The sequence below is a fragment of the Primulina eburnea genome, unplaced genomic scaffold, assembly GCF_022965805.1.
Source record: "Primulina eburnea isolate SZY01 unplaced genomic scaffold, ASM2296580v1 ctg1038_ERROPOS4800000, whole genome shotgun sequence".
NCBI classification, from domain to species: Eukaryota; Viridiplantae; Streptophyta; class Magnoliopsida; order Lamiales; family Gesneriaceae; genus Primulina; species Primulina eburnea.
The window spans coordinates 599,565-671,653 of record NW_027330581.1 but is presented as its reverse complement, the minus strand read 5'-3'; the positions used below and the strand labels follow the sequence as shown (position 1 = coordinate 671,653).

Sequence of the window (72,089 nt, the reverse complement as noted above, 5' to 3'; positions counted from 1 at the left end):
TATACCCCCTAGAAGAATTTCAGAGCGAGGTAATACTTCGACTGATCAGATGTATGTGTCAGAAACTCCGATGGAAACAATGATGAAGAAGTTTCAGTCATTTCAACTGCCGATTCTGAGAGGTACTGAGACGCCGGTTGACTGTGAGAATTGGCTAGAAGACATAGAAATGCTGTTTGAATTTCTGGGTTTCACATATGATTGTAGAGTTAAACTAATTGGGAACTAGTTACGGGAAGTCGCAAGGAGTTGGTGGCTGGTAACCAAAGAAGCCTTAGAACAGCGTGGTCCAGCGATTACGAGGAAAATTTTTAAAGTTGAATTCTATCAAAGATTTTTCCCGGTATCATACAGACAAGATAAAAGTGCAGAGTTTGCAAATTTAAGACAGGGTCAGTTAAATATTGATGAATATTTGGCCCAGTTCTTTACCTTGTTACGTTTTGCCCCTCACGTGGCTAGGAATGATGATGCTATATCTGGTCAGTTTATCCAAGGACTGAATCCGGAGATACGTACATTGGTAAATGTGAAACAACCGACTAACTTTGCTGATACCCTGAACAGAGCCAAAAGAGCAGAAACAGTTCTGATGGGACACAAAAGAGCTTCGTATGTTCTTCCAACATCGAGACCACAGCAACTGCCTTCCCGAATCGAGATTGGCAGCAGCAGTGGTGGAAAGCAAGAACAATTGAAAGCTCGAAAGAAATAGTTTAAGAAGTTAGGAAGCGGAGCGAGTGGTTCATCTAGCTCCAGTGGTTCTAGCCCGAGTTATACTGGAGTTTATTGCAGGACTTGCGGAGGGAGACATCCCATGGAGGAATTCCAGGGAGTGACTGGTAGGTGCAATATCTGTAAGCAGCAGGGACACTTTGCTAGAGTCTGACCACAGAAAGGTTCCCGAAGATGTCAGGGAGCAGAATCATCTGGTGGTAGTAATCGAGGAACAGAACCAGGATACACGCGATGACATAGTGACATGTACTGTTCTTTTATGATTATGTTGCATACGTATTGATATATTCTAATGCATTCCCTAAAATTATCTTTTACTGAGTTGCATTGGTATATGTTGTACCTATTGGGTCCGTATTACTGTAGTATTGATCTTTGTACCTTTTGGGGAGAGATTTTGACATCAGGGAAATTCTGTGACATACAGTATACTGCAGTAAAATGAGAATGGAATTGAGTTAGATTGTGTGGTACTTGTGTTGTCTGATTATGACTACATGATTGATATTGATATATTGAACAAGTACAGGGTTGTGTAGATTCTTGCCATGAGATGATAAGATTCGGGCCTGCAATGGCCGATGAACGAATGATATACAGTAAGGATTCTCGATTTTGAATTCCTTGATATTCGTATCATGTATGATTCGATGATTATCGAAAGGAATGGAGTAATTCCTTATGTATTCAGTTGATTACTGAAGTTGAGCCTATCAGGGACCGATTTATCAGTAGCAGGAGAGTTGCTATAGTTTTTTCAGATGAGATTTCAGGTTTTTCTGATTTCAGCCTTGATTCGATGCCAGGCACTGGTTTCATTTTAGAATTCCGTATAGAATGAGACTGATTGAATTGAAAGAACTGAAATGTCAGTTAGAAGATTTACTGCCTGCGAGTTAGAGTTACATCTGATTATGTGTTTCTCTGTAAAATACTTCAGTTCTGCGTATGGGTTGATAAATCATGTGTTCACAAGTTTTCCAATGACCTTATGCTCGTTTTTTCTATGATATTTTGATACATTCGCAGCGTATGATTGATTCAATCGAACAGTTGAAATTTGTATTGAATATTCTGGGAACTGATATTGTTGTATACAGAATGGTTCGGATATGAATCTTGATTGCAACAGATTGTATTCAGAGTCTGTGATATCTGAAGATAGTATACTGATTGATTGTAGCACAGTTGAGACCATGATGAATGGCTGAAAACGACATTGAAAATGGCAGAACTTCAAAAATGTCAGAAATTACGTTTTATGAGTTTACTAGATCAGTATAAATGATTGGTATTCTGAATCCGATCCGATATTGCTGTTATTTTGAATCCGTATTTGATACCGATTGTTATGAACCGTTGAGATTATACACAGTTCAAGCTGACTCAGAGCTGATTTTGAAAATTACAGTAGTTCAGAAGTTTGATCAGATTGTTCAGAACTTGATTTCGATAATCAGAATAGTGTGTCAATCAGAATACCAGGTAGGTAATGTTTTATTTTATATAATTAGCTGATTTGTTTGGTCAGATATTTCGAATCTGAAATGACATGTATTGTCAGATGCACACAGTAGTAGATTTAGTATTATCCCGGTAACAGGAAATGTGTGATAATTCGAACAGACAACTTTGATGTAAACAAATGAAATCAGTTATGTCAGCATTTGTATTGAAATGTCTAAATCGCTGACAGATGAAGACAGGAAGATATAAACCAGGAGATTGGTTATACAGATTATCGATTCCTGAATAGAAATAGGAGTACGATTCTATGGATCTGGTGATAGATTTACTGAAATCTTGCCAAGAATGTACCAGGATGTGGTTATGATTTTACGATTGTTCAAATCTACATATGTTATATTGTACAGGATGACGTACAGATATGACTAGACGACTGAGAGGTATGTCAGAAAAGGGGTCGGATTGTATTGAATGCCAGAGTTGATTATGTCATACCATGATTTTTGGTTGATTTTGTACTTTTGGGTAGAATATATAGCGTTATATTTTATCTATGGTTTATAGATTGACGGATAGTCGGAGCGAACTATCTAGTTACTGGAGGATATCCAGGAACTGTAGTGCTGAATTTTAGCACTAGTTATGTGATGTCTTGTCACCTTATGAAATATTGTACAATAATAGCTATTAGATGAGTATCGAGATAGCTTTAGTCAAGGTATTGTACAGTGAGAACTGCAGATTTCCTTCGTATGGGAATGATACTGCGGTGATGCCTAAGATTGGATTTGATAGTATCAGAGATTTGATAGAGAAAATACAAATGATTCAGAAGCAAATGAAGATAGCTCGGAAATTGATATGGAAAATGCCAACGTCGGGCAATGACTGTTGGTATTTGCGGCCGCGATTGAGTTGTTGGGAGCTATCGATTGGTATATACGGATGCTGTATAGACAGTATTTGCGATTGATTTTACCAGAATGATCTTAAGTAGTGTGATGATATTATACTTCCTGAATTCTTCTCCAGATTGAAATCAGGGATGCGTGTCAGAATGAAAACTATTTTTCTGTTGGAAATACAGTAAAGTTGGCAAAGCATTGAAAGAAACTATTTGAGAGACAGAATCTGATATGAGATTGAGATTTCAGAATGGTTTTATAGAATGATTTTTCTTAATTAACCTCTATTATACATTTCTTCTTTATCTGATGTGATTACCTGTGACTTCGAGGACGAAATCATATCTTAGAGGGGGAGAAATGTAAGACCCGAGATTTTATTACCGTAATCCGAGATTAATCTGAAATGATTTATTGGTGAATTGACATGATTATAGACGGAACAGATTAGACCACGAAAGACAAGAATGGACGCGAAATATGTGCGAAGGGACGCCATGCGCGCACATGTGCGATTTGGTGCGCATACATGCGCGTGATGGGCAGAACATTTGGTGCATATGCGCGACGTAAATGGCGCACATGCACGTGATGGGCAGAACGTTTGGCGCATATGCGCGGAATTGAGCAGCGCATATGCGCGAGCAGACAAATGCTAGTTCGAACTACCTGTTAGAGTAGGTGCCCGTCGAGCCAAGTGTTGGCCGAGTGTTCACAATGAAACTCCATGTGTAAGCAATCTTTATTTTAATAATATTTGAAATTATTATTTTGACAAATCTTTATCTGTATACCCATGCTAGTTGCATAGATAAAGACCTTGAATATACAAATAGTAGAAAGAATATGAGATGCTCATATGATGAGTATCATGAAACTCATATTTGGAATACTGTATATTCTAAACAGTTCCTAGTCGATTCAGCCGCCGCTAAGAAGGATATAGGCCGCTAGAGTTCGAGACTAGTATCTGCGATGTGAGTACCATGTTTCATTGGTAGGGGACATTGTGATGTCCGAACATGCAGATAGGTGCTCCTTGTATAGTGCACTGAACAACCCTCCGTAAAGGACTTTCCAAGTGGTTCTCACTTATCGAGTGGAAACGTCCTAGTTTATGGTTGTACACCATTAGTCCTTGTGACCCGGGACAACATTGAGACTCTATGTGCTAGAATTACACTTTGACTTGTTTACCGACTCTCAAGGGGTCATCAGGTGGCAAGGTTGGGTGTTCTGTCGAAACACATAGGAGTCGATGCATTGTAGTCGGGGATTCACCGCTTACCTTCGGGTATGGATATCCTATGTGTTCTCATGTATGTGTAGGTTGAAATCTCTTATCAGAGTATGGTGGTAATTATGAAAGGGGTTTCATAGATTACACCATCGATGCAACTACGACATGACACATAGTATCGATTCATTGACAACTCTCGATAAACCAATGGTTGTCGAATCGGTCGGGATATATGAGTTGAAGGGACCGTACTGTACGCTAACCATAATTGAATGGTTCTTGCAGGCACTATCATTTGATACCTAGGGAATCATGTAAGCGATGCTGCTAGGCGTTTAACATGATTGGTTGGGTACTATCAGACTTGAGTTCTGACGTTCTTGTTATCAAGGAGTTGATAAGTAAGAATGGAGCAATTGGGGTATGCTCATATAAGGGCATGTTTAGTCCGAATCACATGGAGATGTGAACCCACGGCTAGTTGTATCAATGAACCATTGAGGGCCACACAAGTACCAGCTTTCTAGATCCCGTTGAGAAGTAAAAATAGTTCAATGTGTTCAACGGATTATAAAAGAGTTTATAAGCGTAAGGAAAATTAGAAGTATGACTTCTATAAAGAAGAAATTAGTTCAATGTGTTGAACGGCTTATAAATGGGTTTATAAGCGTAAAGAAAAATAGAAGTATGACTTCTATAAGAGAAATGTATATTTTAATTTATGAATGTGTTCCTAAATTAAAAGTTGGCCAAGTGAATAATGTATTTGAAAATTGTGATTTTCATAAACATTATTATGGACTAAATTAAATTAATTCAAGTGTTGATTTAATTAAACACTAGTGGACCTAATAGAGTCCAAATAATTAAATTAATTCAAGTGTTGAAATAATTAAATTATATTGAGTCTTGTAGAGCTCAATTTAAATAAATTATTTAACTAGTGGACTTGATTAAATTCAAGTAATGTTTAATTAGTCTCAAATATGTTTGAGATAATTAAATTTAGTCCATGATTTTTAATTTGTTAAAAACCATATAATATATGCATGCATGGGAGGTGAAGGGTTGGAGACAAATTTTTCAAATATCAAAGCTTGGCATGCTACTTTTGCTTTTAGCTTTTTGCAAATCCAAGACAAGTCTTCCTTCCTCACCATTCACTCCATGATGGCCGAAATATTGAAGCAATTCTCTCCAAAGTTTTTCTCCATTTTTCTTCTTCAAGGGTTGAGGAAAGAAAATTCTTCTCTTTGAAAAATCCTCTTAGTTTTCTAGTGCAAATTAAGAGGGGATCTACCTAGTTGGTGGTGGGCTTAATAGTTGAGCAAGGAGTGCTCAAAAGAAGCTTGAAGATAGTTTCTACCATTGAAGAACTAAGGTGTTTACACCTTAGTTGAAGCCATACATCAATCCTTGTGATTGACAGGTAAAATTCTAAACACACTATGTCATTTTTGTGTTTTATTGTATTTGCTACACAATTTCATGACGTGGCCGAAATTTTACATGCAAAAATTCGATTTTTTAACTTCCATTGCACTTCCGGTCACCGTAACCGATCCCCTTTCAAGTGGTATCCGAGCTATGGTTACGATTTTGTGTAGCATTTACAAGATATTATGTTGAGATCGATTTCTAACCGCATGAGAACAAAATTTTGCAACAAAATCAAGGCCACCTTGGGCACATTTCGGCAGCTTGTTGCTGCCCATTTCGGGCAGCCCAAGCTGCCCGAGGGCTTGGGCTGCCCGAAACCCCCCTTTTAAAATAAAAAAAATTGGTTGCCGGAATCCGGCGACGGCGATGACGGGTAGGTTTTCCAAAAGTGTTTTGGAATATCAAAGTGTCATGGGCCTTGAGTTGTTGGGTCATTGGATGACTAACATATTTGTGAATTTTAAATGGGCCAAAATGTTTTTGGTGAAAAATAAGTTTTTGGGCCCTTAAGTTTAAAATTACAAAAGTTGCAAATTTTTCTCATAAAATAAATAATTGAAGTTGGAATTTAATTATTTATAGTAAATTGTGATTTATAAGCAATTCGATTATAAATAAATTAATTGGAAAGTAGACAAAGGTGTTTGTATACCTTGTTAATTTAGTTTATAATCGTGGCGGTTAGTGATTGGATCAAGATATATAATATTGGATCAATTAATTATTGTGATAATTATTAGTGGTGTATGATATGTGATATTATGTATGAAGGATGATCAAAAGCCCAAGCCCAATTTGCTAGGTGTATGCTAGGCTATTTTCTGTTGAATGATTGTAATAATTATCAATTAATAAAGTGGGCTTGGTTTATGGCCCGTTCCCGCCCCCATGAGATGTATCCCTATTTGGGATATTTATTTGTAAATATTAGTATAGTGGATGATCAAGATTGGAATATGGTGGCCATGATGATTATGAAGATCGAAGACATGTAAACATTGGAAGCTAATGTAATAGTTGCATTTGCATCCCATGCATTTCCCTAGGATTGGACCTAGTCTCGTGTTTAGCTCACACGAGCCGTTAGTATTGGGGCGATTGATCATCCTTGTTTGTTTACTGTTTATAATATATGCATGATATGTTATAAATAATGAGTATGTGCGTTATTATTATGATAATAACAAAGTTGCATGAATCCGGCAAACATTCGATCAAACATGGCGAGCTTTTAAATAAAATTAATGATGAGACCTTTCAAAATTAAAAATCCTCATTTTGAATAAGATTCAAAATTAATATCAAGCCCGAAAAGGGGAATTATAAATTTGTTTATAATTTCCATGTCTTCCATCGACAATGGGTGCATGATGAACGCTACCCGTACTCGGGGCTCGGCTCATATTATTGGGGGAGATTTGGGTGCCGGAAAGCTGTGACATCCATTGACATGGTGATGTGAACTACGTGGAACTCCCATGATTTCGGCTCATATTATTGGGGGAACTCATGGCGACCGTCCATTAAGGTTCAACATCGATGGGTAAGGCTTGACACGTGAAGATGAACGACGTCATATTATTGGGTCCTAATCAAACGCGAGACAAAAGATTACGTAGAGGGTTGAATTGTGATGCAACTGGAAACTACCTTTTAGGAATTGTGATTGGCTGATATTATTCGGGATCATAATTCGCTAATTGGGCCTTACGTACCTACTGAGGAAAGGAGTTTCCCGTTTTCACTAGAGGGTAGTGAAAATGTCAAAACAGTGGGAGCAAATATTTATGAAGTAAAAGTCCAAACTTCATATCTTACTAAATATTTTAAAATAGTCATCAACATTTATCTGTTTTTACTTTTCAGTAAAAATTGACAATGTCTTCGATTCGCAACCCGATATCCGTAATACTCGACAAACACATATTAACTGGACCTAATTACCTCACTTGGCTAAGAAACCTGAAAATCGTCTTGAATTCGGAAAGGGTAGCACATACACTGACTGAGTCGCCCCCTGTTGAGGCTCCGACTGACTGCACTCCTGAGGAATTGCAGGCTTACAAGGAATGGTGTGAACATGACTTGATAGCCAGGTGTTATATGCTGACTTCTATGAATGATGAACTGCAGAGGCTTTTTGAGGATGCAAAGAATGCTGCTGACATTCATATGCACCTCAAGGAGCTCTTTGGTGAGCAGACTCGGCCTCTGAGGCATGCTACAGTCAAGGAGCTCATCACTTTACGCATGCGAGATGGGGCTTCGGTCCATGAGCATGGCCTAAAGTTGATTGGGCTCATGGACAAGCTCGTTGGCATGGATTTGATGTTGCCTTCGGAGTTGACCACTGATGTGTTGCTGTTGTCGTTGCCTAGCTCATTTGATCCTTTTGTGGTGAACTTTAATATGAACAAGCTTGAGCCGAGCCTTGAAGAGTTGGTGAACATGCTTGTGACCTTTGAGTCCACCATCAAGAAAGAGAAGCCGGTTCTTTATGTGGGTTCTTCATCTGGTACGAAGATTGATCCACATGGGAATGGAAAGAAGCGTTCTTTCCAACGTCCCAAGAAGAACGTGCCCTTGATGAGGCAATCTCCGAATTCCATTGAGGCAGCCAGACCAGTTAAGGCTGACAAGACTAATGATGTATGTCATCACTGCAAGAAGCCTGGACATTGGAGGCGAAATTGCAAGGAATATCTGGCCCAGAAGAGTTCTGGAAACGGTATGTTCTAAATTGAAGTAAACATTTCAATTAACTCTACTTCTTGGGTATTAGATACCGGTTTTGGTTCACATCTCTGTAATGATTTACAGGTGATGGGAAGAAGTAGGAAGCTTAAGGAATGTGTGACCTTCTAGAGGATGGGCAATGGAGCAAGAGTTGCTGCTAAGGCTATTGAATATGTTTACTTATTTTTGAACAATAGTTTTAAGTTAATTTTATGAGATGTTTTGTTTGTACCTAATTTTGTGAAAAACATTGTTTCCATTTCTATGCTGATAAAAATGGATATTCTTGTTTATTTTGCAAAGGTGTTTGCAACACTTACAAGAATGAATGTTTAATTGGTACTGGAGAACTTGAAAACGATCTCTAAAACTTAAAATTGAAAGATATTCCACTAAATGTCCATTCAAAGGCAGACACAATATGAGATATGGATGGGTAAGCCTCCCAAATATTCTTGTCTTAGAATATGGAGGTGCCCTGCTTATGTGAAGCAGGTAGTGGGAGATAAATTGGATAGTCGATCCATTTTATGTTTCTTTGTGGGATATCCAAGGAATTCAGTTGGATATCATTTCTATGATCCCCAAGAAACAAATGTGTTTGTTTCTAGGAATGCAACATTTTTGGAAAATGAATTTCTATTGGATAGAAAAGGGGAGATGATAGAACTCGAGAGATACCCACAATTATAGAACCCACACCCGAAGAGCCAAGAGAGGAGATACAAGCTCCTAGAAGATCCGAGAGAGTCTCGAGACAACCTATGAGGTATGGTCTGCTTCTTGAAGAGGGCCATGATGAGCCTAACCATGGATGTGATCCAAGGACCTTCAAGGAAGCATTATCTGATGCCGATTCATCCAAGTGGCTTGAAGCGATGGAATCTGAGATGAATTCCATGCATTCGAACCAAGTGTGGAATCTCGTGGATCCACCTGAGGGAATTGTTCCCATAGGGTGTAAATGGATTTGCAAGAGGAAACTTGGGGCGGATGGGAAGGTATTGACCTACAAGGCGCGATTGGTGGCAAAATGATATACTCAAAGACAAGGAGTTGACTTTGAGGAAACCTTTTCACCAGTTGCAATGTTCAAGTCTATAAGGATATTGCTAGCCATAGCTGCATGGTATGACTATGAGATATGGCAGATGGATGTCAAGACAGCCTTTCTTAATCGGGATATTAAGGAAGAGATTTACATGTCTCAAACGTGGATGGTTTACATCTATCGGAAGTGAGCATATGCTATGCAAACTTCAAAGATCTATTTATGGTCTAAAGCAGGCATCTAGGAGTTGGAACTTCAGATTCGACAGTACAATCAAAGAGTTTGGTTTTGATAAGAATCCTGAGGAACCCTGTGTGTATAAGAAGGTCAGTGGGAGTGTTGTGACATTCCTACTGTTTTATGTTGATGACATTCTAATCATTGGGAATGATGTAGGAATGTTGCAATCAACTAAAATATGGTTAGTAAGTAAGTTCTCGATACAAGACTTGGGTGAAGCATCTTTTGTATTGGGAATACAGATCTATAGAGATAGATCAAGAAGATTGCTTGGTCTCACCCAGTCCACATACATTGATACCATCGTGAAGCGGTTCTCGATGGATGAGTCCAAGAGAGGACATCTACTAATGTGTCATGGCGTGTCCCTATCCAAGTTTATGTCTCCCAAGACTGATGCAGAGATAGCGGCGATGACAAGCATTCCTTATGCATCTGCGATTGGTAGCATCATGTATGAGATGATATCTACACGTCCTGACGTGGCTTTCGCACTAAGTGTAGTGAGTAGATATCAATCGAACCCTGGTCTTCCACATTGAAAGCTGTGAAAGACATCCTCAAGTAGTTGAGAAGGACCAATAAATTGTTCTTGGTCTATGGGGTGGAGAACTGAAATTGGAAGGCTATATCGACTCTAGCTTCCAAAGCGAAATCGATTACTCGAAGTCAACCTCTGGGTTTGTATTCATGCTCAATGGTCCTGCTGTCTCTTGGAAGAGTTCCAAGCAAGACAATACTGCGGATTCCAGCACAGAGGCCGAATACATTGCTGCATCAGATGCAGCAAGGGAGGCTGTTTGGATAAGGAATTTCGTCTAAGAGTTGGACGTCATTCCTAATGGAGTTGCTCCTCTCCCGGTGTTGTGTGACAACACGGGATCTTTAGCTCAAGCAAAGGAGCCAAGGTCTCATCAGAAGTCCAAACATGTATTGAAAAAGTACCACATCCTCGGAGAGATTGTGGAAAGAGGAAGAAGTGTCTTTTGACATAATCGGCTCCGCAGATAATGTTGCTGATCCACTAGCTTAGCCTTTACCTGGACCATTATTCGAGATGCATCGCGAATCAATGGGTTTGAAGCATATGGGTAAATGGCTCTAGTGCAAGTGGGAGATTGTTAGAGTAGGTGCCCGTCAAGCCAAGTGTTGGCCGAGTGTTCACAATGAAACTCTATGTGTAAGCAATCTTTATTTTAATAATATTTGAAATTATTATTTTGGCAAATCTTTATTTGTATACACATGCTAGTTGCATAGATAAAGACCTTGAATATACAAATAGTAGAAAGAATATGAGATGCTCATATGATGAGTATCATGAAACTCATATTTGGAATACTGTATATTCTAAAAAGTTCCTAGTCGATTCAGCCGTCGCTAAGAAGGATATAGGCCGCTAGAGTTCGAGACTAGTATCTGCGATGTGAGTACCATGTTTCATTGGTAGGGGACATTGTGATGTCCGAACATGCAGATAGGTGATCCTTGTAGAGTGCACTGAACAACCCTCCGTAAAGGACTTTCCAAGTGGTTCTCACTTATCGAGTGGAATCGTCCTAGTTTATGGTTGTACACCATTAGTCCTTGTGACCCGGGACAACATTGAGACTCTATGTGCTAGAATTACACTTTGAATTGTTTACCGACTCTCAAGGGGTCATCAGGTGACAAGGTTGGGTGTTCTGTCGAAACACATAGGAGTCGATGCATTGTAGTCGGGGATTCACCGCTTACCTTCGGGTATGGATATCCTATGTGTTCTCATGTATGTGTAGGTTGAAATCTCTTATCAGAGTATGGTGGTAATTATGAAAGAGGTTTCATAGATTACACCATCGATGCAACTACGACATGACACATAGTATCGATTCATTGACAACTCTCGATAAACCAATGGTTGTCGAATCGGTCGGGATATATGAGTTGAAGGGACCGTACTGTACGCTAACCATAATTGAATGGTTCTTGCAGGCACTATCATTTGATACCTAGGGAATCATGTAAGCGATGCTGCTAGGCGTTTAACATGATTGGTTGGGTACTATCAGACTTGAGTTCTGACGTTCTTGTTATCAAGGAGTTGATAAGTAAGAATGGATCAATTGGGGTATGCTCATATAAGGGCATGTTTAGTCCGAATCACATGGAGATGTGAACCCACGGCTAGTTGTATCAATGAACCATTGAGGGCCACACAAGTACTAGCTTTCTAGATCTCGTTGAGAAGTAAAAATAGTTCAATGTGTTGAACGGATTATAAAAGAGTTTATAAGCGTAAGGAAAATTAGAAGTATGACTTCTATAAAGAAGAAATTAGTTCAATGTGTTGAACGGCTTATAAATGGGTTTATAAGCGTAAAGAAAAATAGAAGTATGACTTCTATAAGAGAAATGTAAATTTTAATTTATGAATGTGTTCCTAAATTAAAAGTTGGCCAAGTGAATAATGTATTTGAAAATTGTGATTTTCATAAACATTATTATGGACTAAATTAAATTAATTCAAGTGTTGATTTAATTAAACACTAGTGGACCTAGTAGAGTCCAAATAATTAAATTAATTCAAGTGTTGAATTAATTAAATTATATTGAGTCTTGTAGAGCTCAATTTAAATAAATTATTTAACTAGTGGACTTGAGTAAATTCAAGTAATGTTTAATTAGTCTCAAATATGTTTGAGATAATTAAATTTAGTCCATGTTTTTTAATTGTTAAAAACCATATAATATATGCATGCATGGGAGGTGAAGGGTTGGAGACAACTTTTTCAAATATCAAGACTTGGCATGCTACTTTTGCTTTTAGATTTTTGCAAGTCCAAGACAAGTCTTCCTTCCTCCCCATTCACTCCATGATGGCCGAAATATTGAAACAATTCTCTCCAAAGTTTTTCTTCATTTTTCTTCTTCAAGTGTTGAGGAAAGAAAATTCTTCTCTTTGAAAAATCCTCTTAGTTTTCTAGTGCAAATTAAAAGGGGATCTACCTAGTTGGTGGTGGGCTTAATAGTTGATCAAGGAGTGCTCAAAGGAAGCTTGAAGATAGTTTCTACCATTGAAGTGCTAAGATGTTTACACCTTAGTTGGAGCCATACATCAATCCTTGTGATTGATAGGTAAAATTCTAAACACACTATGAATGTCATTTTTGTGTTTTATTGTAATTGCTACACAATTTTATGAGGTGGCCGAAATTTTACATGCAAAAATTCGATTTTTTAACTTTCGTTGCGCTTCCGGTCACCGTAACCGATCCCCTTTCACTACCGGCGTATATGCGAGGTCCTTAGGCGCGAATATGCGCGCAATGTGCAGAACATGCACAACGCCACTTGCCCTTGCATCATGCAACATATGTGTGTGTGTGTGTATATATATATATATATATATATACATAAGCATGGGAATTCCCTTCAGAAGAAAAAAAAAAGGAAACTGAGGGAAAGCCTTGGAGAGTTTCCAATCCATTGATCGTAGAATTGGGATTATGAAAGATCCGTCCGTCTAATTTCTAATCCGACTTCAGTACTAAGTTCTTATCGGCACAGGCTACAATTGGACATAAGTTTTCTTACGTTTAGATATCGTTTGAAATTATGATAGTGCCAGAATTGAATAGGAATCATGTATGGTGTTTCTGATATAGTAGACATCGTATATTTAAATCAGATCGAAGAACGGACTGATTATATATTTGTTATGATTTTCTGAAGTGATATGACTGAGATTCGATATCAGATTTGTATTATCATGGAGATTATGAGTTATACTGATACTGGTTACAAGTCTGGTACTATGTCTGTGATATTGAGATTGACAGAATTACTGAGACAGTAATATTATGCCTTCGAAACCTCAGTGCGTAGATATTGATCAGATTCAGTAGTGACTTCCATTTTATCGAGATATCATCGATATGGATTAGATTGTATCTTGATTCGATATTGATCAGATTATGTCTTGATTTGCGTATTGATCAGAACAGACCGTGAATTGAACTGTTTATTGACATATTCTATCCGATATTGTCATTTCAGATTGGATATGGACATATTTAATTTCGGGACTTCGTCTTCGTCAAACCGAAAAGATAAAGGTATAAATTAATGTTGAGTTGGGATTGCACAACTCGAGTGAGGTTTGACTCGAGTTTCCCTAAATAACATACTTTATTTTATTGCATTGTTATTTGCAATTGAATGTGATTGATATCTTTGGTCTATGGATGTATAGATAATGTATGTCTTGAGTCATAGGCGGATGTGCCTAGTTGTAGACATTTGATCTTGTGGCAGAAGGGCCGGATAGTGAGGACTCGTCACTGGCCCATTGCACTTTGTCGCAGGATAGTGTATTGGTGAAAATGCCAAAGTCTGTGACGGATAGGTCAGGACACCGGACGTTTGGCTATATCGGAGTGGATAGAATCGGAGTTTCTTCTATTACTGGTATTCGATATGGAAAGAGCCAAAGTCCGTGAATAAGAACATACCACCACCCCGATCGGGAGTGTAGGTGGGTGTATGTTCTTATTCCGATCGGGATCCCTAGACTAGGATTGAGTCTAGTCTGAGTCGTGGAGTCACAAGTACGATTGACAGTTCATATTGATTTATGTTGGTTATGTTCCTGAATATGGTACATGTCGATTTATGTTCCTGATGATGGTACATGTTTAGAATAGAATTTATTCTTGATATGGATTTATAATCTGATTTGGATACATGTTATGAATGTCTGTTATATGCGTTTACATTGATTATGTTATTGCATGTATACATGATTTATACTGAGAATGTAATTATCACCGGAGTTATCCGGCTGTTGTCTTTTTTGTATGTGTGCATGGCAACAAGTGGGATAGGATCAGGGTCATGAAGAGAACGAAGCTGGAATAGATAGCGTGGAGATCCGGGCTCCAAAGAAACTTAGTATTCAGCACGAATATATAGTTGAACCTAGTTGAGTTCTTGTAGATAATACACGATTTGTATGTTTATGTTTAATATGTAATTTGAAGTAAATTACATTACGTTTCCGCTTTGTATTTAAAAAATGACTTTTAATGTATATATGAAAATACGTTGCATGGTTGATTTTAAGGAAATTTACGTCTATGCATGAATTTTATGAGTGATGAATATGTTGACATGTTTTGAAGGATGGAAGTTGGTTGTGACTAATACAAACACGAATACGAATACGAGTGTGTAAGAGCAAGGTTTAATGGACGTGTAAAGCTGTCGCTGATGGCCCCGTCGCGGGTACCACTGTTATACGTAGATGGATCCATCGAATAGAGCTGATAAGAAAGTCACAACTAATGAACGTGATTCAAATAAAGAAAATGAACACGTATATAATGATATGATGAGACTTGTTTTGACGCGTTATGTTTTGATACGATATGGTTATGTTCATGCTTTTAAGATAATGAAATATATGCTAATTACAGTATTTTTCACTATTGCATGTAATGTATATGTACTTGTTATAACGATTCAGGTGTGTTGAGTCTTTAAACTCACTAGGTGTGAATGATGCAGGTGAGAATATTGATGAGGATTGAGGGCCCTGAAGACTGAGTGGACGGAGTTGGATGTACACACGCTAACCGGAGGACCATACGTTTTCCGAACATTATGTTCATGAGTTAGGAGAGTTCATGGATATTTTCCTATACACTCATTTTCACATGCTGATGGTTGTCAGGATTTTTGCAGGATTCATTTGTGAATTTTTTTAAACAACAGTTCAGGGTCTGACATTTTGTCACATTTCTTTTAACTGCAGTGTTTTTAATGATAGTTGAATACTTCTATTTTAAAATTTTGTAATTTTCAACTGTTATCGCATGCATGGATAAAAAGGTATATTTCAAGATTTAACTTTTAAAAAAAATTCTAGTAGTATTTTTAAGTAGTAGACATTTCATAGATGGTCTGTGCAAGGGGCTGGAAGGGGAGGTTGAAGAATGCACGTCGTTTAGGTCGCTTAAGGTATGTAGGGTCACAAACTTAGGGCTGTGCTTGCTTGGGCTGTAGAGGCTGTTTGAGTAGGTTGTTAAGAGCTCAGCCATGGTCCTAGGAGGGTTATATAAGGTCTGGTTGGGATGGCCAAGGGCTAGGAATGAAGGGGCATGGGTTTGATCAAGGTAGGGTTTCGAAAAAGTAAGTACAGAATTTTCAGTAGTTTTTTAGGCTTGTTCAAGGTTCTAAATGGCTTGAATAGGGTATGGCTAGGTGTTAATAAGCTATGGTTCAAGTTTGGTTAACTTTTTAGTCGATTCGGGTTAAAACATAGACGTAGGTTTAAGTTGTAAAACGAATTGTAAATTAGTCGAAGAGCTTAATTTTACGTCTAATAAATGTTTGTGGGTATATTATAAGGTATTATGTTAAGTTTGGATGGATTCGGGTCGTTGTTTTAAGATCTAAGGATAAATTGGGAAAGTTAAGGTTTAGGGGCAAAACGGTCATTTTACACCTGAAAAATTAAAGACTTCTTGGAAGTGCCCTGAATGTTGTAACGAATGATAAAATGTTTATTTTAAAAAATTATAGGATTTTATTATGAAAACGATAATGCTAAAAGACGTGTGCATGCTATGTTTAAAAGAAAAATGATGTATATATGCATAAATTTTATAAGTGCTGAAAATAATGAAAAATTTGAAGTAGTTGACTTGATTGTGAATAATATAATGATATAATGATATGTAAGGCCAATGCTCAGTTGACGGGTGAGAGTGTCGCTAATGTCCCCGCCGCCTAGTACCATGGTTACATGTAGATAGATGCATCGATCTAAAGCTGATACGAAAGTTGTAATTAACGATCTGATTTCAGTAAAAAGGGAAAAAGTATACATATACAATGAAAGTAATTGTTTATGATGAAAGAAAAATGTTTAAAGTTATGCATGTTCATGAAAAGCTATTTTATTAAAAGTATCTTTCACTATTTCTTGTGAATGTATATATATACTACTTGTTATCATGGTTAATGTTTGCTGAGTCAATAGATTCACTAGGTGTAATCAATGTAGGTGAGCATGATTTTGATACGGTGGAGGTCTTGACTGTTGAACTAGCTGGACTGATGGTTCACATAACCCGATGACCTTTCCTAGTTTTCCGCATGAAGATTACTTTAAAGATTTTATGATGTTTATGACTTTTGATTCTTTTAGTTGTTTTGAGAAGATTTAAGATACTTATGCTTTATTTTGAAAAATGCTATTTTTAGGTTTGGATTACGATTTTACGTTTTGCATTGTGTTTTGGATTTTGAGTAAAATAGTTGGTTGGATTATTTTAAATGGTGCAAAGTATATTCATATACTTTTAAGAAAGTATATGTATATGTATGTATGGCCAAAAGTTTTTAAGAAAGAAATAAAAATTTTAGTACATTTTATAGAAACGAGTAGTGGACGTTTCAATTGGTATTAGAAAAATGTTCTTGCAAAGGGTTGTGCCACCACCAGTTCAGGAAAGCTCAGTCGTCAAACCTCAAGTCTGTAACTTTAAATGTTTTAAATGATTTTATTGATGGTACTTGCACGTTTACATGGTTTATATGATTAAGTTACATGTTTAAAAACTTTTCGAAATTAAATGATATTCATGCTTAAGTTGATCGATAAATGATTTTTATATGCTTCACGGTTAGAAGCTTATATTTAAATGCATGTTGGTTACGTTTAGAATTTGAAAAACATTCAGATATAATGTCTCCTATACATGCACGTATTACTGATAGAAAAGCTGAGACTCATGAGGATCGTAGAGAGAATGTACCACCTCTCAATGGGGATGCTTGATAAAGATAAAATATTGTATATTAATTAAATGTTTTATTATATAAATATATAGTTTTTGTTTTATTAAATGTTTAAATATTATATGTTTTATAATAAATTGTATAAAATATAAGTTGTTGTGTAATTATAAGTTTTTACTATTTTTACAGGTTTGATAAAACACGAATAAACTTGGCGTTGCAAATGGGATTAAGATGATTCTTGGACCTGTAGAAAGTTGATGTTAATATCTACAATATTGATGAAAAGCATGAGATAAAAATCTTCTCACAAGTGGGATCAAATTATGCAACAAATAAAGTTACCAAAGGAGTGGCAGTTTTACCATGCTCTAGTATTTTAACCATATCTCTCAAATTACTTGGTCAAATGGTTTGAAAAAATTACCACAACTAGACAACTCAATTATCCACATGTTTCTTTTTATATGAAGAAGCAAATTCGGAGAAGAAGATTTTCAAAAGTGATGTGTATTAAAATATTAATTTCTTGGAACACCAATGAAGACTTATGTGTAAAAAAATAATATTTTATTTGTGGTTGTCTCCCCAAATTTGGCTATAAATAGGGGTGCATTGTAATGTATTGAGATATCCCTCATTCTATGAACAAACCTTTGAGTTCATAATATTTCTCTCTATATTTTTCCTTTATTTCTTCATTTAAATATAATTAGCATGTTAATTCCATATTCAAAGTTTTACACTTTGAATAATGAATAGCTAACTTCCTAAAGTTGAGATGATAAGGTGAAACTCTTGGCATTATAATAAGGTTATTAAAAGGTAAGAATCTATGTTTTATATTATTTAATCATTATTTATTGTTTATGTTATATTTATTTCTTTAAGTATTTTTATACCCTACTTATAAGTGGGAGTTTTGATTTATTGTTGCTATATGTTACACTAAATTATTGGAACCATTTAAATGTTAGTTTGGTATTACCAACCATTTAACTTGGATTCCTTGATTTACTATATATAAATATATCATAATAATATTTTATTGATACCATTTAAATGTTAGTTTGGTTTTACCAACCATTTAAAGTGGGAACCTTGATTTAGTGTTTACAAATATATATATATATATAGCACAATAAATACTTGACCACATTTATAAGTTTTGGTATATATTATATATTTATGAGATAATAATTTATAACATAATATAAATATGATTATTTAATATTGGAACCATTGTATTAAGTGGATTTCAATATTGTTCGTTAATGTTAACTTTATTAAAATACCAAGAGTGGATCCTTTAATCTCAACTACTTAAATTAAAATTTGAACAATTAAAATTTACCCATTAAATATTCAAACAATTAAAATTAAAAAGAAAAAAAACAAAAACAAAACAAAAAGACATTGTAGTGGACTTGTAATTACCTTAGCTTCCCTGTGGATACGATATTCGGACTCACCGAATTATATTACTTGTGGAAAACCTACTCTTGGGAGTGCAACTGTCACGCCCCGAGCCCGAGCCCGCGACTACGTGACCGCACAATGGGATCCTATAGCAACTACTTAGTATTCGTCCTCGCTTTACGAAAATGATTAACCCAAGTTGCTATAGAAGTCCATTGTAAGTCATTATAAACTCATTTTAAATCTTTGTTTTTTTCAGATGTGGGACAATGGTATCACAATCACCCCTCCTTCAGAACGCGACGTCCTCGTCGCGGCCTGACCACTCGATCCACCAGCGCCGAGAATCTAGAGGTGACTCCTACAGGTTCAAGAGGTGGCTCCCGTCATGTAGCACTTTGCCCCGCAGGTTCAAGAGGTGGCTCCCATGCACGTAGCACTTTGCCCCGCATAGCACTTATTTCTCGGTGTTCCATGCCGGTGACCGGCTCTGATACCATTCTGTCACGCCCCGAGCCCGAGCCCGCGACTACGTGACCGCACAATGGGATCCTATAGCAACTATTTAGTATTCGTCCTCGCTTTACGAAAATGATTAACCCAAGTTGCTATAGAAGTCCATTGTAAGTCATTATAAACTCATTTTAAATCTTTGTTTTTTTCAGATGTGGGACAAGGGTATCACAGCAACAATCAAAGTCGCAACAAGTTTTTGGCGCCATTGCCGGGGAAGTATAATTTAATTTCAAGTCTATTTAATATTGTTTATAGTTTATTTTTCTTTATTTGAATTTTTATTGCTTTTGTGTGTTTTTTTTCTTTTTCTTTCGCATTTGCATGAGCATTTGGTCACGTACACTTAGTGGTCGACTCATTCGAAACAACCATTTATTTTTACAAAACATGGCGGAAGAACCCATCCAAGAAAATGAAGATAAAATTCAATCTCAACATGATCATGATAGACGAAGAACACTTAGAGATCACATGAATCCTACACGTACTAGTGCACCTTCATGTCTAGTTTTTCCCCCTGATGCATCTCATTTTAATTTTAAGCCTGGTATTATCCAACTTTTACCCAATTTTCATGGCTTAGATTCTGAAAATCCATACATGCATTTACGAGAGTTTGAAGAAGTGTGCAACACATATAATGATCTAAATTGTAGCATGAACATCATTCGACTTAAGCTTTTTCCTTTTTCTTTAAAAGATAAAGCTAAAACTTGGCTACAAAATCTTAGATTGGGATCCATTCGAACTTGGGATGAATTGCAACAACAATTTTTGAAAAAGTTTTTTCCATCTCATAGAACAAATTCTTTCAAAAGACAAATCATCACTTTCACTCAAAAACAAGGAGAAACTTTTTATCAGTGTTGGGATAGATACAAAGAATTGCTTAATCTTTGTCCACATCATGGTTTTGAAATTTGGAGAGTTGTTTCTCAATTTTATGAAGGCTTAACACTTAAAGATAAGCAAATGGTTGAATTTATGTGTAATGGAACATTTGAAGATAAAGATCCAAACGAGGCAATTGAATATCTCGATTCATTAGCTGAAAATGCTCAAAATTGGGACACTATAGGTACAATCGAACCCTCAAACAAGATTCAATCTCCTACATCTGGTGGAGGTATGTACACTCTGAAAGATGAACATGATCTTCAAGCTAGATTTACCTCTTTGGCAAGAAAAGTTGAGGCACTTGAATTGAAAAAGAATGGTCAATTAAAATCTGTTCAAGAAATTATGTGTCACATCTGTGATACAAGTGATCATTTTACAAAAGATTGTCCCACTTTGCTCTCTTTTAAAGAATGTCTCCATGAACAAGCCAATGTTTTGAACAATTTCAAAAGGCCAAATTTTGAACCATTTTCTCAAAATTACAATCCAGGTTGGCGAAATCATCCAAATTTTAGTTGGAGGAATGATAATCCTGAACAATTTTCACATCCACATTTCCAAAATCAACAAAATTTTCAAAATTATGCACCTTATGTTCCTCCACCTAAAAGAAATTTGGAAGATACATTGAATTCTTTCATTGCAAAGCAAGAGTCTATCAATACTCAAACTGCTCAAACCATGACAGATTTGAAAGATACTCTTGCTAAATTTGCATCTGCACTTAATGTTCAAGAGAAAGGTAAATTTTCTTCACAACCTCTGCCTAATCCCAAGGATCATCATTCACAAACTGGAACTTCTGGAACTCAACCGATGGATTAGGTAAAATCTGTTATTACCCTTTGAAGTGGTAAGGTTGTGGAAAAATCCATTCTTGAACCTTGTGCAGATGATGATAAATCAACTTCAAAGGGTAAGGAAGTGGAACCCATAACTTCCGAAGAGGAGGTTCAACAGACAGTGTCACCACCATTCCCTCATGCATTGAAAAATACAAAAAAATCAAATTTGAATTCTGATATATATGATATTTTTAAACAAGTAAAAGTTAATATTCCTTTATTAGATGCAATAAAACAGGTACCATCATATACTAAATTTTTGAAAGACTTGTGCACTGTGAAAAGAAAATTGAATGTGAAAAAGAAAGCATTTTTAGCCGAACAAGTAAGTGCAATCATTCAAAATAATAATACTTTGAAATACAAAGACCCTGGTTGTCCTACTATTTCATGTATTATCGGAGAACGAAAGATTAAAAAAGCCTTGCTTGATCTTGGAGCTAGTGTTAATTTACTTCCATATTCAGTTTATCAAGAACTCAATCTAGACGAGTTAAAATCTACTTCGGTAACACTTTTACTTGCGGATAGATCTGTTAAAGTGCCAAGAGGTATGGTAGAAGACGTGTTGGTCCAAGTTGATAACTTTGTATATCCTGTCGATTTCATAGTTTTAGATACACAACCTATCGAAGCTTGTAATGCAATTCCTGTAATTCTGGGTCGTCCATTTTTAGCAACTTCTAATGCTCTTATAAATTGCAGGAATGGAATAATGAAGTTGTAATTTGGTAACATGACCTTAGAGCTCAATGTTTTTAATCTTTGTAAGCAACCACATGACAAAGGAGATGAAAGTGAAGATGAAAATCTTATTGAAACTCTTGTGGAAGAAAACATTCAAGAAGGGAGTACTCGTGATCAATTAGATATTTGTTCAATTGAAACTGTTAAAGAAAATATTGAAATTGATCTTGATGATTTTATCAGGTATCACTCGTTACCAATATCAGAAAAAGAATTTGATGCAAAATATGAGAACAAAGACGAACCACCCATATTGGAGTTAAAACCCTTGCCAAAAGAATTGAAGTATGAATTTCTTGGAGAAGATGAAACATATCCGGTGGTAATTTCTTCCAAACTAGAAAGTGATCAAGAAGGTAAATTAGTTGATATGCTTAAAAGACATAAAAATGCAATTGGTTGGACACTAAAAGATCTCAAGGGCATTAATCTCCTAATTTGCACACACAAAATTCATTTAGAAGAAAATGCTAAAACATCTCAACAACCACAAAGGAGATTAAATCCACACATGAAAGATGTTGTGAAAACTGAAGTTCTCAAACTACTTGATGTTGGGATTATCTACCCTATTTCTGATAGTAAGTGGGTAAGCCCAACACAAGTAGTTCCGAAAAAAACTGGCATCACAGTGATAAAAAATGAAAAAGGTGAATTGTTAACAAGTCGAGTCCCATCTAGTTGGCGGATGTGTATTGATTATAGAAAATTAAATGACGCCACTAGAAAAGATCATTTTCCATTACAATTTTTGGATCAAATTTTAGAAAGAGTAGCAGGTCATCCATACTACTGTTTTCTTGATGGATATTCAGGTTATTATCAAATTCCCATTGCACTCGAAGATCAAGATAAAACTACATTCACATGTACTTTTGGAACATTTGCATTTAGAAGGATGCCATTTGGATTATGCAATGCCCTAGCAACATTTCAAAGATGTATGCTAAGCATTTTTTGCGACATTGTTGAAAATTGTTTGAAAATTTTCATGGATGATTTAACTGTCTTTGGGAATACATTTGATAATTGTCTTGAAAATTTGGAAAAAGTTTTAAAAAGAAGCGAGGAAAAAGGTCTTATTTTAAATTGGGAAAAATATCATTACATGATTATTTCTGGAATTGTTTTGGGACATGTCGTGTCATCTCATGGAATTGAAGTTGATAAAGTAAAAGTTGATGTCATTGCCAATTTACCCCCTCCAAAAACCATTAAAAAAATTCGCTCATTTTTGGGACATGCTGGATTTTATAGGAGGTTTATAAAGGACTTTAGTTTAATCTCTAAACTCATTTGTAACCTCTTAACAAAAGACACTGCATTTGAGCGGACTCAAGAATGTCAAAATACTTTTGATAAAATCATTCGACATTTAACATCAGCTCCTATCATGCAACCTCCTGATTGGTCTTTACCATTTGAAATCATGTGTGATGCGAGTGATTATGCAGTCGGTGCAGTATTGGGTCAAAGAAGAAACGGTAAGCCTTATGTGATATATTATGCAAGTACAACTTTAAACAATGCTCAAATGAATTACTACACAACTGAAAAAGAACTACTTGCTGTAATATTTGCATTAGATAAATTTCGTTCTTTTTTTATTGGATCAACAACTATTGTGTTTACTGATCATTCTGCTATTAGATATTTGTTGACCAAACAGGATGCAAAGCCACAACTGATACGATGGATTTTGTTGCTCCAAGAATTTGACATTGTGATCAAAGATAAAAAAGGAACCGAGAATGTCGTAGCCGATCATTTATCGAGACTAGTAACAGGATCATCTTGTGAAATGACACCAATTAACGATAATTTTCCTGACGAACATCTATTTTCAGTTACTACTACACCTTGGTTTGCTAACATAGTAAATTTTCTTGTGACAGGAAAAATGCCACCGCAATGGAGTTCTCAAGATAAAAGAAAATTTTTGAATGAGGTAAAAAACTTTTATTGGGATGATCCGTATCTGTTCAAGTATTGTCCGGATCAAATTTTTCGACGTTGCATACCCGAAAATGAGGTAAGTAGTGTCATTAAATTTTGTCATTCAGAAGCATGCGGAGGACATTTTTCTTCAAAGAAAACGGCTGCAAAAATCTTGCAGTGTGGATTTTATTGACCCACTTTGTTTAAAGACACCCACAAAATCTGCAAGATCTGTGAAAATTGTCAAAAATTGGGTGCGATTTCAAAAAGAAACATGATGCCTTTGAATCCTATCATTGAAATTGAAATTTTTGACTGTTGGGGAATTGATTTTATGGGACCTTTTTTCACCGTCGTTTGGATATTTGTATATTTTAGTTGCAATTGATTATGTTTCCAAATGGATAGAGGCAATTCCATGTCGAACAAATGATCATAAAATCGTCATCAAATTTTTAAAAGAAAATATTTTTAGTAGATTTGAAATTCCTCGAGCCATGATAAGTGATGGGGGAACTCACTTTGTTAATAAACCGTTTGCTTCAGTAATGAAAAAATATGGTATTACTCATAAAGTAACTACTCCTTATCATCCCCAAACAAATGGACAAGTTGAATTAGCTAATAGGGAGATAAAGCAAATTTTGGAAAAAACTGTTAACTCGAATAGAAAAGATTGGTCTCTGCGACTTAATGATGCACTTTGGGCATATCAAACAGCTTTTAAAACATCATTGAATATGTCTCCCTATAGGTTGATTTATGGAAAACATTGTCATTTGCCTGTGGAATTGGAACATAAGCTTATTGGGCGATCAAAACTTTAAATTCAAGCATGGATGATGCCAACAAATTGCGTAAATTGCAACTTAATGAACTTGATGAACTCAGAAATGACGCGTATGAGAATTCAAGGATTTATAAAGCAAAAATCAAATCATTTCATGATAAAACAATTCTTAGAAAATCTTTTGAGATTGGTAAAAAAGTTTTGCTTTATAATTCTCGACTTCACATATTCCCAAGAAAATTACGATCAAGATGGACAGGCCCATATGTTGTAAAGCATGTGTATCCTTATGGATCTGTGGATGTTGAAAATCCTAAAAATGGTGATGTTTTTAAAGTCAATGGACAAAGGCTTAAACCATTTTTGGAAAATGAAATCTTTCAACCTTTCTGATCCTTCAATTTTTATGTTGCATTTAATTTTGTTTGTTTTTATTTCAGGTTTCCTTAATATTTTTATTTTCCCGGTTAAATGGCGGATAACGGTACTCCATGACTCTCATAGTCAGTTAAATCAGTTTCCCACAATTGCTGATACAAAAAAATAAAATCATTTATATTTTTTTCAAAATGGATGAAATTCTCTAAAAAATTTGTAAATATTTTCCCTCTGTTTCTGAAAATGTTCTAAGAAAAATTTATGCAGGAATGTGTGAAAGATTGAGATTGCTAATGCAAAAAGGAATTCCAGAAGATATTCGTCTTGTAATAGAAGCTAAGGTCCGATTAGGAGGAGAAGTTCCACAATCATTGCCCATTCGGTATTTGCCTGGATTAGGAAAAAGCACTTATGCGAAAAAACGAAGGGCCAAAAGTTTAGGGGTTTGTTATAAGTGTGCGAGATGGACTTGTGACAAACGATGCAGATCTTTGGGATGTGTTTCCAATAACGGAGAAGATAAAATTGGTTTCATTAAGAATGGGCTGAGTAAGGAGTCTTTAGATAACATCTTATTGACTGTTGAGACGCATTCTAGTGGACATGTGCATATTGAACTTCTCCGTTTATGGAAAAAATTCCAAGATGAGCGTCATAGTCTTGGGAATCCGACTAAAAAAGACCCTGTTTGCCAAATTATAAGAAAATTGGATGGGAAGCATATCCTCGACTCATAGAAGGCATTGAAGCCGTTTCTGGACGTAAAACCAGAGGAAAATTGTGAGCCACAATCACACTACTGTTTATATGCATGTGTGTCATTATTGTTTTTACTATTTATTCTGTTTACAGCTGTGACCCATAGTTTTGTCATGATAACATATTACCCCTATAAAATCTCTCATCTTTCTCTCTATTTTCGCAGAAAAAAAAGAAAGTAAAAACATGGATGGATCCTCTGCACAAACATTGAAAAATATTTGTGTATTTTGTGGGTCGAGTCCTGGAAAAAATGAAGTATTTGTAGAAGCAGCGAATAATCTTGGAAAGATATTGGCTGAGAGAAAAATTCACTTGGTATATGGGGGAGGTAATATTGGGTTAATGGGATCTGTTTCAACATCTGCTCATCTTGGAGGTAGTCAGGTTTTGGGTATTATTCCTACAGCTTTAGCTGAAGGAAATATTATAGGTGTTACGATTGGGGAAGAATTAAAAGTTTCTTCTATGTATGAAAGAATCACCAAAATGATTGAAAATTCTGATGCTTTTATCGCACTACCAGGTGGTTTTGGTACATTAGAAGAAATTTTTCACACTGTTTCTTGGGCGCAAATTAATATCCATAATAAACATGTGGGCTTGTTGAATATCAATAATTATTATGACAGTTTGTTGACATTTCTTGATAAAGCTGTGGAACAGAATTTCATTTCAGAAAATTCACGAAGGATGCTCATCTGTGCTTCGACTGCCGACCAATTAATTGATGATTTGGAAGCTTTTGTTCATAAGCCTGATCCGATGATAGAAAATATTAATTGGTCGCAATCAAGCAGTAAGAAAAGGAAGTTGGATCATTGATTCAAACGTCGTGGATTGGTTTGCGTTTGTTTCAGTTTGTTATCTTCAATAAAATTCCAGGTGATATCTCTTTCATTATGTACTCTTTATTAATAGTTATTTTGACATTAGGGACAATGTCATATTCTGACTGGGGGGAGAAAACTTAAAAAAAAAAATTTTAAAAAAAAATTTAAAAAAAACTTAAAAATAAAAATAAAATATATAATATATATTATTTTAAAATAAAATCATGTTTATTGTTTGTATCTTAGTAATTTTTGCAAAAATGTCATACATTACATGTTTGAAAGGTTTATATTAGAAATTGTAATAATCTATTTAAGTATGTTTAAATTTTTATTTGAAAAAAAAAAGTCAATTTTAATATTTTGATCACTATAAAAATATGATTTATGAAATCTTTTTGAATGATTAACCATTGTGATAAAATCAGTTATTAAAGTATGTGGCCTATGATATACCTGATAAGAGTGCCTAAAATTTTTAAACTCACACATATTTTGTGAGTGAGTGGAGAGGATTGAGAAAACAGCTTGCGAGCCTTTATTGATCATCAGAGAGGCTATCTATTGTTTAGATCTTGTGTTCTTATTTTGAAAAAAAAAATTGATATTTCCTGAAAAAAAAGAAGAAAAAAAAGAAAGATGTTGAAGATCTATGTAATTTTTAAGTTACATGCTGCGACCCATTTATCTCTCATAAAAATACAAATAAAAAAAAAGAAAAAAAGAAAGAAAGAGAGAAATACATTGTACAAATTAAATAAATATGTGGTCAAGAAGCATAAACTTAGTCTGATTTCATGATGTAAAAAAAAATCAGGAAAAAAAATATATAATAAGAACAACTGGATTTTAAATCAATGGATTTCCTATCTTTTGATTAGTTTGGCTCGTTTGTCTGTCTGCATTCTGTAAACCATTTTCCTGAGCATTTATTTGTATTCCAACTCCATGAGAGAAATCATTCCCATAAATTGAAACACTTATTAACCTGTGAGAATATGGAGTTGAGACTCTTATTAGGAATTTCTGAAGGCCATGTACATTTAACTACCTGAAAACAAGCTTTGAATTGATCAGTTCAGATTATTTCATAAATTATAATGATCTTGATATAACTTTGACAGTTTTCAAATTTAATTTAAACACTTGGATAGTTTTGATTACATTTCTATTTAAATTAATCAATATGTTTTGTGTTGCTATTAACGCTTAAATTGCTAGGGACTAGCAATAAGCTGGTTGGGGAGTGTGATAAAGATAAAATATTGTATATTAATTAAATGTTTTATTATATAAATATATATTTTTTGTTTTATTAAATGTTTAAATATTATATGTTTTATAATAAATTATATAAAATATAAGATGTTGTGTAATTATAAGTTTTTACTATTTTTACAGGTTTGATAAAACACGAATAAACTTGGCGTTGCAAATGAGATTAAGATGATTCTTGGACCTGTAGAAAGTTGATGTTAATATTTACAATATTGATGGAAAGCATGAGATAAAAATCTTCTCACAAGTGGTATCAAATTATGCAACAAATAAAGTTACCAAAGGAGTGGCAGTTTTACCATGCTCTAGTATTTTGACCATATCTCTCAAATTACTTGGTCAAATGGTTTGAAAAAATTACCACAACTAGACAACTCAATTATCCACATGTTTCTTTTTATGTGAAGAAGCAAATTCGGAGAAGAGGATTTTCAAAAGTGATGTGTATTAAAATATTAATTTCTTGGAACACCAATGAAGACTTATGTGTAAAACAATAATATTTTATTTGTGGTTGTCTCCCCAAATTTGGCTATAAATAGGGGTGCATTGTAATGTATTGAGATATCCCTCATTCTATGAACAAACCTTTGAGTTCATAATATTTCTCTCTATATTTTTCCTTTATTTCTTCATTTAAATATAATTAGCATGTTAATTTCATATTCAAAGTTTTACACTTTGAATAATGAATAGCTAACTTCCTAAAGTTGAGATGATAAGGTGAAACTCTTGGCATGATAATAAGGTTATTAAAAGGTAAGAATCTATGTTTTATATTATTTAATCATTATTTATTGTTTATGTTATATTTATTTCTTTAAGCATTTTTATACCCTACTTATAAGTGGGAGTTTTGATTTATTGTTGCTATATGTTACACTAAATTCTTGGAACCATTAATTAAATGTTAGTTTGGTATTACCAACCATTTAAAGTGGATGCCTTGATTTATTATATATAAATATATTATAATATTAGATTCTTGGAACCATTTAAATGTTAGTTTGGTTTTACCAACCATTTAACTTGGATTCCTTGATTTACTATATATAAATATATCATAATAATATTTTCTTGGTACCATTTAAATGTTAGTTTGGTTTTACCAACCATTTAAAGTGGGAACCTTGATTTAGTGTTTACAAATATATATATATATATATATATATATATATATATAGCACAATAAATACTTGACCACATTTATAAGTTTTGGTATATATTATATATTTATGAGATAATAATTTATAACATAATATAAATATGATTATTTAATATATTGGAACCATTTTATTAAGTGGATTTCAATATTGTTCGTTAATGTTAACTTTATTAAAATACCAAGAGTGGATCCTTTAATCTCAACTACTTAAATTAAAATCTGAACAATTAAAATATACCCATTAAATATTCAAAAAATTAAAATTAAAAAAAAAAACAAAAACAAAACAAAAAGACATTGTAGTGGACTTGTAATTACCTTAGCTTCCCCGTGGATACGATATTCGGACTCACCGAATTATATTACTTGTGGACAACCTGCTCTTGGGAGTGCAACAATCAAAGTCGCAACAATGCTACTACACGTGTTCTAGAGGGTATGACACGTTTCTTTGAGCAGCAGGCTCCAAGGCCATAGCACGATATGTTTGATTAGTTCCGAAAGTTGAGTCCGAAGGAATTTTCTGGCACCACAGACCCATTTGTTGCTGAGGGTTGGATTAGATCTCTTGATGTGCACTTTTGTTATCTGAATATGTGAGATGCTGACCGAGTTAGGTGTGCAACTTACATGCTGCAAGACGATGCTTCTCTTTGGTGGGAAGGAGCTGAACATTGAGTTAATATAGCCACCCTCACTTGTATTTAAGAACATTTTCTACGAGAATTATTTTACTGCTGACGTTTGAGGACGCTTGAAGAGGGATTTCATGAGTCTCCGTCAAGGAGACAAGATTGTGGCTGAGTTCATTAGGAAATTTGATAGGAGTTGTCACTTTGTGCTCCTTATTACTAGGGATGCTGCTGAGAAATTGAGGCACTTATTAGATGGTATTCGACTAACTATACGCCGTGATGTGATGTTGATGTGACCAGTGGATTATGCAGCTATCACTGCTTGTGCTTTCCAAGCTGAGCAAGCCCTGAAGGATATTGACTTTGAGATGTAGCGCAAAATACAGCAACACCAGGAGAATTCTCAGCCAGTCAAGAAGCAATTTACGGGACCCCCCAAAGTTCAAAGGAATCAAAAGCCCCAAGGACAATGGAAGAAGTCGGGGCAATAGAAGCCACCACAGCCTGGAGCACCACAACCTGAAGATAGTCAATTGTGCGAAGAATGCAATAGCTTACACTTTGACAAGTGCATGTGGGGAATATACCAGTGCTTTATATGAAAAAAAGGACATAAAGCTGCTGATTGCCCAAAGAAGAAGGGACAAACCATGGTCAGAGCTTATGTGATGCATGCTGAGAAAGCCGAGGAAGAGCCAGACACGACTTTAGTAACCTAGTTGCTTAAAATTTTTATGTTTCTTTTGTTGCATGAAATGTTAAATTGTTTATGAGAATTGATTGGGATAATATGAACTCGATCAGAGGAAAATAGGTTGCATGTTCTACCTTAGTTGGATTTAAGGGATGGCTTGGAGAATCATAAAAATTGAACATAAAATATAATCTTTCATCATGCAAAGGAATGAATGGAACCAAAATAAGAATTTTAAGGCTTGGAAATGGAAAAATCAAGAATTTAGGGATATTTATGGAAAAAATCGAAAACTTAGGGCCAAAGAGAAAAAATCGAAAATTTAAGGGCTAAATTCACTAGGCCGAGAACCCAAGGGATAAATAAAAAATTTTGAGTAGTCCAGGGACTGAAATTGAGGTAACCAAAAATTCTAAGGTGAAATCTAGAATGTTCAAAAATTCAGGGATTAATGCAAAGTTTTGAAAGTTCAGGGGCTATTTTGAAAATTCTAGATAAATAGGGGCTATTTCCCCAATTCCTGGAATTTTAGGGGTCAGAACAATGATTTTAGAGAGTTTAGGGCTGGAATTTGGAATTTGATCGAGCTAAGATGAAATTTTCGAAAATTTGGATCAAATGAGTTTATCTGCCAAATGGATCAGTAATCATGGACTATTTAAGCACAACATGTCCTGTTGTCCTCATTAATGGTTAACCGACATAATTTTCAGCCCAACATGAGGACTTTGACAAGGGTTTCCCTTATCCCCATATTTATTCTTACTATTTTCCCAAGTCTTATCATCTATGTTGAAAAACAATGTAAATACGGGTGTGCTAAGAGGCATTAGATTTGCCAAAAATGCCCCCAAAAGCCTAGCCTAGTTGCTATCTTCATACATGCAAGACCCTCGTCACAACACCATTCGACATACTTCTTCATATGTAACCAACATAGAAATTCATGTATCTTATCAATAATGAAATCATAACAATATGCATCACTAGCGGGTAACTCATAACATGAGCATAACATGAACAATTTAATCTCCTTAAAATTATATTCATTATGAACAAAAAAATTCTTATATCCATTCATGCTCTTCCCAAAGTCTTCATCAAACAAGTAGGAATCATGCAAATAGAATACATTAGGCGTACTACCCATGGACACATTTAACTCATCACAAAGGTTTGAACACAATGCATACGATTCATTGTTATAACAAAGACTCATCAATTTGACAAATTGTGAAGGATCACCATCAATAATATCTAAACTTAAAGCATGTGGTTCCTCACTAATATCAAACCCATAAAAACAAAAACTCACGTAATTACTAGAGGGAAATAGCTCATACCTCACAGTCGTTGCGTTGGCAACTAACCTTACCTCCTTGCGATCGCGCTCGCATTCGTGCGGCTCAGCCCATCGGGTTCTCCCTTCAACAAGACCCATTTGCCTCATCGTCATGACAACACCAAGATCCTGCAAATACGAAATGGCAATGCTCGGGATTGAACCGGCTATATCATCACAATATGAATAAACCACTTTGTACAAAGGTACATGAAATGGTTTATGCAAGTATAAACAACTCTCAACCTCACTCTTTTCACTCGTTTGGGCCTTTAATTTATTTTTCTTTTTCCTTTCTTTGGCCTCTGTTTCCTTTTCATCTTTTCTCTCTTTTTTCTTTTCCATGGCCATCTCACTCTTTTGTGCACTCTTTCTTTCGGCCATTTTAATTTCTTTTTCGCTCAATTCAAGGAATTTCAATTGATTCTCAAGAACATTTTGATTCAATTGAACCAATGAAACATTTAGTTCATCAAATAATTTATGTACGATAACTTCTCCTTGCCTACTCTCTTCCTCTATAGTAGACAAATTATGCATTTCTTCCCCACTAAATGAGTCAACTACTACAACCTCATTTCCAAGTTCAAAGTCAACAATCGCCTCATCCTCCAATTGAGGTTCAAGCTCACCCACAACATCAACCTCCAATTGAGAATTAAGCTCAACTGACGATTTTACTATGGCCACCTCCTCACGTGGACATTGGCTAATATCATGCCCAATTTCAAAACACCAACAACATATAATATCACAAGTACTAGAATTTGAGTTTTTAAATGTACCTTGATATTCATATTTGCTAGCTTCACGTCTCGACTCCTTCTTTGGCGTATCACTGATTTTATCTCCCAAGCTCCTCCGCCAAGTGAATGTCAAGGACTCCTTATGCACATCTCTCCTACCACCTCTCATATTAATGTGTTTTGGAGCAAATTGCTTCCTCATCACCCTTTTCATCTCATCCCACGTAACTATAGGGTCATCCCCACATCGTCTCCTACGCAATACTAACTTATCCCACCAAGTCGTAGCATAGTCGGTAAACTCACTGCAAGCTCGTCTTACCTTCATTGCTTCAGTATAATCATCCCGGCTCTCCAATACACACTCCATTCTCTCTTCCCATTCAAGGTACGCCTTCGGATCGGCTTCCCCACTGAAAGATGGAATGATCATCTTTGTGCCACTCAGTCTATACCCTTCTCGGCTCCTATACCCCTTATCCTCATCAAATCTCCTATCATCATAACGATCCAAATGCAATACTCTATCCCCACCAAATCTACTACCTCGTCTTTTCTCATTAGCACTACACTCAAGCCTATCCAACCTTTCATGTAAAGGCTTAAACTCCTTCTCTCACATTTCACCCAACCCCCTTAACAAGCTTTGAAATTGACGATCGTCAACCATTATACCTGCAAGAAAAGGTTAGTATAAACCCATAAAAAAAATAAAGTTTCCTCACCACAAATTCTCACAAATCACTCCAATGAAAATTCACTCGCACTCGTCTTTTTTCCTCACCACAAAACCTCACAATTCACTCCAATGAAAATTCACTCCACTCAAATATTTTCACTCAAGTGAGAATTCTCAAGGGCGCTTAAGTCTCGTGGCTTCCACGTATCAAACTTATGAGATCAATCTAGTGACGTTTGAAATTCGACTCACTTAGACCACACAAGAACAAGCAACTTTGAAAATTGACTAGAATGCGACTAAATGACAAGGACAAACTTAACGCTGAAGTATATAAGCGCTAAAATTCCAACAAAAACCCGATTCAATTTTTTTTCGGGTGAACAGTAATTCCGGCTGATGAACAGTAACTCCGGCAATGAATAGTAACTCCGATGAACAGTAAATCCGGCATGAATAGTAATTCTGGCGAATGAACAGTAATCACGAATTTTTTCGTGAACATTATTTCCGCCGCGATGAACAGTAATTACGCCGCTATGAATAGTACTTCCGGCAATGAATAGTGATTCCGTTAATGAACAGTAAATCGGCGATAAAATAGTGATTCCGGTAATGAATAGTGATTCCGGCAATGAACAGTACTTCGGATATGAACAGTACTTCCGATGAACAGTACTTCCGGCTTGAATAGTATTGTCGGATGAATAGTGTCGGCAATGAATAGTAACCGCGATTGTTTTTTTTTTTTCAACAACAACGTAGAAATCGCTACACGAAAATCGGTATTGAAAATCCTACTAGGAATTGAATGGATACGCTTACCTGAATCAAAAACCTGGCTCTGATACCAAATGATGCGAATCTTCAAACCACGAAAAGCAAACGCGCCCAAAATCCGAGTCTCGCCCTCGATTCGATGAAATAAAGAAACGGATGTGTTTTCCCGATCTTTGAAACAAGTAATGGATAGGTGTGATAATCGCCTCTAGATCACGCGGTCTAGCAACAATTAATCAACGAGAGAAACAATCGCGTTTCAAGAGAACCTCCATAGAACCCGCCCTTGGCAACCCTCGTGAAAATCGATCGACAAACGCCACAAAATATAAATCTTTTGATAAGTTTGATTTGATACAACGCAAAAGTTATAACGAAACTTAAACTTGTGTTGAGAGAATTCTCAATGATAAAATATCATTAAAAGATGAATAATAATCAATGTTTTTTTTACAATGATGAAATTTTCGAGTATATATTGTCTCAAAATCAAAAGATATCAAATCTACTTGCCAAAATAATTAAAACTCTAAAATAGGAAAAATCTTCTCGCCAAAACGTATGGGACACGGACCCCGTGTAGAGGTCCGGAAGGGGGTCCGTGTAGGCACTGTAATTTTCATGTCTCGAAAGTAGTGGACACGGACACCCGTGTACAGGTTCGTGCTCGGGTCCGTGTAGGCTCGGGATTTCTCTTCCTCAAGTGTAATGGACACGGACCCCGTGTAAAGGTCCGTGTACACGTCCGTGTAGCCTCGGTCGATCAGAATGATGCTTGAATAATGTTCTTTTGATCTCCAGACATACTCCCATGCATCACGAGCCCTTCTTCCTTGATCATCACTCCTTGAAGTGCCTCTTTCAGCTTCCTTAGCCATCCGTTGAATGCCATGCCCGGCCAGATTCACATCAGAAGTTGGGTGAATTCGAAAACTTCAAACAGGCTCCAGACATCTCAGTAATGGAATACACTTCACGGTTCAACGATCTGGGAACCTATGTCCCAACGATCATGTCAGATGAAACGTTAAAAATGCATCGATTCAAGAAGGGACTCACCAGTCGAATTCAGTTGGCATTGGCAGTATTCAAGCCAAATAGCTTTGCGGATTTGATGGGCGCTGCAATGAGCGCAAAAACTGATATCAAGCGACGCGAGGAAGAAAACAAGAACAATATACCGATGAGCAGTCAATCTACTCAGAACGGTCTCAAGTTTAAGAAACCAAATTATTCAGGTGGGTCTTTCAAAGAAAATTCTGGCAGTGCTGGCAACACCGAAGGAAAGTGGTGCGATACATGTCGATGGAAGCATGTTGGAGACTGTTATCGGAAGACAGGCACTTGTTTTAAGTGCAGAAAAGTGGGTCATAGAATTAAAGATTGTCCAGATAACAAGGAAAAAGGGGCGGGGTCCAGTAAACAACATGAAAATAAGACTAATGCTCGGGTTTATGCAATAACCCAAGAGGAAACTGATAATACCAACGAAGTGGTAGCAGGTACCATCTTACTCAATAAAATGCCTGCATATACTTTGTTTGATTTTGGTGCTACACATTCATTTGTGTCTAGAAGATTTGCTAAGAAGCTTAAACTTGAGCATGATATTCTTAGTGAACTGTTAAGAGTAGCAACACCTGCCAGTAAAACAATTGAAACCCACAAAGTATATCGAAACTGTAAAATTTGTATTAGCAAACAAACTTTTGAAGTTGAATTGATTCAACTCAATATGGTTGATTTGACATCATCCTTGGAATGGACTGGTTAGCCAAAAACCATGCCATAGTAGACTGTCAAAAGAAAGATATTAGACTTCAGACTCCAACTATGGAGGAAGTCATATATCACGGGAAATCCAAAGAACGAAAATCTCTACTATCTGCCTCACAAGCCTGGAGAGCCATAAAAGGAGGTGAAGAGATTTATCTGGCAGTAATCAATGAAGTCAAAGAGGGAGAAATTCCAATTGTTCAAGAATTTCCAGATGTTTTTCCCGAAGAATTACCGGGTGATATACCCGATAGGGAAGTAAAATTTGAAATCAACTTGGTCCCTGGTGCTGCGCCAATCTCAAAGGCACCATACCGAATGGCTCCAGCCGAATTAAAGGAATTAAAGGAGCAACTTCAGGAATTACTGGATAAGAAGCATGTTCGCCCTAGTGCTTCCCCGTGGGGAGCCCCAGTACTTTTTGTAAAGAAAAAGGACGGAAGCATGAGGCTATGTATTGACTACCGGGAGTTGAAAAAGATCACCATAAAGAATAAGTACCCACTCCCAAGAATAGATGATCTTTTCGATCAGTTAAAGGGAGCCAAGGTCTTCTCAAAATTAGATCTGAGATCTGGTTACCATCAGTTGAAGGTCAAAGCGGAAGTTGGCCTAACAAATGCTCTTGCAGCATTCATGGACCTGATGAATCGGGTATTCAAACCATATCTCGACAAGTTTGTGGTTGTCTTTATAGATGATATCCTTGTGTACTCACGAAGTGAAGAAGAACACAAAGAGCATCTGCGTCTCACTTTGCAGACACTTCGAGAAAAGGAACTATACGCCAAATTCAAGAAATGTGAATTTTGGTTAAAAAGTGTGGCGTTCTTAGGACATATAATTTCTGAATTAGGAGTATCAGTAGACCTTAAGAAGGTAGAGGCAATCATGGATTGGCCACAACCAAAGACAGTGACTGAAGTCAGGAGTTTTCTGAGTTTAGCGGGCTACTATAGAAAATTTGTGGAAGTATTTTCTTAGCCATTCCACTCACCAAAATTACTCAGAAAAATTTGAAATTCATTTGGAATGAAGCGTGTGAAAGAAGTTTGAAACCCTGAAGACAAAACTCGCATCCACACCAGTACTAGTTCTTCCCGAGGATGTTAAGAATTTCACTGTATACAGTGACGCTTCAAAGGGAGGATTAGGGTGTGTGCTTATGCAAGAGGGTCAGGTAATTGCTTATGCCTCACGGCAACTAAAACAATATGAGCAGAATTACCCCACTCATGATTTGGAATTAGCCGCAGTGGTATTCGCACTTAAAATCTGGAGGCACTACCTTTATGGAGTAAAATGCGAAGTTTTTACTGACCACCAGAGCCTCAAGTATATTTTCACTCAAAAGGAATTAAATATGAGGCAAAGAAGGTGGATGGAACTTCTCAAGGACTATGATCTGTCAATCAATTATCATTCGGGTAAGGCAAATAAGGTGGCAGATGCTTTGAGCCGAAGGAACCCTGGGAAGGTGAACTTATCTTCATTATCGGTACAACCGGGTCTTCGAGAGGACATCAAATTGAAGCAGAGTCAAGACACCTCCATCCTTAAAATTAAAGAAAAAATCCAAGGAGGAAAAGCACCAGAATTTCAAATTGATGAAAATGGAATACTCTGGATGAAAAGACGATTGTATGTGCCAAACGCCGATGGAATTCGAGAAAAAGTAATGGCCGAGGCACATAAATCGAGATTTTCAGTACATCCAAGAAGCACCAGGATGTACCGAGATTTGAAAAAAATTACTGGTGGAACGGTATGAAGAAAGATGTAGCTGTCTTTGTTGCTAAGTGTTTCGTCTGTCAACAAGTCAAGGCAGAACATCAAAGGCCTGGAGGACTTTTACAGCCATTGGAGATACCGGAGTGGAAGTGGGATAACATCTCCATGGATTTCATAGTAGGACTACCACAATCAAGACAGGGTCACGATGGGATATTGGTGATCATTGACAGACTGACCAAGTCTGTCCATTTCTTGCCAGTACGAATGAATTATAATTTTGATAAATTAGCCGCTTTGTATATGGACAACATAGTCAGACTACATGGAGTTCACGCAAGTATACTGTCTGACAAAAATCCAAGATTTGTATCAAGATTTTGGAAAAGTCTCCAAAAGGCTATGGGAACCAAGATTACTCTCAGCACGGCCTACCATCCTTAAACTGATGGCCAAACCGAACGGACAACTCAAACCCTCGAAGATATGCTGCGGGCATGTGCGCTGGATTTTTTTGGAAATTGGAGTGAACAGTTGCCCTTGATCGAATTCGCCTATAACAACAGCTATCACAGTAGTATCGAGATGGCTCCGTATGAAGATTTGTATGGAAGGAAGTGTAGGTCGCCCCTATATTGGGACAAGGTCAGAGAAAAGGCTGTTACCAGACCAGAACTTATTCAGTTAACTGTTGATAAAGTAGTCATAATCAAGAAAAGACTCAAAGCAGCCCAAGATAGACAAAAGAGCTGGGAATATATGAAAAGAAGAAAAGACTCAAAGCAGCCCAAGATAGACAAAAGAGCTGGGCAGATATGAAAAGAAGACCGCTGAAATTAGAAATCGGTGAAAAGGCTTATGTCAAGGTCTCTCCAATGAAAGGAGCAGTACGGTTCAATAAATCCGGGAAGTTGAACCCAAGATATGTGGGACCGTTCGAAATACTGTAAAAGGTAGGAACCTTAGCCTACCGTCTAGCTTTACCGCCTGATATGTCCAGGATACATAATGTCTTCCACATCTCACAGCTGAGGAAGTATGTCCCAGACCCGAGTCATGTACTCAAGGTTGCACCACTGATGATTGAGGGAAACCTCAATGAAGAACTCAAATACAAAGAAGTCCCTACCCGAATAGTGGACTCAAAAGACCAAGTGTTGAGAAATCGGACAATACCTTATGTCAAAGTACAGTGGTCAAATCATACCGAAAGGGAGGCAACATGGGAACTCGAAGAGAAAATGCGATCACAATACCCTCATCTATTCGGAAGATCAAGCTAATGCAAGTTTCGAGGACGAAACTTTTAATAAGGAGGGAGGGATGTGAGAACCCGGGATCTTCCGATCCAAAGTAAATCAGGTAAGAAATATACAAGCTTAAAATTTAGCTTAATCTAAGATCAGAACACTTTCATTCTAATTATAAACTTAAATATGAATTTATATTTTCAGCTAATATAACTTGAGGAGATAGTTTCAAAGCTCGGGGATTAGCTCAATAGGAGGCCGAGCTGCAAATAACCGCATCCATCGAAGATTTGTCGCGGGAGGAGTAAAAACCCAGCTCAAGGACTCGATCTTTCAGCTCAAAGCAGCTCAACCAAGTTTGTCCTAACAAGACCAAAAAAGGAGCTATAAGTTGAGCCAGGAGTTTGGACAAATTAAATGTGCAAGAATTAACCTTTGCGTTAACCCATGAAGGAGCTGCGGGAGGAGCTAAGGGCTATGACATATTGATGATGCAGGAAATGACCCTTTAGAAAATCAAGGTGTCAATTAAGGAGTTCATGAGATTTTGAGCCACATTCATGACTAATCTAGAACTTGAAGAATGCATGGGATTTTGGAGATTTATGCATGAAATTTTCGACCAACAATTATGATTACATTCAAGCCTTTCTTGGTGACCAAGAATTCGGCGAAGGGGTGGCTAGGTGGAAGGGTTTTTGTGCCTATAAATACCACTCATCTAGGTTGAGAGAAAGGCACCCCAAAAGCAAGCAAGAAATTTGGTTTTTCCCTTTCCCCTCACCCTACAAGTTTCGGCCAAGTCAAGCAAGGGAAAAGAAGGAAAGTTCGTGCAGTCCAATACAATAACCCCGTACCGAAGTGTTCCTCGATCGAAGACAGTATTTGTGAAGTTGCGCCGAAGTGCTGCCCGATTTTTGAGAAGACGTGTTGTATAAAAATCTGCAAATTCGGTAAGTGGGCTTTTGTTACATATTTTGTTGTATTTTAAACTTTGATATCAATAATATGACATGCATGTATGTGTGTCCTAAATTTCGAAAATGTCAGTATACTTTTTAAAATTTTGATCGATTATATGCTTCGTTCGCACTTCGAATATCTTTGATTCCGCTGTGTCTGTCTAAAAATCTGAAATGTTGAACTCTGAGAAATCGGATAAGTCTGTCTGTTGTTTCTGAATTCTGTGTACACTGTTATGACTCGATTTGATATGGGACGAGAATTGTAATTCTGTCTGGCCCTCATTGGTGGGTATAAAACCATGTTCTGTTATGGCCCCCATTGGTGGGTATAAAACCATGTTTTTGCCTCACCCCTTAGAGGACTAACATATTGGGGACAATTTGACAATGGAAATGAGATGAGTAACAGTGTTCTGCCTGTTCTGATATGTTCCGTTCTGAATTGATTTAATCTGTTTCTGAATTGTTCTGAATCATCTGATGACTTATGTCATTTATTCGATTTGTATCTGTCCTGATAAGCTAAGAATATTAAGTTTTGAAAGTCTGTTAAAAGAACTTTTTAAGAAAATTAAGTTCTATATGTATCTTTGGAATCGATCGACCCCCACTTGCTGAGTCTTTCCCAAAACACTCACCCCCTTACAAATTTCAGATAAAAATGAGGAGCAACTGAATGAGGAAGAGCAAGATGCTTTCTGGGGTTGGTGAATCGAAGATCAAGATCAGAACTCAAGATTTTGCTTTCTTTTCGTTTCCGCTATTTGAAACTCTGATGTATTTCTAATTCTATTGTCAATGTAAAGACAATGTTTAATTTATGAAAAAGACTGGTTTTGGCATTTCGATACGAGGCTTAATTGTTTTCAAGTAATTGTTAAACAATGCCGGATGTCACCGACGCTTCGGACTCGGAGCGTAACAATAGAAATGTATAAAAATACTCATGTTTTACTCCTAACCCATAAACGTATAATGAGGAAAAGTATAGTCCTCGAGTTAGCGTGCGCACATCCAACTCTTCCTACTCAATCTTCGGATCCTCCAATCTCCTCATCAATATGCTCACCTGCATAATTCACACCTAGTGAGTTTAAAGACTCAATATACCTGAATCTTCATAACAAGTATATCTACATAACATGAAACAGTGAAAAGTACTGTAATTAACATAAATTCACGATCTTAAAAAATGAACTTAAACATAGCGTGTCAAAGCATAACGTGTCCATAACATATCTCTTCATATCAGCGCATACGTGTTAATTTTCTTTATTTAAATTCAGATCATTAGTTGTGCATTTCGTGTCAGCTCTAATAGATAAATCCATCTACGTATAATCGTGGTGCCCGCGGCAGGGACAGCAACGATAGTTTTACCCATCCACTGAGCCTTTACCTTACATGTTCATGTTCGTATTTATGTTCGTATTAGTCACAACCAATTCTCATCCTTCAAAACATATCATCATATTCATATATTATAAAAATCATGCATATACGTAAATTTTCTTAAAATAAAGCATGCAACGTATTTTGATATTTTCATAAAAATTCATGTTCAAAATATAATATACATTTTAAAATGAAAATTTTTTGTTCAGGGTGTGCCAGGACTGCTAACTCGACTCAGGTGCAAAATGACCATTTTTCCCCTGGAAACCCTAATTGACCATTTTAGCCCTGGATCTCAAATTTTGACCCGAAGCCAACCAAACTCCTTAGAACACCTAAAAAAAAATATATAATAATTTCCTAGACGTATCCTAAAGCTTGTTCCATAACTTTTATGATTCGTTTTAAAACTTGAACCTGGGTCTCGGTTTAAACCCGAATCAACATGAAACTTAACCAAACTTTCCCAAATTTTAACAACCCTAAACAACACAATTCCAACCATTTTGAACCCCCTAAAACCCGCTGCCACTTGCTGGAAAAATTTTGCACTTGCATCTAGCAAACCCTAATGCGCCTAGCCCTCAAGAACTCGATCCTAGCCCAAACTAGACTGGACCAGCCTCGAACCAACCACTCCTAGCCCGCCCCTGGACCCTTTGGGACAGACCTAAGCACTGTTCTCAGCCCCATGCACGCTGTTGAAAATTTTACCCGAATGCCACCAAAAACCGAGCCCTAACCATGTCTACCCCTTTCGATCTGCGTTCTACCCGAGACCAGCCATGCATGGACCTCCCTAGGCCATGGTTTGGACCCACTAAGGTCTGCACCATGGCCTAGTTCAGTCCTTTATGGTCTTGCCTTCCATTTCCCTTCACCCGATCAACCATAAACCCTAGTTCAAGAGATCCGATCGGCCCTCACCCATGCTCAACAAAATCTCAACTCCAGCACCTTGACACCTCATATCACAGCTTGTACGGCCCTTAAAAAACATAGGCCTAGCAGCCCCTTGCACAAAAGTCACGAAAAAACGCGAGTACATGTCAAGAGTATGTATATTTCGTGACAAAACTTTCCAAAAATGATACCACATAATAGAACAAAGAATTTATCATATATAAACACAAAAATCAGCATATAATGATATGAATGATGAGAAAAACAAAATTTTGGACGTGCCTTTCCGTTTATGCGCTCGAAATCTTAGAGATGTTCGCGTAGAACTTGCACCGGAGAGACGGGGAAAGATTTCTTTGCAAAACTAGAGAGAATTCGAAGGTCATCTACTGGTGTAATTCGAAAAAGCTGCTGAAGAATGTGGGAGGGGCGGGCGAATTGCTCTTAAGGTTTGGGAGGGTAGGGTTAGTTATAATAAAGATATATATTGGGCAGTCAATTAATTAAAATAATAAAATATGAAGGAGTTTAGGCTCAATATAAATTAAAGTATGCCAAAAAGGCCAAAACCACTTCAGAAAAATATTTTCGTTTAGATACGTTTTTGAAATTATTGTCCAAACCTACAAAAAAACCCTCGAATCACTAAAGTTTGCGTACCGATTTAAAATATGACCCGGCGAGTAAAAATACCAAACCAAGGTCTATTTTCAAAAATCACCTTTAATTACACCATATATTAAATAATTAAAAATAATTATTTAATAAAAATATTTTTCCTTAATTATCCCTGGTTTTCGTTCCTCGTTCGAGCGAGAAATACTACTAAAAGCCCTAATGCATGAAACCTTAATTAATCATGAAATAAAATACATATCCATGCAATAATCTTGCATTTAATGCTTTAAATTAATTAAACACATATTTTAGTAAAACCTTATATTGCATGCAGTCGGGTTATGTAGCTCGAATTTTTTCTAGACCTTACACATGGAATGAGGCAAATTAGGGTAAGCCCGAACAAACGAGAATATCCTGAATCAAGATGAGTTGTGAACCTACGGCTAGCTGTATCCCTGAACCATTGAGGGGTCAAACAAGCACTGAATCATTTTGTTCCCGTTAAGAGAATAAATTCAAAGAGTTGAATTTATATATAATTATGACATAGTAAATTCAAGGAGTTGAGTTTGTGATAATTAAAATGAGAGAAAAATAAATTCAACGAGTTGAATTTATATATAAAATTATGATATAGTAAGTTCAAGGAGTTGAATTTATGATAAATAAATTTTGAGAGAATAAATTCAAGGAGTTGAATGTATGAGATAGTAAATTCAATGAGTTGAATTTATGATAATTAAATTTGGAGAGAATAAATTCAAGGATTTGAATTTATAAAATTTGAGAATTTAAATTATTAAACTTCAAGTTGAGTTTATTAAATATTAAATTAACTGTAGTCGGAGAATGCATAATGGGCTTGTAAGAGTATAAGTCCAACATGCAAATTAATTAAGGTTTTAATGGACTTTGATATATTAATTAATTAAACTAGTTGAACTAATCTTATTAATTAATTGAGCCTATTAATATTAATTAAGGAACCAAAATCTACAACTAAGGCAACAAGGTCAAGAGTTTTTTGGATTAAGGAATGAATTGATTAATAATCCTAGCCTACAAGCCTCCATTATTCTGGTTGCATGATTTATAAAATCCATCTTCTCCATTCTCTCTCATGATTTCGGCCACACCTTGAATAATTTCAAGGGTTTGAGCCGCCTTTTTAGTTTTTGCTCTCTAACGTGAAAAATATCTTCTATATTGTAACGTCCCGAAAATTTGAAAGGTCACGTAAACCACATGTATGCAAGTTATTAAATTTCTTTGGTATTTTATTAAATTAATTTAAATCTATAAATGCATTTTTATTTCATTAATTTGTGTTTAAATATTTTTATGTATTTTATGCATAATTCATGCATGGTAGAATCTAATTCATCAAATTTTAAAGGTTCATGTATTAAAAAATTTTAAGTTTCATTTCGCGCTCGAACGAGGAACGGAGACCAGAGAATTTTCAAGAAAATTATTTTAATTACATGATTTATTTTTATTAATTAATATAAGGTGTTTTAAAGTGTATTTTTTTTAAAATGAGATTTTTGGGGTATTTTAACTGCATGATTTTATGTTTTTAAGGTACACAAATATTATCGATTCGAGGGACTTTTTGAGGGTTCGGTTAATATTTTCAAAAACTTTCCAACACGAAATATTTTTCAAGAGTGTATTTGGATTAAATGGGCTTATTTTTAAGTTTATTGGGCTTAAATATTTTTTTACTTCTAATTAAACAATTAAAGTCTATTATCTACTAATTAATAATTCAATTATTAGATTAGAACTACCCTACATCTATATTATACAACAACAGACACCCCATTAAAAATTTAGGACCGTTAGTTTCAGAAAAATAATGGGAGACACCAATTTAAAGCCACGGTTGTTTGTTGGTTCATGCATCAAAGGCTATCCGACGCTCCTCTCTTCATTCCTCTTGCGTTTATTCATCATAAGGCACGCCCCGTACTTTTATTTCTACATCACATACGTTGTATATTTCTGTTAAGTGTGCATATCGTGTAGGAAACTCTCGATTTATCAGGGAGCAGGAAAGGATTTTCGGTTTTGTTTCTTACCATGCATTCTTTGATCTTTGTACTCACGTTTTTGGTGTATTGCATGCAAGGGGACTGCCGAGGGTTGCTTAGGGCTGTTAAGATTGAGGTTTATGATGTCTAAGGGCTGAAGTTGAGGTGTGGTCATGGGGTTCGATATGATCCCTGTTGTTGTGAGTGGAATGATCGAGAGGTTGGATCGTGGAGGTGCTTGTTGGGGCTGTGGTTCGTGTATGGAGTGGGACGGGCGGTGCAGAGGCTGAACCGGGGCTTGGACCAGACCTTGGAGGGTCTGAGTCACGGTCCAGGAATGGCCAACTACTGCTGGAACCACCTGAAGCACCGGCCGCACACAATCGAGGAGGGAAGCTCGGGTAGAGTAGTTTGAGTATTAGCGATCGGGACCTTCGTGTAGGCTTGCAAGGGACTATTTGCGTTGGTTCAAGGGGTTCGGAGGAGTCATAGGGTGTCTAGGATAAGCTGAGCGGGGCTGGTCCGATTGGTTTTGGGATAGGAAAGAAAATATGATTATGGTGCACATGGGGCTACTGGTGGGGATAGGAGAATGGGTCCAGCTTCTTGTAGGTCTTTGTAACGAACCGTACTTTTCATACTTTAAATTTGCGGAAAAACTAAAAAATTTCTTAAATTTAAACATCCATACGGTCGTCACTCAACATTCATAAAAATAAATCTCAAGATCATCCGTCACCAATAAAATTTTGCTAAAAGAAACTGTCTCAAAATATTTCGCATCGAGATATTTAAAAATCAGAGTATAAATGTTTTCATGCTTAAAATCTTAAAATAACGTGGGCGGTCCTCGGGTTTAGCCTCCCGCTCAGTCCAAGCCTGCCCCTTGGTCGCCACCTCCTGTCTCCTCAACAACATAGTCACCTGCATCGATCAAGTCTAGTGAGTCTAAAGACTCAACAAGTATAAACTGGGATAACGAGTACTACGTAATAAAACCGCATGCAACTTTAAAATAGGACATACATAACTTGAAGCTTGAACTTGCATAATAAACTTGGACATACGTACGTACATAATTAGACGTGCCATCAACATAAACTTTCATAAACATACTGCATACTTGAACATACGTAACTTCATCATTTTCGTAGAGGATGCTTCAAAGCAAGTGACCCATACATAATAAACGCCTGATCAGACAAACCACGGTACTGGGCTGACAGGGACGTATCCACTGCCACATACATGAGATCCCCGTTCATAATAAACGGGCTGGTTGGTCCTCGTTCATAATTTTACGCTTCCCAACCATGATATAACCCGTTCATAATTTAACGGGGTGGAGAGGTCCTCGGCCACGTTCACCGACTTCCAAACCCATTCATAATTTGGTCACAAGACATTTAGCATACCTCAAAACTTAAAATATTTTCTTGCACGTCATACATACTTACTTGGCGTTGAGGGATTCGTTGGACTTCGATCGGGGCCGTCGCTGCGACCTACTAACGTGAAATGTGCATACTTAACTTGCATAACTTAGACGTAGAAATCATACCTACTCTCGAGTTCAATCACTACTTAGGACACTCTACAATTTCCCATGACTTGACCTTGTAAATCGTTGTACTAAACCATGACATCAAACCTCAGACATGTTATAATATTTTCCCCAAAATATGAAGGACACGGACCCCGTGCCTACCTCCGTGTAGGGGTCCGTGTAGACTCGGGTGAAAGGTTCGGAAAGAAGGGTGGACACGAACCCCGTGTCAGGGTCCGTGTGGGGGTCCGTGTAGACTCTGGAAAAAGACACCAAGGAGAAACAAAGGCACGGACCCCGTGTCAGGGTCCGTGTACCTACTGTGATCGCGAACTTACGAAAATTATGTACATGCTTCGCTCAACTTTCTAGACTCGGTTGCAGGGACTATGAAACGACACCCCAAGATCCATCCTAGCATACTATAACATCAAATCACTTCCGTGCAACATCCCAAGCAACGATGTTCAACCTATGGTACATACGAATCAAAAACATGTTAATTGACACCAACTCGATTCCTACGACTACTCAAGTGCTCGAGTACGTATTGACACTAAACGACGTATCAATTAACATCCCAACATCATACTAATCATACCTAGACGTAGCAACGATCACCCGTCGATCCCCAACGAAGCCTGCAACATAAAAATTTCAAGAACACAATTTTCGTAAAAGTCGCAGTTTGAGCAGTCTCACGAAAAGCGTCATAACTTACTCAATTTTCATCCAAAAATCTCAAATTATATATCAAATCGAAGGCGTCAAAAAGTTCTACCATTTACTAGTTAAAAATTTTCTCAAAATCCCGACGGAAAAGTCGCAGTTTTAACCAGAACAGTAAAAACGTAAATTTCAGATCTAAAAATCGTTTCAAAAGCTATCCCAACGTATTCGCTCAAACTTCTACACATCATACACATGATTTTAAACATAAATAACAACACACACTTAATATGACAAGATCGATGCATCAAGAACAGGATATACGTGCCTTTTGATGATAAATTTTACCGAAACGGCGATATCGAAGCGGAGACGGCGCGAGGCTTGATCCGGGACGACGGTGGCTCGATTCTCGCAATAAAATCACTAAAATTTTCTGGAAAATATGGAGAGGGAGGGCGGCTGCACTAGAGTAGGAGGAACCCTAGGTTTCTATCTTTCAAAATAATAAAAATCTGAAAAAAAAATGAATGTGTAGAGTGTGTTGTGTGTTTTAGTGTGTGTAAAAACGTGTAAGTGTGTGTGAAGTGTAGAAAACGTGTGTGTGTTTTTAATTAGGAGGAACTCTAGCTAAATTAACTATTTAAAATACAAATAAAAAGTTAGCATACACTAATTTAATCAAACTCTACAATTAAAATAATTACACCCCAATTTTAAAAGTTTTAAACTCTTAAATCCCTCCATACATAAATAAGGCGTTAAAATACTAAAACTCTATAATTTATTTAAAATGCCCCATCCTAAATCTTAAATAAAATACCACATTCTAAATTTCCAAAATCGTCACCGGTCTTTTCCTCGATCCCGCCTCGAATAATCGCCTGAAACAAGAAACTCGAAAAACATTTTAACGTGCATCACATAAACATAAATAATTTAAAACAATGCATTCAAATAAATCATGCATGGCTTAAAACTCATTTTAAAATTAATCAAATGATTTACTAGTTAAATAAATGCATGGGTTATACGTATACTGAATTTGGGGACTCAAGTCTTGTCCGTTAGATTTAGGTGCTTATTTTTGAGGTTTTTAAGACATTTTAAGTGTTTTTAAGTTATGTTAAAAAGTTGGGAAAAATTTGGTTCAGTTTCGGTTTGATTCGGGTTAAAACCGGGACTCAGGTCCAAGTTTTAAAACAATTCGGTTAAGTTATAAAATGGGCCCAAGTTTACATCTAGGGATGCTTTTAAATATGTTTTGGGATATTTTTAGGAGTTTGGTAAGCTTCGGGTCAAAATAATGAGTTTTGAAATTATCTGGCATTTAATCGCCGCACGAAATGTTAATTAAAGAATTAATTGAAATGCCTAGATTTTAGCTGAATAAAATTATGGAAAATTATATTTAAGCTCAAATAATTATTAGAAGTCTAAGTTTTAATTTGGAAATTTTATCCTAAGGTTTGGTTTAATTCGGGATTAAAACGCATTAATATGTTATAGTTAAAGATTAATTTAAAAGTCATCGATTTAAGCCAAGTAAAAATATGAGAAAATTCTTGTAAGCTTAAATAATTATTTGGGACGTGTTAGAATCAATGGAATTAAGAAAATTTCAAAAACGTGGAATTTTACGTTTATGGGTGAAACTATAATTTTTGGGTTTTCAAGGGCAAACTGGTTATTTTGTAACCGAGGTGAAATTTTGGTCCTGGCAGCGCCCTGAGCACATTTTATCATGTTTTAAATGTTTATGCACCATGTTTACTATTTTTACGCAATTATGATAAATACGGTGCATGCTTGGTTTAAAGGAAAAAGTTACGTATATGCATATTTTTATTAAGTGATGATTATGATGCTATTTTTGAAGGATGAGATTTGGTTGTGACTGACGATGTATATGTATACGATGATATGAGATATGATGAGCTGAGGCCCGGGCTCAGTGGACGGGTAATGCATTCGCTTATGTCTCTCGCCGCCGGGTACCACAGTTACATGTAGATGGATCCATCGATAGAGCTGATACGAAAGTCACAACTAATGAATTGAATTCAAATAAAAAGAAAATGTATACGTATATGATGACATGAAATGACATGCTTTATTACGCTATGATTTTACACGACACGTTTACGTATATGATGACATGAGATGACATGCTTCGACATGATGAGCTGTTTTGACACGTATATGATGATACGAGATGACATGATTCGACACGACATGATTTTATACGACACGTTTATGTTCATGTTTTAAAGTTCATGAAAGGTATGTTGGCATTAAGTTTTTTTAAGTTCATGAAAGATATGTTGAGTATGATATTTTTCATTACTGTGTGCTATGTATATGTACTTGTTATTCCTGGTACAGGTGTGTTGAGTCTTTAGACTCACTAGGCGTGTGTGATGCAGGTGAGCTTAATGATGAGGAGACTGGAGGTGCCGAACTCTGAGTAGGCACTGGTGCAGTGACATGACCCGAGGACCACATGTTTTCCGCATTACGATTTATGAGATTAAAAAGAGATAATATTTTCATAAGTCTGTTCTTTCGAAAAGCGCGAGCTTTAATTTTAAATAAAAATATTCCGCATCTTTTAAAACTAGTAGACGTTACATATAATTTCTAGTGCAAGTTAGAAGATGAACAAATAATCGAGTCGTGGTTCGGATTAAGAAATTGAAGAATTAAGATTTTGAAGAAAGTTCATAGTGAATTTAACAAGAGTTACATCCACTAATACCAGAGTAGTTGGTGTAGAGTGATTTAGTCACTAATGGTAAATTATAAACTCCCTATGTATGTTCTTTTAATTTAAACCATATGTGTGTCCAAAATAATATTTTTAATGCCAAATAAAATTTTTAAATTTTCACTGTGTTTTGGACACGAGAAAAACGATAACGGGTTCTCTATATTGTATAGTTTAATTTCATGTTGAATATTTTATTTCTAGCCACAAAAGAAATTTTTTTCAGAAAATTGATACATTATAAAAAAATATGATTTTTAAATTTTTTTTAAAAAAAATTAGATTGCCCGGAACTGTTCCACGCAATGCACAGTGTCGCGCACGCAACAGCCACGCGCGCTGTGCGGAACGTCCGCACAACACGCGGCGGCTGAGCGCACAAGTTCCTTGCACTGCTTGATATGATTTGGCAGCGGGCGAGCAGTGCAGGCAGGTGCCTGGGAACGTCTCGGGCACCGTGCAGAGTTGTGGGTTTGAATTGTTCTGACCTAGGGTACAATTTTCTGATTTTACAAAATTTTGTATAAATTTGATATTTTGTGAAAATTGTTCATTTTTTTCTAAAAATCAAATTTTGCTAAATTTATAATTTTCTTGTAAGGTAAATAATTAAAATATGATTTTAATTATTTATGGTAAAAATATGTTTGACAAGAAATCAATTATTATTGAATAAATTGGAATTAAATAAAAGGTGTTTATTTAATTTATTAATTATTTAATAATTGTTGTGGTTAGTAATAAAATTTTTAAATGCATGATTTAATCAAGTAATTAAATTTGTTTAATTAATTGATGTTAAAATGTGATATTAAATGCATGAAGAATGATCGAAAACATTGACCAATATGATAGGTGTATGTTATGATATTTTACTGTTTTAATTCATTGTTTTAATATTTGATATTATTAAAGTGAGACTGGTTTATGGCATGTTCCCACCCCATGAGATGTATCCCTTAAGTGTTATGACTATTTAAATATAATTATTAGAAATAGTGGGAGATCAAGAATAAAATATGGTAGGGCCGATGCACAAGATGAAGACATATAAAATATTGGAAGCTCTTATAATAAGTTGCATTTGCATCTCTGCATTCACCTAGGTTTTGGGTCTGGATCCATGTCTGACTCACATGAATCTAATAGTGTTGGTAATCGATCATCTTTATTTATGGTTGAATGTCATATCATGATATATTTGCGATATATAGTAGTATGTTTGTATGTATATTATTAAATAATATAGTTGCATTAATCCGACAAACATACAAACTCATGACACACAATTTTAAATTAAAATGATGTGACAATTTTAAAATTAAAATCCCTCATTTTGAATAAGATTCAAAATTTATATGAAACCATAGAAGTAAAATTAAAAGAGTTTAATTTATTCTTGTCTTCCATCAACTGTGGTTGCATGTTGAACGCTATCCACGGCCAGTGTCTGACTCATATTATTGGGGAAGCCTTGACGCCGGAAAGCTATGACTTGCACCGGACATATGATATGCATTGAGTGGAACTCTCATTGCTTCGCTCATATTATTGGGAGAAATCATGGCGACCGTCCACTACAATTCAATATTGTGGGTTAAATTGACACGTGAAAATAAACGAAGTCATATTATTAGGTCTTTATTAAACGTGAGGTGAAACATGGAGAGGTTGTTTGTAGAACCCGTAATTTAGACTACGTATAAGCCATGCATAATTCTAGTATTTTAAATAATTTTATTCCATGAGTATTTAAATTTCATGCAGCAGCTTGATTTTTATCAGTTCAGTTAATTCAGCGAGGCCGGACGGGAGTTGGAGTTTAGAGATAAAATTTAAGATTCAGAAAATATTTCCAGAATTTATTTTAGCTAGCAAGTAAGTTAATTTAAGTTAAAAAGGAGGTTTAGGGAATTATTTAAGCAACTTGAGGGGAGTAGAAAATAAATTCATTTAAGTTCCATAATTGAGGGATTAATTCACTAAATTATTTAAAGAACAGGTAAGGCTTTAAAGGTTTAAAATTTTTCAACTAGACAACATTTTTCCCTTCCTTTTTAATTGATAAATTTCGGCCCCCTTAGATTTTTAATCAATTCATTTGCCAACTCACCTTTTTGACCCATTCTTTGTTGTTTTAGCATGCTATTTTTTTTTAATTATTGAGCAACCTTAATTAATTAATTAATTAATTAATAACCAACATCCTAGTCTAGATATCATGGGAGATTCGGCCATTGCACCCAACAAAACACCCCAACAAATCCTTTGATATCAACCAAAATTCAAAATTCAAAATGAGGGAGACTTGGTCTTGATTTTCCCTATATTTTTGCACCCATTCTCCCTCACTCCCCTAACCATCATATCCCCTCCATTAGTCTCGAAATTCAGAGTGTTTTGGAGAGAAAAAACGTGAGTACCATAGCTAGAAAGAGGAGAGAAAAATCGAGCAAGAAAGGTAGAATAGAAGCGCTCCACCTCCTCCGCGCCGAGTCGTCGTATTCTTTCGTTTTTCTTTCAAACGAATCAAAGGCATGTCTAGATTTCTTTCAAACCTCAATCAATTCCTATTATCATTTATTTATCATTACATGATCATCTTTTATGTGCAAAAACCGAAATGCACTAAGCATTTTCAGAAAAACAAACATGCAGATTTTTATTGCTCATGACAAGCTTCACGGGTCTTCTTGTTTTGATGTTTCAGGCGGATGGTTCGACACCAGGCTCCCAAGGCGACTTATAGACATGTAATAGGATGCATTAGGACCATGTTGGTCCATTCAAACAAGCCCCATGCTTGCTGGAAAACCGAAATGACAGCAACCTCCCCATAGGTGCAGAAATGTGTTTCGAAATTCTGTTTGTTGTCATGTGGGGAACGAATCTGATCTTGGCTGCCCCAAGGCCCATAGCCATGGTTAGATCACTTCTCTAGTATGTCTAAGACGTGACTAAGTCTCCCTTTTGGTGGCTTGGTCCATGGTGCGCCGGTTTTTAAATCAAACGCTAGAACAGCCCCTCCCCTTCTCGGCCCCTTTGATTTTGACAACATGTGTTGGTTCGAGTATGGTGGAATGGTGTGGATCTTGGTTGGCCTAAAGCCCTTAGCCACGGTTCACACCATGCCCCATGAAGTCTAGGTCGTGCCATGGTCAATAAAATGGCCATTGGAACGAGTCGAGACAGCAAGCGAAGCAAAACACCCCTCACGCGCGCAAAGGTGCTCTCGGGTGAATCTTTTCGATTGTTGCTGGAATATTTCGAATTGTGGCTGGTCTAAAGCCCATAGCCATGGTTCAAATCATTCTTTGGGATGTTGGTAAGAGTCTCTGGTCGGTGGTTCACGCCCCAATGGCCGGTAGTCTCGAAAACAACACAAGATACATGATGGTACAGCTGCTGGAAATTTACAGCAAGTTGTTGTGTCGGTTCGGAGGCTCGTTCGAGTTCTCGGTCGGCTTTTAGCCTATGGCCTTTTACTGGACAGTGCCCCATTGAGTTAGAAAGCTCATGTTTTTTATCGTTGTGATTCGGATCATTTTTGAGGTCGTACGAGAATTTACGGTGCGATGTGCCAAATTGACTCTCGAAAGAGCGTTTCGTGTTTTGGCCTCCATTTCACCTAGATTTCGACCCCCATCATTTTAGGAGCATTATTTCATAATTTTAAGCGTATTTTAATCATGACTATACGTCGGTTCAGTGTCGGTTCGGGTTGGTTCGGAGTCATGATTAAATATGACGTCATTAGGCATCATAGTCGCATTTTTGAACTTAAAGCGCATAGTTGGCCAAGTTTAAGCTATTGCATATTTTTTTCATGACATATTTAGGTTGCAGCGAGCCTGGGAACGATCCAATCCAGTTGGTAAAATATACAGGATATTTTCATTATGCCATTTAATTATATTACGTGCATGAAAATAGAAAATACCTATTTTTGAGATTGATGCGATATTGCTTGTGGTCAATTCACTATTATGGGAGCATTATTTTATACGGTCGCCAGTGACCGATCAGTTCAGTTTGGTACCACCCGGTCGCCAGTGACCGGTCAGTTCAGTTCAGTTTGATACTCCCCCGGTAGCCAGTTACCGATCAGTTCAGTTCAGTGCAGGGGCCACAGACGTAGACCATAATCTCAACAGAAAATTTTTATCAGTCATTTCAGTACAGGGCTCCAAGGAGCAAACATTTTTACTATGATATTTAATTCAGTCATGCACGTATTATAATTACTCAGTACAAGTTATTTTCAGTATGCCTCATGACATGATATTTTATCCATGCAAATTATATTTTTCTCGTTACCTACGATATATGCAAGCTGAGTCTTTAGGCTCACTAGACTTGATTGTTGTAGGTACCGATGAGGTCAGGGCCGAGGGCGGGGACCAGTGAGCCAGCTTGGGTCGGCAGTAGTGGCACCCGAGGACCTCAGTTCAGCATTTATTATTTTATTCCGCAAACAATTTTATCAGTTGTTGGATATTCTTAAAATGTTATTTCGCAAACAAATATTTTCTTCCGCTGTCATCTTGGATATCAAACTTTGTTTATCAGTTTAATTATAAACGAGGCATTTTAATTATTTAAAAAGAAAATTTTTAATTTTCCGCAAATTTTCAAGTAAGGATTTTCGGACCTTCACATTGTTCTTGTGCCTTTTCGACCAGAAGCCAACCAAACTCCATAGAACATCTCAAAAAATATTTATAATAATTTCCTAGACATATCCTCGAGCTCGTTCTGTAACTTTTATGATTCGTTTTAAAACTTCGACCGGGGTCCTGGTTTTAACCTGAATCAACCCGAAGCTTAACCAAATTTTTCCCAACTCAATTCATGTCTTAAATCTACTAGACCAACCCCTAAACCAACAATTACATACCCCGTATGACTCCCAAACCCTTGCTGAAAGTTGCTGGAAATATCTGCAAGTTACCACTCGAAACCTTAGACGCACCACGACCTTCCATATTTTCGATCCTAGCCTACAACTGACGGGACCAGCCACACACCAGCCCCTTCTTGCCCACCTTAGGACCCTACTGGACCTACATGACTCACGGCCCCATGCAAGCCCCACGATGCACACGCTCGCTATTTCCAGAAACTGCATCACCTGAGCCTCATCTCCCTTCACGCGACCGGTCGGCTTCGGGGATGGTTCTAGTGGGAGTCGAACCTTTCTTGCCCCTGTCTCAGACCCACCAGGGTCTGGTCAATGGCTTGGATCGGTCCTTGCACCATTGGCTCAACCCCTTGCACGCGATCTCCCCAAAATCGAACCACCCCTTGAAAAACAACTCACGGCCTACAACATAGACCGCCAAGTCTCGACTCCAGCCTAGAGACATCACACTCCTCGACATATTCAGTCCCTTAGGACCCTTGCTCGGCAGCCCCTTGCACCATAGTAACAAACACGAAATTATGCACAAGGAAAAATCGTTTTTATGCACTTTCAAAGCCAAAAAGCAACAATCAATAAAGGACTAAGAAACCTTCGAATACATCACACATGAAAGCAATTATACAGTGTGAATGATGCAAAAATAAAGATACATGGCGTGCCTTGGTGTATAGAAGCTCAAAAACTCGAAGAACGCGTGTCAGGGAAGCACCTGAAGAGCGGGGAGAAGACTTGATTGAAAGAAAAATGGAGGGGGCCGTATCTTGCAGCAAGGTGCTGCTGGTTTTTCACGTGGAAAAGCTGCTGAAGGAGAGGGGAGGGCGGCTGCTAGGTTAGGGGATGCTTAGGATTAAATAAATTAAGTTTGGTTAAGTTAATGACAACCTAATGGCCCCTAATAAAATTTTAAAAGGATTAATAGGGTTTGAGCTCAATAAACATTAAAACAAACACAACAAGCCCAATAATATTCCCGAAAAATATTCGTTTTGGTGCGTTTTTGAAAACATTGCTCGAACCCTCAAAAAGTCTCAAAATTCGGTAAAATTTGCGTACCGATAAAAATTACGACTCGGCAAGTAAAAATACTCATCAAGGACCAATTTCGAAAGATCATAATTAAAACACATCATATTAAATAATTAAAAAAATTATTCAATAAAAATATTTTTCCTGGATATCGTCAATCCCTAATGCATGAAACTTTAAAATAAACAAGAAATAAACCCTTACCATGCGATAATCATGCAATAAATGCATAAAAAAATTTAAACACAAATTTTAATTAAATCCCTAGATTGCATAGATTCAGGTTACATACTTTAAATTTCTTGGACCTTACGGTTAATGTGGATGCCTCAGTTCATGCATCGTTCGATCACTTTGGTGTTGGACTGGTTGGGAGAGACATGCAAGGATATATCATTTTTGCTGAGGGCCGAGCACTTCCAGCAAAATTTACACCTCATCTTGCGGAACTCATTGTCATTAAGGAAGGTATTTCAAGGGCTTTAACATCTGGATGGACTACTTGGATAATTAAATCAAGGTAAAAACTTGTGTGAGACGGTCTCACGGATAATATTTTTGAGACGGATCTCTTATTTGGGTCAACCATGAAAAAGTATTACTTTTTATGCTAAGAGTATTACTTTTTATTGTAAATATGGGTAGGGTTGACCCGTCTCACAAATTAAGATCCGTGAGACGGTCTCACATTAGACCCACTCTTAAATGAGACGCTCTTGCAGCAGTTCATGCACTTATGGTTAATGCTCCGTACTCTATGGAGGCATCGATGACATTCGTTCACTCGACTCGCATTTACCTACCTCACCAGTCAAGCATTGCCCGAGGAGCACCAATTCAATTGCCCATCAGTTGGCGTACATATGTTTAATTTTTGGTAGGCAGCTCGTTTATGATGATGCAATCCCTTGATTTTTTGGGACTTCTTATAAAACATGTCTTATGTTCTGATCAATACTATCTATGATTGTTTTTTGAAAAAAAAATGTAGTGCAGACAAAAAATTTGAAAACAAAACGTGCTGACAAAAATAAAGAACTGTGTAATAAAATAAAGTACAACGGCTCGGTTCCCACTGGCAAAAATAACGTGTTCACCCCACCCTTTTCTCATCTCACATTCACACCAAATGATCGAAAATATAATTTCACTGAATCTTTGTAATCTGAAAGTAGGGAGGATTTCCCATTATTTTCCGTGGTCGTTTTACAATCAATGCTCCTTAGATTACTGAATAATCGCTTGTACTTCTGCTTCAGTTTACTTCTATGGTTGATTCCAGTTGTCTTAGGGGAAGACCCTTTTGTTTTCTATGACTGGACTGTGTCGTACATCGCCGCTGCTCCTCTCGGGGTCAAGCAACAGGTTGCTTTTTCTAATTTTCTCATTGTTATTTTTATCCATTTTAAGTTCTAATTTACTTTTGCCCTTTTTCAATTGGAAACTTTTGTATTTTCTTGCGAGTGATAGGTCGAATATATTTGTGCTTGACTATTGTGTTCATGTAGAAGTTTAAGTTTTGGTGAAGTGGGAAGATGGAAGGAAGCTCAGTTTGTTCGGTTATTTGGTTGTTTTTACTATTTTTGTACCTAGCTAGTCCCCCTGTGTATGCCTGAGAACTCTCAAAACGAGTCTTGAAACCTGATGGTTTTGAGTCCCTATGAAAGGCGGAATCAAGTTCAGTTACGATCTTTCGCTTTCTAGTTTAGTTTCGTTATGTTCAGACCGGTTATAATCTAACTGTTTTAATCTGAACTGATTAGATTTTATCATACAACAACTATCCTACAAAATCTTATAATTTGTCTTGGCTGGCACCTCACTTCTAGTTTTTTTATCAACCAATAAGGAGAGGGTGTCATATCCTGTCGGTTTTCGGATGTCCGGGTAAGGACAGGGTGTCACATGCATAGCATCATGATCTCGCGTTTTACTTTGTAGCTGCTGTTGTCACCAGATACTGGTTGCTTATGCGTGATACATGCTAATGTTCTGTGCCCTGCTCTTCCTTGCTCAAGCTCTGTTGCCATCACCATCTGTATGATTTATTTGAGGTTTTTTATGCACACACCATCCATCTGTGCATAGCCATACAACAATCAATGTTTGCATAACTGCCAGTGCTTTTAAGTTTTAAGTAAGATTATTCTATTAATTAATTTATTGTATTGTAATAAAAATATTAATGATTGTATTAATCATATATATATGTTAACCTTCTAGGCGTGAAATAATAAATTTTTGATTTAATTTATTACTTTTAAAGAGAATTATATTTAACTGCTCACTCAAGGTGTTTTTATTTGTTGAAACCATTTCAGATGGTAATCAGTTTTGGCATTTCTCATAGTGTCTTTTCGGCCGCTAGTTTTCATATGTTCCTGCTAATTATCTCCACAATTTTGACCTATCAAGCTTCTTCCTCTTTTTTACTTCTATTTGTTCTTGTGCTCATGCCATAATTCTACTTTCTAGTTCACTGAATTTTTTTCTTTTCTGCCTCACAACTTTTAAAAAATTAATGTGTTGGCGATGTGATTTCATGTATAGTTAGTTATCTGTTGTCTCTACTGTTAATGCTCTATGAGAGCGCCCACCAGCAGGCTGCATCTGACTCCTGAATATCATATTTTCAGGTGATAGGAATAGAGGGGCAATTTCCAGGTCCCATTCTGAATGTCACCACCAATTGGAATGTTGTTGTCAATGTCAAAAATAATCTAGACGAACCATTTCTTATCACATGGTATTTTTCTGTATTTCAGTATATTGACAATGATTATAGTACTGAAGTAACTGTTCTCGGCGAATTGTAGGAATGGCATTCAACAAAGAAAAAATTCATGGCAAGATGGTGTTTCAGGGACAAACTGTCCCATTCCCGCTGGTTGGAACTGGACGTACCAATTTCAGGTCAAAGACCAGATAGGAAGTTTCTTTTACTTCCCTTCCCTTGGTTTCCAAAGGGCTGCTGGTGGATATGGTGGAATCATTGTTAACAATAGAGAAGTTATTCCTGTGCCTTTTGGCTTACCGGATGGAGATGTTACCCTCTTTATCAGTGATTGGTACATGAAGGATCATAAGGTTGGGGAAGGATCTGTGATATTTTTCCTTTCATTGGTTATTTTCTTGAAGTGTGAGATTATATTGAGTTACTTATAATAGTTAATGGATTAACAGAAACTCAGAGATGATATTGTGAGCAAAACTAGTCTTGGAGCTCCAGATGGTGTCCTAATTAACGGATTAGGTCCTTACCGATATAATGTAGATTTGGTGTCGGATGGTATATCCTACCAGATTATAAATGTTGAACCAGGTATTCCTCTTCTGGCTGCATATGATGCCAAGTGCTGCCTTTCCCCTTCTCATGCCCGCATTAAACTTGTGCTTTATCATTTTTCTGTAGCTATTGTCATAGATGCTTAATTTTAAATTAGATATTAACAATTTTGTAGAGAATAGGGAACTGTTTATGTGCATTTCATGATGGAATTTGTGGCATGGCTTGTGAGATATGAACATATAGGGGAGGACCTGACATAACTATTTCTCTTTGTTTTTGCTACTTGTAACTTGTATAATATAACATAAAGAGTAAAAATCAAGGTTCTAAAAGGCGTGAAGCGTCCCGAAGCGCGGATGTCGAACTCCAAGCTTTTCAAGCTTAAGCGAGATTAGCACAAGCTTAAGCGTGAAAAAGCATTTTTTATCTTTAGTATAATTGTAATTATCTCAAACCAATAAATCGATAAAATAATACATAAATATGATGAATTAAGTCTGATGCATTAATTCTCATATTTATAAAAGCATAAAAATCTCAAAATTATAATCTTTATTTGTTTTTGCAACTAGATCACATTAAAATATGCTAAATATTTGTCAAATCATTATCATACATGGTTAATCATAATTAAAATTAAAAAATAAACATCTAAATTATAAATCTAATTTATTATTTTAAAATAAAAAGACATACCTTCAAAATAAAAATTTAAAAATAAATAGATGCGATTAATTGTTCTTAAAAACACTTAATTAAACGTTTTAATTATGCTTAATTCGGTCAAACTACAGTTTATCCGTTTTTTCCCGCTTTTCTCCGAAGCGGAGCGTTTTTGTCGAGCTTCAAGCTTAAGCGCGTTTTTTAGAACACTGGTAAAAATTGATTCATGTTCAGAATATGGAGTCATGTAACGAACTGGAGTCATAAGAAATTCATTTGTTATTTTCTATGCATGTTTATCATCCTCAGATCTTCTTCCAAGGTATAGTCGGATTGGAGTCCGGGTCGATTCACTATAACTTTAACTACTTGACTTAAGCTAGACTAATAAATAACTGCAAGAGAACAAAATTATTGATCTAAATTAACTAACTAGAACAATTTCCAATTAAATATAAAGGTATTCAACGATCAAGCAAGAACTCAAATTCGAATAAAGGGCTAGGACATACAAAGGTATTGAAACTCTACTATGTGGTCAAATTCTAGCTCAATCACTGTGAAATCCCGTAATTTATTGCAATACCTTTGTATGTCCTAGCCCTTTATTCAAATTTATTGCAATACAGTGATTGAGCTATTTAGTATTTCCAATAAATTTGGTTTGTTTAGGATTAAAACACAGAGACGATTAATGGTCTCTGTGTTTTGCTATTTAGTATTTCCAATAAATTTTGTTTGGTTAGGATTTTTATCAAAACTCGAACCAGTCCACACCCCTAGACCCCTAGTTGTGGCAGCTTGCTTCAATAATGTAAAAGTTCAATCACATGTATTAATTCATTTACATCAATTATTCTGTTGATGAACTTTCTTGTAAAACAGGCAAAACCTATCGCTTCCGTGTTCACAATGTTGGAATCTCTACTAGCTTGAATTTCAGGATTCAAAATCATAATTTGATCCTTGTAGAAACTGAAGGGTCTTACACCATGCAACAGAACTACTCAAACATGGATATCCATGTAGGTCAGTCATATTCGTTCTTGGTAACAATGGATCAAAATGCATTCAGTGATTATTACATCGTTGCTAGTCCAAGGTTTACCGATTCATCAGCTTGGGCAAAGGCCACAGGAGTTGCTATATTACACTACTCAAATTCCCAGGGACCTGCTTCAGGTCCTCTTCCAGATCCTCCTGATGAACATGACACAGATTTCTCAATGAGTCAAGCAAGATCTATAAGGTTTTAGCTAAACAAAGTCATTCTTTTTATTTTTGTTTACTTTATAAATTTGTGAAATATTTACCTTAACATTGTTTATCTTACTCTGAAACAAATGGCTTTAATTTTACTGGATGGACTTCTGTATGCACCTTTCAATTTTCATAATATGGTCTTATATTCCCAAGGAAGGTATATCACATCATGATGTTATAGATCATTGCTTGAGAATCAAACTTTAATTGATCCTCTCTCATACCATTTTTTCTATTTCTTTGAAAATAATTGTATGTTGCGTAATTCATATGAGCATAATCTTTGATTTTAGATATTTAACTTACAGCTTTGTTAATACAGATGGAATGTTTCTGCTGGAGCCGCCCGTCCAAATCCGCAAGGATCTTTTAGATATGGGCAAATATCTGTGACAGATGTATATGTCATCCTTAATAGGCTTCCAGAACTTGTCGATGGAAAATGGCGTAACACTCTAAATGGGATTTCTTATATAGCTCCTTCAACACCTCTCATGCTTGCTTTGCAATTTAAGGTCCCAGGGATCTTCAAGCTTGATTTTCCTAAGAGGATGATGAATAGACCTGCGAAAGTTGACACGTCTGTCATTAACGGAACTTTCAAAGGATTTATAGAAATTATTTTTCAAAACAATTCTACCTCTATTCATAGTTACCATCTAGACGGATACTCCTTTTTCGTTGTGGGGTAAGAACGAAATTTGAGTATTTTCAGGTTATTTCAGTGCTTCATTCTTCTAATTTTGGTAAGTGAAAAATCTGAAAGTTTGACACTTCTTGTTGACCCACAGGATGGATTATGGGGTGTGGACCGAGAACAGCAGAAGCACTTATAACAAATGGGATGGGGTGGCTCGATGCACTACCCAGGTAGTCATTGTCCTATATCTTTTACTTGAAGTTTTTATTTATTTATTTAATTATATATTTTGCTGTCAATTGCCTAGCCAACTGCATTTGGATGGAAAAGTTGTTAAAAAACGGTTTTTATGTTAGAAAAAACCATTTTCTAGAAAAGGAGTGTGCATGGCTGTATGGCTGGCTTTTGCTTTTAAAAAAGTGTTGAGTTGCGGTTTTTAGTGTTTTTTCAGTGTCTCTTTGGAAACTAAAAGAAATTACATAATATTTCTGGGAAAATAATCTTTTTAACTATTTTATCCTTGTATGATACTCATTTTTCTTTTGAGAAAGATTTAAATTTTTTTATTAGCAATATTTTTTAAAAATAAGAGCTTGTGGTTTCTAAATATTTGTATTTGATTGTCCCCATTCCCGGATGTCCTTGGGTAGGTAGCAAATTATTGGATGAAGCAGCTTTAATGTCTGCAGTTTTTTTTTTATTATGATATACATACATTTAAGAAAAGGGGAAATTCTGGAATCCATTTTGATGTGACTCTGTTACTTTGCTTTAAGGTCATTTGTTGGATTACGGCATCTTAGACATGCAAATAGTCCACAGCTTCTTCACTGTATCAGAGAGAGAACCAAAAGTTTAAAATAAACAACTGTTGTAGCAGATGCCAAAACTATTTGACGGATTGATCAACAAATTGAGACTTTTTGTTTGATCATGGATATCATGTGATTATTAACATAAATTTGGTTCCCAAAGAAGAATGGACATCCCATTGCTTCTCTTGTAAATGCTTATGTAACGTCCCGGATTCGACGACTGTTCTCACTGTACCAAGACGAGTCTTTTCGACGTGCTTATGTTCTCAATCACATGCACCCCAAGAAACTTCCGAGGGGCTCATCCATCCCATAATTCCCCAAGTCAAGCACAATTTACCTTGGATTTTCTTATGTGATGAGCTACTAAAAAGAAGATGGACCTTCTTGATATGAATAGTACATATCAAATCTTTTAAGTCCTCCTCAACTGCACAGTTTCATACCTGAACAGTTTTAGAATCCCTCTCATTCTGACGTGAGATCGGTTCATTTATGTTCCCTTCGCCTAGAACCCTGCCAAGAATCGCTCATTGTCCATGTAACCTCATGGCACCGGTGATCACTCATCGCTCTCTTCGGCCCCGGGCGTCACAGCTTATCATGCTAAAAGGCGTATCCATATGGGTGCATTTTTTTCATATCATCGAACAATTTTTGGGAAAAATGAATTGCTGTAGCTAATACTATGTGCGTCCCTCGCAGAATTTCTGGTATCGATTTGAATTACGTTGTGGGAGAAAATACTTAGATAATTTTTGGACTTAACGTTACACGTTCAAAACCACAAATTTTTAGATACATTTTGCCGCCGCCAGTAATCTGGTTATTGAGTTTGTCTTACTCTACTCTTTCCTACTTGTTTTTTCCGAACGATAATATTAGGAGTGTTTTGAAAATTCCGTTTTGTTACTTGTCAGGTTTTTCCTGGCGCTTGGACGGCTATTTTAGTTTCTCTTGATAATGCTGGGATGTGGAACCTTCGTACACAAAACCTTGACTCATGGTATCGTGGTCAGGAACTTTATCTCAGCGTGGTGAATCCGGAGGAAGACAAAGACGAGGTTCCATTACCTTATGATGTCATCTATTGTGGTTCACTCTCTTTTTTACAGAAGTAAGCAATCAAATATGTTTCCTATATTTTTTATTTCAAAACATACTTTCTCCTCTTTTTTGTGCACTTAACATGGTTTTTTCTCTAGAGATCAAATCGATATATTTTAAAATTGATGTTAGTTGAGTATACGATATATTTTATGGAATTTTTATTATTAAAAGAAATTCTATTATATTTATTTTATTCAAATATTTTTCACTTATATTAGAAAGAGGTGATGATTGTAATGTAAACCAAGATGGATTAATGGATTGTAAGCCCCACCTGGACACCGTCTCATGTCAGTAAGCATCGTGCTTGAACCACATGATTCCTATTATATTGCTTCACCGTTTTTCTACAATCAAATTTTAGTAAGGTGGTAACATCTGTTACGTTGCGGCTCTTGCAGGGACCAGTCTCACAGAGTCAACTTCTCTGAAGCACCATCTCTGGATAAAGCCAACCACATTGCTATGCTTGTACTTCTTTTAGCTCTGTCAATATTCTCAGGTGCCCACTAACTCGAAGAATTAGTTTAAGCATTGCTATTAATTATTAAAAAAAGAAATCATGATCTCTGGAATTAACATAACTCAAGCCAGGATTTGTTGCCTGGAGTCATCTTAAACGTTGGTTTTCTGCACAAACGATATGGAAAGTTCTGTATTTGTACATTTTCCTTTTAGCAATTAAGGTTCTGTATGTTTGGTCAAGCAGGCGGTGTGGTGTGTAAGAGCAACACTTTGCATATGTATTACCTAAAATGTTTAATTTTTCTATCTATCAAGTTCGAAAGTTTTTACTATATTCGAAGTGTCTGAATTGCTCTGATTATTGTCTGAATAATTTGTGATACAGAGAGTCTCTAAAGGTATATTATGATTATGAAGAGGTGCATATTAATGTGCTGCATTTCACCATTATAATAGACTTCTGCATTAGTGTGACCATGCCGCTTTAGAAATACGAATGCATAGTGTTTATTATTCATCTTTCAGTATTCCATTACAGAAATACGAGTTTCTTTAAGACACCAATTTCGTGTATTACAAAGTAGCCCTCTAGAAATAATACTGTCACCTTATTATGTAACTATTTTCTCTTAAAGGCCTTGAGAATCTTATGCTTACTTTCTCATGAATATGTTCACCCCGTGTCCACCAATAAGGTGAAAGTTATCTATTGAATGTACAATTTGGATATGCTTAATTATATCCAACAGACGAGTGTCACCTTATTAGAATTCACAAAAGTGAACGCGATGGATGAGTAGCATATAGCGTTTACGTCTGTGAAGAGTACAATTGCTAAAACATTCATATTATGTTAGGAAACGTAAATGCAAGCCGTTTCATGTTGTAAGGCCATCTCCAACTATCTTAATGTCTGATGCTAAAATAGCGTCTGTTTCTCTCCTCCAATGCTGCGCTATCTTCTGGGATCACCAAATTTTGTGCAATATGATGCCATAGCGTTAGGTATTTTATTTATTTTATTTTTTGGTTTTTCTTTGCATTTTGTAGTTGTTAATTTTAATAAACTTGTAAATATTTTTCTAAAAATATATTTAGTCTATAAATAATTAACTTACTTATTCTTTTATAATGTTATATTTAATTGAATAAATTGAATAAAATTTAAAATTATTATATAAATTTACATAATTATAATTTAAATTAATTAATTTTTAAAATCATTTCAATGTATAAATTAATTAATACAATATTAATGTATTGATATTTTAATTAACATGTTAATAAATATTTGTGGAATAAATTAGTTATAGTGCATAAAATAGTTGGGAATATTCTGATAATATTCTTTTTAGCTTAAAGTTAGTGAGTTGAAGATGAGGTTTGTATTTGATATAGATAATAAACTATCTTTGCGTAATGAGTTGTAGATTACCTAAAATTCCAACATGATCACCACCAGTTGAAAGGAATTTTGCATAATTTCAGTCTTTAGGAAATTACATAAAAAATCCAAAGCATGACAAAACAATTCTAAGTTTCTATACTTCCATTCTTCAAATATTTCCTTCCCTTCTCTTCTTGACTTTATCTACTGCTTCATCGACTGTTCTAACTTAGCAACTGGATCAATGAGTTCTTCAAAGTCTTCGGTTCGATCTCCATATGATTAGCCTCCAAGAAGGAACTACTATGTTAGCTTATATCGTAAAAGTGGTCGTGCAGATGTTATCGGTGTGTGGGATAAGACACTCCTTGATATTACGTATTACAGTGGTCGTGTCGATAGGACAATCCTTAAAAATATTTATGACGATTATTTCAACAAGATAATGATTCAGAATGTAGGTTGTGGTGGGAGTTGAGTGATTTTTGCATATTAAACAAACATAACATACAACGGCGGCGAAATCTTTCCTATATCTACCAAATTCATACGCTGATGTTCTCCAAGTTGCCAAGAAAGGGTTCTTTTATTTTTTCTCTTTCTTTTTCTTAATGATGTTTTAGCAAAACTTTGCATCCATTTATCATGATATTGTGTATAGATCAAGTATATATATGCTCTGACTTATCTTGAATACCTGTACTCTGAGCACATTCGACACTGAGCCATTGAAGGTCGTAACATTAACATCGATCACTTGAAGTCCCAAAGAGTCCATGGCTTCCATCAACATTGAAAAGCCGCCTCGCCTTACTTTACATACAAGTTTCAGCAAGAAATCTTTGGTCCCAAGTTGGCTTACCTCAACCCGTGCCTAAAATTTGCAAGAAATGTAAAATAAGTACATGCGAACTTCTTCTAAAATCCAAATAAAGTCATTAACAATCATGTTTACTTCTGCTGGTTTGTTTTCATTAGCTCCGGATTGACCTGCACTGAGGTTAAAAGCAGGTGCCTTCTCTTCAACATTTTTACCATATATTTTGCCACAATGGTCAACCTCCATTTCTTGTAGTTCATTCTCATAATGTTCAATAATTTCAAGCAGTTCCTCTATGTAAGCAGCTGCATCCCCCAATGTGGCGAGTCTGTTCATCTGTGAGCAAAGAAGAGAATGAACAAACTTATTGGCTTAAAAAAATGGAAATGTTTTTTTTTTTTTTTTTGCAGGACCTTAGAAATATTTGGGACTAGTGCCCGAAGAGTAAAGATCCCATCTTTTATTCTCTTTCTCCTGTTTCTCTCCGTGACAAGATTCTTTGATTTGTACTGTCCATTTTCTGCGGTCTGCCAACTCTTAAGACTTCTCTTCCACGAGATTATGCTCGATGAATCTGCCCATTTTCTACTAATTCTTTTTGGTTTCATTATGGCAAGAACGGGATCACTTGGAAGGCAAGAATCAGTAGATGATCCTTCCAAGTACGTTTGGGACATTGGAGGAATGAAATTCGTAGGAGACCATTTGTCTACATAGTTCACATAATCATGCGAATCACCAAATATGCTTTCTTGTTTAGTTGAGACTCTAAACCGGGTGTAAATGTAATCTATGATCTTTGGATTTTTGGGTACCTGGAAACATAATCAGCAAATGAGCAATATTTTGTCATTGTTTTGTTAAAGCACGAGATAAGCACATCAATATTTCAAGAAAGAACACAGTTTTTTTTTACATGATTTGCAGTAAAGAGCTCTATCAGACCACAAGCTATTGGAATGAGAACTTGGGTTCCAGTTAGTTCCTGCAGGAAAGGGTAGTGCCATAAGTTCAGATAGATGAAACTGGTAATTCTTTTAATAAGTTTATTATAAAACATTATGCATCCATTGTCTTGAGTTCGCAAGGACGTTTCTGTTGGTAACTGTTTTGTTTTTCAAAAGCTTGACCGCCAAATCGCTTTGTTCAAAAGCTCGGAATGATGAAAAATGATTCAATTTAGTATTTGTATCCTACCACAAATAAAAACAACAGAGCAGAGCCTCTTATTAAGAAAAATTATCATATCATCGCCGTTGGAACTTCAAAATCTCTATGTCAATATGAAGAGATAAATCAAGAAAGTACATTATCTGAAGCAGAGACATTGCCACGGCATATCCATTCTGGTTGCTTTGTTACCACCACCTCCCCATGAATCCTGATCAATGGCACCTCAAACATTACACATTCTTGATTCTCAAATAGAATAGAATAGGCCGGAGCAGACCGGACAGAAATTTCACTATAATCATGGGAAACTAAACATCGAAATACTAAAGGAATGTGAAATGATATTTTTGTGCATATATATTGTAAGCATATAACGTAGAAATACACGAAGAATCTCCAACCCCATTCTCCGCCACCGGCCAGACCCAGTAGCCGAGAACGGGGGCATCACTCCTTAAATGAAACATCACCAAGTTTCCCACATTTCTACTCCAACTGTACCAAACAAAAATAGACAATCCGAAGATTACCCAGAATACAATGGCAAGTAAGAAGGCAACCGAGCCAGCGCTTGACAAGCTTTAGTTCTCACCAAATGCTTAAAACGAGTATCCTTACACTCATGTCTTTCCAAACCACTTCCACCATCAACAAATTCTATGTTCTCAAGTACTCTATCTGCACCGCTGCAACAACATGAACCCCACTCGATAAACCTGAACAAAACAATTATCAAGAACTAGAAAACGTAAAAAAAAAAAGGTGAAACCCCAGAAACGATCGGATATCATACATGCCATCTGCATTACACAAAACAAAAATCCCATGAAGCAGTAGCAAAATAGTACCTCGAAGGGTCATTCCCAAACTTCCAAATGATACAATAGTCCCATACCTTGCTCTGTACAAGGGGTCTTACCCAGTCTAATGCTCCCTCTAAAAAAGCTGCCATGTCTCCAACCTTTTGAACGCTTCTTCGATATATACACAAAGAAAGTTATAACTTTTAGCTTCAAGGGTCCATTTATAATAAGACAAAAAATTTGGCAAATGTTTCAACTATTGGTTTTGTAAATCAAAATACATTATATTGTTAGTGTTATACTGTAGGGCCATGTCTTTGACGACAAGCTAACTACCTTCACGGAATAAAGTGTCCTATCCCTTCTGTATAAAATTTGTCAGAAGAATCTGATATCGTGTCTTCTCTGTCTCTCTCTCTACTCCTATCATTGCTTTAACAGTCATGTAAAACAGAATTATGGTGATAGGATGCAAAAATAGGCAAATATTTGTACCCAAATTGTTGCCCAAGAATTGTTCAAAAGCACTGTAAATGAACATGGCAATGACGATTGACGATTCATTTTTCTATGTTAAACATATGGCTAAGTAGCAAGCATGTAAATTTATGGTTCAATGGCTATTTTTTACGGGTAATTAAGGATTTGTCCATGTAAACCTTTTATTCGAAGGTAAGAATTTTTCGGTTCTTTTTACTTTGTTCCTTGGGCGGTTTATTAGTAATATTTTCATAATCGGATCGGTCTACCTTCAAACATGGATCGTTTTCACTTAATGATAGGACCGAAATACTCTTATATTATATAAATATTAATATAATATAATGAATGATATATTCTAAGTTTTAAAACCTAAAATATGTATATAAATAGATAAAAAAAATATAGTTACCAAAGTTTAAAAGCTAAATATCTATATATGTAATTTTATTTTCGATCAATGATTATCCTGCTTGTGACAAATACTGATAAAATATAAATATTTCCCACCATTTTTACTTCGAGACCTTTAATTATGAATGTGAATACTCGCCTTAAATTTTCGAAGGAAAAATATACTTGTTTTAAATGCTTGATAACATTTTATTTATATTTCAGTTGATATAAAATACTTCTATATAAAAATTTATTAAATTTTCATGTCATTCGATCAAATTTCAAGGTTAATAAGAGCAACTCCAATCCTTGCTCCACAATGGAGTTGCTCCATTGTGGAGCAAGGATTTTCACTCCAATCCAGCACCAAAAATGATGCTGGACTAGAGTTGCTCTAAAAGCAACTCTACTTTGTGCTGCGCCACATCTATTTTATTTTTTTTTTGTTTTTTAATAATTATAAATATTTAATATTCTATTATATATTAATTATATAATTAATATTTTTATTTTTAAATTTTTAAAATAATTTATTCTTGAAACATAAATAATAATTTAAATTTTTTTAAATTTTTTTTAAAAATTAAATAGATTGTATAATTCTATTTTTTTAATCGATTTTCTAATAAATAATGAAATAATATAATTACATTTATTAATTTATTATGTATAATTGTGTAATGAAATTATAAATAGTTATTATTGAATTAAAATTAATATTATAAGAATATTCTGAGAATATTCTTTTTTAGTGTAGAATGTAGTGTAGATAGGTTGGAGATGAATTTAGTGTTACACTATTGTAGTGCAGAATATAGTGCAGAATGTAGTGCAGTGGGTTGGAGAGGGTCTCAATCCTTACAATCGAAAGGAGGTTATATTGTTATCCGAGTTCGATAATAAAGGTGGTTACGGGTCGAGTAGTTCCGGTAATTGGATAGTTCGAATCGATACATAGAATAAACATGAGATTGATGCTTACTCTCTCCTAATAAGATGTTTGGTTGCACTTATTGTTGAAACATTGAATTCTCGCACTCAAGCCGCAACGGAAATTTTTATGTCTCGACAATAGAAATTGTAATGCCCGAGAATTTATATCATGCTAATCTACGATTATTGATTTTGAGTTGATATAATTATGATGGATCGTTTCGAGGCTTGAAATGTGATTGCATGTGCTATCGAATGTGCGAGGACAGTATCTCTCGCGCACATGCACGACGTGATGCGCGCACATGCGCGAGGTAGGCAGAAGACCTCGCGCATCTGCGCAGAGTGAGGGCGTGCATATGCGCGAGATGTGTGAGGAGCCAAGTCCATGTCCAGAGAACCTCGCGCATATGCACGGAAGTGGTGCGCGCATATGCGCGAGTCATGCGAGAAGTTAAACTGAATTCCAGTGGACCTCGCGCATATGCGCGAAAGATGGGTGCGCATATGCGCGAGCTGCCGTGCTAGGAACGCGCCGAGACATATTGTCTGGCGCATATGCGCCGAGAATGGTCGCGCATATGTGCGAGACGTGCTGACCAAAGAAAGAGCCACCTAGCTAATACATGCAGGATATATATATATATATATAAGTTAGAAGCTTCTCCCTTCATTACCAACAAAAAGAAAAAGGAGAAACGAGGCTAACTTCAAATTCTTGATTCTAGATTTGGATTTGTGAGAAATCCGCCCGTCCGATTTTGAATCCGACTTCAGTACTGTGTTCCTATCGACGTAGGCTTCAACTGGACATTGAGTGTTGAGAGACTTTGAATTCCAAACAGGAACGTCGTCAGAACTGCAATAAAAGAAAGGTATAAGTCAATGTGGTACTGGTAGAACGACTCGAGTAGGATATACTTGAGTTCCCTAAATCACATACTTATTGTTATTATTTACATTGATTTGAATTAATATGCTAGTTCTATTGATTTATAGAAGCATGTATTAGATGAGTGTTAGACGAGTGATCTTGTGACATAAGTACCGATAGTGATGGAATCGTCACTGGCACATTGCACATTGTCACAAAATAGTGATTTGGCGATAGTACCAAAGTCTGTGTCGGATAGGTCAAGACACCAGATTTTTGGTTATATCGAAGTGGATAGAATTGGAGTTTCTTCTATTACTGATGTTCGATACGGAATACCAACGTCTGGAAACCGGGATCCCTAGATTAGGATCGAGTCTAGTCTGAGACGTGGATTCATGAGTCTAATTAATGATTTTATATTGATTATGTTACCGATTTTGATACATGTTACTGATATTTCTAACATGCTTTTACATTGTTATATGATTGCATATTTCCTTGATTTATACTAGGATATATTTCTTCCCGGAGTTATCCGGCTTTTGTCGTGTTTGTATGTGTGCATGGCAACAGGTGGGACAGGTTCAGGGTCGAGGAGATGAGAGATCGTGATTAGAGTGGAGACTACAGACGTTGACGTTGTTGTAGATAGGATTTAGCACTTGACAGTTAGTTGTTGAACCTTAGTTTGAGTTGATGTTTATTCTACAAGACTTGTATTGTTATACTGATATGTATATTAGATTGAAATCCATTACGTTCCGAAATTAATATTGTATTTTTTTTAAAAAAATTAGACTCTGTTTATTATAATTGATTAAATTGTCCCAATAATGATTAATAACATGATTAGCGTCCGGGTCCCCACAACAGGTGGTATCAGAGCGATAGATCCTTTAGACTGAGATAGGAGCTAGTGAGCGAGGTAGAATGAGTTTTCTTTCCTTGCTTTTGATTGCTAGCATGTTCTACTGCTTTATAATGCATATTTATCTGTTTATCTGAATTGATTTGAAAACATGTGTTATTGAAAATGAATCAAAACCGATTCTTGATCAGCAGTAAGATGATCGGAGGAGGACTGAAATAGATTTGTTGTATTTTGTTGCTTACCCTTTTAATAATCAGATATGCCTCCCCGAAGAGTACCGGAACAGGGTAGCACTTCAAATCCTCCAATGGATGTGACAGTAACTCCAATGGAAACATTGTTAAAGAGATTTCAGTCGTTTCATCCACCTACATTGACGGTATTGAGATAGCAGTGGATTGTGAGAGTTGGCTGGACGATATTGAGATGTTGTTTGAGTCCTTGGATTA

At 36.1% G+C, this 72,089-nt stretch overlaps 2 protein-coding genes and 1 pseudogene across 2 annotated transcripts; 2 read left to right on the top strand and 1 right to left on the bottom strand.

Annotated features, from left to right (window-relative positions):
* The first annotated feature begins 20,509 nt into the window (after window positions 1-20,509).
* On the top strand, window positions 20,510-25,872 carry LOC140820414 (uncharacterized; annotated as a pseudogene).
* Window positions 25,873-56,714: 30,842 nt separating this feature from the next.
* Window positions 56,715-64,019, top strand: LOC140820427 (monocopper oxidase-like protein SKU5). Its single transcript, XM_073180716.1, has 9 exons — window positions 56,715-57,020; window positions 58,292-58,401; window positions 58,472-58,742; window positions 58,839-58,977; window positions 60,493-60,856; window positions 61,193-61,558; window positions 61,662-61,740; window positions 63,246-63,442; window positions 63,837-64,019. The coding sequence occupies exons 1-9, from the start codon at window positions 56,871-56,873 to the stop codon at window positions 63,946-63,948; spliced, it is 1,788 nt and encodes a 595-aa protein (XP_073036817.1). The 5' UTR covers window positions 56,715-56,870; the 3' UTR covers window positions 63,949-64,019.
* Window positions 64,020-65,309: 1,290 nt separating this feature from the next.
* On the bottom strand, window positions 65,310-68,317 carry LOC140820420 (transcription factor bHLH90-like). Its single transcript, XM_073180707.1, has 8 exons — window positions 68,129-68,317; window positions 67,811-67,996; window positions 67,416-67,488; window positions 67,024-67,092; window positions 66,521-66,922; window positions 66,243-66,443; window positions 65,985-66,161; window positions 65,310-65,574 (listed from the first exon to the last, which is right to left on the bottom strand). Exons 1-8 carry the CDS (start codon window positions 68,230-68,232, stop codon window positions 65,512-65,514), a joined length of 1,275 nt encoding a protein of 424 aa, XP_073036808.1. The 5' UTR covers window positions 68,233-68,317; the 3' UTR covers window positions 65,310-65,511.
* Between the last annotated feature and the right edge of the window lie 3,772 nt (window positions 68,318-72,089).

What these genes read in the sequence shown, in the direction of transcription:
- LOC140820427 (XM_073180716.1), top strand. Translation starts at nt 56,871, where the DNA reads ATGCTCCTTAGATTACTGAATAATCGCTTGTACTTCTGCTTCAGTTTA. An exon ending in GATTATAAATGTTGAACCAG is followed by an intron (nt 58,978 to 60,492) that starts GTATTCCTCTTC and finishes CTTGTAAAACAG; the next exon opens with GCAAAACCTATCGCTTCCGT. An exon ending in TCACTCTCTTTTTTACAGAA is followed by an intron (nt 63,443 to 63,836) that starts GTAAGCAATCAA and finishes CGGCTCTTGCAG; the next exon opens with GGACCAGTCTCACAGAGTCA.
- LOC140820420 (XM_073180707.1), bottom strand. Translation starts at nt 68,232, where the DNA reads ATGGCAGCTTTTTTAGAGGGAGCATTAGACTGGGTAAGACCCCTTGTA. An exon ending in AGCTCTTTACTGCAAATCAT is followed by an intron (nt 66,923 to 67,023) that starts GTAAAAAAAAAC and finishes TTATGTTTCCAG; the next exon opens with GTACCCAAAAATCCAAAGAT. An exon ending in CGAATGTGCTCAGAGTACAG is followed by an intron (nt 65,575 to 65,984) that starts GTATTCAAGATA and finishes TCCTTCTTGGAG; the next exon opens with GCTAATCATATGGAGATCGA.